Here is a 72,089-nt window from a genome sequence, read left to right on the forward strand (position 1 = left end):
CTACAATGTCAGATCTGTGCATTTGAAGATGATTTTGGCTGTTAAGTGAACCAACCATCATAGATTGATGCTATGCATACGGGATGCTTAAGAAAAATCAAAGTGGGGCAGCTAGGTGGTGCAGTGAATAGAATACTGGCCCTGAAGTCAGGAGGATCTGAGTTCAAATTTGTTCTCAGACACTTAACACAAAACTAGCCATATGACCTTGGACAAGTCACTTAACCCCCAATTGCCCTACCTTCCCCCCTTCAAAAATTAAAATAAATAAAATTATCAAAAAAAAGGGGGTGGCCAGGTGGCACAGTGAGTAAGAGCATTGGCCCTGGCATCAGGAGACGGGAGACCCGGGATAGGTTCTGGCATCAGATACTTGGCACCCACACAAAAAAATAACTGGCCATGTAACCTTGAGCAAATTACTTAACCCCAATTGCTTTAAAAAAAAATCAATGCTAATTGGTTTCTTCAGCCCTGAACACTTCTCCCTCCCAAAGACAATCTTCTTGTTCATTTTCTCCTGTCTTTGTTTAATTAATTGTGCACCATCTCTGGGTAGAAGCAATGGATAAAAGTTTATTCACTCAACAGCCAAGCTGACCTAGATTTGGTGGATGATCTGCAGTGACAGGTGCAGATAATGACCAGAACAGTCACATCGTTTACCAACTGTGTTAGCAGAGATGGCTGCCAGGCCACCTCTTCAGGATCCTGGGGAAGAGCCTCCAGCCTTACCATTTATTCTGTTTTTCTACTATGTCATTAAAAGGTGCTTGAGAAAGGTAACCGAAGAGAAAGAAACTTTTAACAATATTGTCCCATGATCATCTAACTTTATAGCTGAAAGGAAGTGCTCAGATGAGCAACTTGGGGCTGAAGAGAGATGATCTGCAGAGGTCACATTGCTAAATCGGGGGCTGAGGGATAAGAACTAAACCTTTACTTTGTCTGGGGAGGAAAGTCCTATTGTTGAAGGTTGATACCTCCCAGAACACTGAGAAGCTAAATGATTTCCTCAGGGACCTACATACATTAGGGGTCAGAAACAGGACTTGAACTTAGGTCTTCCTGACTCCCTGAACACCTTTCTAGCTATCATGCTCAGCATGTTCCCCTGTAATGAATAGAGTGCATTCCAGTATCTCAGAGACCCTAAAAGATAAGACAGGAATATATGTGTATGTGTATTGATATATATGTATACACATACATACATACATACATACATACATATATATGGTTATACTTATACACAGACAGAAACAGACAGGGGGAGCAAAAGAGAAAATGAGAGAGAGGGAGGGAAGAAGAGAGGGAGAGATAGAGAAAGTAAGCAGATCTCAACTCAGGTCTTCTTGATTCCAGTCAGTTGAGATCCAGCCTCATACATTTACTGGCTGTGTGACTTTCGGTGACACTGTTTGCCTCAGTTTCTACATCTGTAAAATGAGGATAATGGAACCTATCTCCTGGGGCTGTTGTGAGGATAAAATGAGATACCTGTAAAGCATTTAGCAGAGTGCCTGGTACATAGCGAACCCTATATAAAAGTTATTATTATAAATGTGTGTGTATACATGTGCATATATAGACATTCATATGTATATGCCTACACAAGGTATTTTCTAAATATACATATACAAACATATATGTTTGTGTGTACATATACACATTTGTGTATGCACACATGTGCATGTTATACACTATTTGGAACAAAGAAAATTCTGCTTTGGAATAAGGGAGCAAAACCAAAGGAATCCCATTAAAATTAAAAGCAGCATTTTCTCTCATTGGCAAGGCTTTCCAAATGTTCTTATTGGCAAAGACCTTCAATCTCATTTTTGGAGCCTTAGTGAATTCCACAGCAATGGAAAAAAAATATCTAAAATCCATTTTGGACAAGCAATGGAGAAGGCATAAGTATTGTCTCAATTGTGACATGCTAAATGTTGAACCCATGGAGTTAATCCATTAATATGTATTTTGAACAGGTGCAACAGATGGGTAATGAACTGGATCCAGAATTGAGTAAGAGGGAGAGATTGTTTGTCTGTTCCCATGATTGGATTGCATTTGGGAAATTATAGTTTTCAGTGATCCCAAACTGTTTGTTATCAGTATTCTCCTGGTGACACTACATGGCTAGGAATCATAGAATACTATAACCTTGGCAGAATTAACTGCAAATAGCTCAGAGGACAATGGAAAGATGTATTGTGGGTGTTACTGATGACAACTAGCATCCCAAAAATATGATTAAAAACCAAAGAACATATAGGACCAGAGAAGGAGGTAGTCTGGTCACATATAGAGAGAAGACAGAAATGCCCATCATAAACATGTCACTGCCCCCTTGAGGATACCACCAAAAAAAAAAGTAAGGTAACCTTCCCTGGTCTGGGTTCTCTTCTCACTTTCCATAATCAAGTGATTCAGAAACAAGTCACGATTGACATTTCTAGCAACAGTCTTCAAATCTGCTTTCCCTTGTCTTTGGAGGATATAGTGTTTTCTTGTTAAGTATGACCATTAGTTAATTATACTTTGACTAATTTGCAACCTTAACCCCTTAAGTGACAATAGTCAGGAGTCCTCCAAACTTGCTAATTTTACTGTGAGAATTTGCATACTGTAAGAGGATCAATTAAAGGTACTGAGAATGAATTTCGAGAACACTTAAGAGGAATAAAATAGCTGTCTTAAAGTGTTGGAAAACTTCTTTTGAAAGAATTAGATTTATTGAGGAGAACCAAACTAAGTCTGAGATGGAAGTCAGTGGTGGTTTTTTGGTTTGGTTTAGTTTTTTTTGCTGTTTTTATTATTTGTTTTTGGCGGGGGTGGGAGGAGTTTTGGACCCAGTATAAGGAAACACTTTCTAACAATTAAATGTGTCCCAACTGAAATGGACACTTAGGAATTATGTGTAAGGAGGGATAGTGAATTACCTGCTCATCAAGTAGGAACCGGATAACCATTGGTCAGGAATATTATATACATATTTCATGCTTCAGAGAGTAGTTGGACTAGAAGACTTCTGACTTCCCCACCAACTCTTAGGTTCTGTGGTTCTATAAAGAAAAGTCTTCCTTTCATTGAATTGAGTATATCCTCTATAACTCTAGAGAATATGAATGGGAAAATATGGACTAGAGCAGTGGTGTCAAACTAAAGACATTGATCCCAATGGAGGCACATACTGAATGAAAAACCATAATTGAATATTATCTGTTATATTTTATTTTATTGTGTTAAACATTTCTCAAATACATTTTAATCTGGTTGGAGTATTCAGGAGTTTTGTGAGCCTTTGGGCTGTGGATTGTGAGTATGACACCTCTGGACTAGAGTCCTAGGCTAAGAAATAATGGAGGAGAAGGGGTGGGAGGGGTTGATGTTCATTGTGAAGTTTGTCCATTCCTTAATGAAATCAGACTGCTCATAGAATAGTGATTAGCACATAATTAAAACGGTGCTCTAACTCCAGGTGTTCAGCTATGAAAACACATTTCCTTATATTTTTGTAGCCAGTCATATTTGATTTTTAGTTTACAAAACATAAGCACTGAATACAGAATTGAATTCTGTAGTCTCCTTTTCTCAAGGAAATAAAACAATAGCTTCACAGAATTTTGGAGCCAGAAACGACCTTAGAGATTTATTTAATTCAACTGACTGAAAAAATACCCCCAGAAGAGAAGTATTGCTCAAAGTCACTAACAACTGGTTAGGGGCATGACTAAAATCAATGTCCTCAGCCCAAAGTGGCTAGACTGACACAACATGACATGGTAGAAATACTGACTGGTGGTGGAGACAGAAGAGAGAGATCTAATACTTATTAACTCTGTGACATTACAATCACTTGATCCCTTTGTCAAATTTCTCTTCTTTAAAATGGGGATAATATTAATGCTACTAGCTAATGTTTATATGAGCTCAAGGACTACAAAAGTACTTTCATGCATTATCTCATCTCAGCTACAGACCTCATATAGTTGTCATGAGGAATAAGTTAAATAGGTGCAATGTAATAGGCAACCATTATTATTGTTTGATATGGAAGGGGGTAAACTTGGAGGCAATTTGTGCTCTGGGTAGTGAGGAGATAAAGCAGTACAGCTAGACCTTCCATATCTCTCCTTTATAATGCTCTGTCACCCCAAAGTTTGAGAAATGCCTACTCAAAATTAAGGTCAACTTTTACTCAAGAACAAGAGGGAAAACTGAATAGAAAGCCCATGTTGTGTAGGCACTGTCCCCCGTACCAACTATAGTGCCTGGAACCTAGTAGGCACTTCCTTAAATGTGGACTATCCCAGGCATATTTAAACTATTAAAGTTTAAAACTGCACAAAGACTTTTGGGGTACCAAAAATAAAAAAAAGTTGCAAAAACTTAATGATTGCTTGAAGTAAAGAATAAGTAACTAGTGAATGGTAGGGAAGTCTTTCTTAGCCCTCTACTTGTTAGTTTTAAGGATATTCAATACTATCTACTCAGATCAGTAGTCTTACACTTTAAGAGACTTATGAAGGAAGCTTGTTTTCTACTCACAGTTGTATATTGATAAAGGTTTACGCTTAGTTACTAACTACTCCTCTATGGTTCAAACTATCCAGGGACTATGGCTAGCTGGAAACAACTTCAAAGATCATCTAGTCCAGCTCCTTCACATGACTGACCAGGCTAGGAAAGCTAAATGACTTTCCCAAAGTCACATAGGTAGAAGAAGAGGCTAGATATCCACTCAAGTCATGAGTTCCAGAGTCACTGGAGTTCTTCCATTGTATCACACTGGGTGTGGAAGTAGTCTTACTAAACAAAGAAACAACTTATTCTATCTGCTTACTGTTCTGCTGTTTTCTCTCTGCCAGTATCACATTCTGTATAGGGTATTTTGGAATTATATGCTATCTTTTGAGCCAGTGAATGGACAATAAGCATGGGGGAGGCAGCATGGAATTAGCAGCCATTTTCATTGAAGTTGTATCTTTCAACCATAGTAATTTCCTCAGCTAATTCAAAGAGTTTGGTTATCTTTGATTCTACAGGTTTTTTTTTTTTAGGAATTCATAGCCATATCAGTACTAGGTAGTTTAGTTTATCCCCATGAATGATTGAAGATATCCTCCCAATGTTTCCATACAGAAAGGCACCTCAAGGTTACCTGGAGACACATTTAGGGCACAACCAATTGTCTTCTACTTCTGGGGGTGGAAAAGAGCAGGCAGGCAATAAGAGAGGAATCAATGTCATTTTCAGGCACCCAGGTCTGTCCAGCATGGAACTCCAAAGGAGCTGAACCAAGGACATCATTAGGAGACAGGAGAAGATGGACAAGTCATGGTGAATAGAATTAAATTTTATTTGATTGTAAGATATTCACTTTTCCCTGTCCTAAACTGCTGACCAAAATCTATATAATATGTGGATTTGGTTGCAATGTCAAGTCCTTCCTACCTTGTTGATTTGTAGACTTTTCTACCCTTACCAAAATCCTGGGCAGATGGAAATGGGAGCTATACCAAGGACTAACTGGGAAAGAAAATATAAGTTGAAAGAAGGAAAGTCACATTTATAAGTCAGTATCTTGAGGAAGTCAAACAATCTTGTAGCCTTGGTCCTTTATGGTTATAGAATATTGTCCATCAGGATTTTATTCCTATAAAGAAAGTGAGACAAGCTTAGTGACTTGGCCTGGGATCAAAGAGACTATTTCATACTGTCTCCCCAAGGAATGACAAGTGGCAGTCAATAAATAAGAAAAATAATTTTTATGAAAATTACTCCATGAATGATAAACAGGGCAAAATGAGACCCACCCAGACAAGAAAGTAAGGTGGAATAAGATATCCTACTTGTAGTAGGAGAAATATCTCCCCAAGTACCCTGCTATGTGAGATGGGCTAGTTGTCCAGAAGACCCTACTACCCCAATGAGGTTAGTCTAGTTTTTCCTTAAAAGTTGCTAAAACAGTTCTCAAAACTTGATTAGCTCAGAGGACTTCAAGACTTGAGCTATATTGCTTCCTGGTAGAAAAAGCTACTCAGGTTTCTCTGAGGCCCTAGGTTTCTGATCAGTCAATCACTGGCATGATCAGTGCCAGGAAATGGCTCGGCTAAATCAATAAATATATTTTTCTCTGCTCTGAGTGCCTACCCCTCCCCCCAATATCTAGGTTAGCGTTTTTTAAAGAAAATTGCTTAATGGTCTACAAGTATTTCATTTTTTTTCTAGCCTTGAATTTGAAGTATCAACTGGCCTAAGCTAGGCTTAGTCTATTTATATTACTCAATTTTTCTTATTTCAACATAATACAAAAATTCTAAATATCCCTTCTTAGATCAAGATTGTGTAATCAGATTTAACTGAATTATTCAGATCTAATAACTTCTCTCTTTACTTCAAACTTTCGTTTGAATAACATGGATAATCAAGAAAAACTGTATTACCCCCCACTGGTCCCCATGAATGATTGAAGATATCCTCCCAATGTTTCCATACAGAAAGGCACCTCAAGGTTACCTGGAGACACATTTAGGGCACAACCAATTGTCTTCTACTTCTGGGGGTGGAAAAGAGCAGGTAGGCAATAATAAGAGAGGAATCAACATGTCATTTTCAGGCACCCAGGTCTGTCCAGCATGGAACTCCAAAGGAGCTGAACCAAGGACATCATTAGGAAAAGTTTCACCATGTACTACACACCATCTTGGTAAATCTGGGGAAAAAAAAGAGGAGGGAAATGAAGAGAGACTTAGAAAGTATAAAGAATATAATGATAATCCAGATCTTTATATACACATTATCAAGTGATCAATAAGAATTTGTCAGGTATTTTTATTTATATTTATAATTTGTTAATGCACTGTGATCTCCTTTCTTAAAGTCATAGGATAACAATTCAAATTTTAATAGCACTTCTAGATTTACAAATTGCACTCTTCAGGGCAACCTGCAAGTTGTGTGATACAAGTATTACCACTCCCATTTTACAGATAAGAAGACTGAGACCAAGAAAGGTTTTTTTTTTTCAAGGATTTAATATTTTATTTTCCCACCATCACATGCAAAAAGAATTTTTAACACTGGTTTTTGAGTTCTAAATTCTCTCCCCTTCACCCCCTTATTGAGAAGGCAAGCAATTTGATATAGGCTATACATGTGCAGTCATACAAAATGTATTTCCACATTAGTCATGTTGTAAAAGAAAATACAGACTAAAAGACTGGCCAACCAACCAAACAACTACAAAATAAATAAATAACAATAAAAAAGAAACCAAGAAAGATAAATAAAGCAAAGAAAAAAGTATGCTTCAGTCTGCATATAGACTCCATCAGTTTTTTCTCTGGAGATGGATAGTATTTTTCTTCATAAGTCCTTCAGAATTGTTGTGAATCATTATATTGCTGAGAATAGCTAAATCATTCACAGTTGATCATTGTACAATATTGCTGTTACTGTGTACAATGTTCTCCTGGTTCTGCTCATTTAATTATGTATCAGTTCATGTAAGTCTTTCCAGGTTTTTTCTGAGCATCCTACTCATCATACCATCATATGGTATGCCATCATAATTATACACCACGATTTGTTCAGTCATTCCCCAATTGATAGAATCTCCTTAATTTTCAATTCTTTACCACCAGAAAAGAGCTGCTATAAATATTTTTTGTACATATAGGTGCTTTTTGCTTAACTCTTTTGAGAAACAGACCAAATTATGGTATTGCTAGGTCAAATGGTATGCATGGTTTCCTAGTCCTTTGGGCATAATTCCAAATTGATCTACAGAATGGTTGAATCAGTATACAACTTACCCACAGTGTATTAGTGTCCCAATTTTGCCATGTCTACTCCAACATTTTTTATTTTTCTTTTTTGCCTGATTAGACAGATCGATAGGTGTGGAGTGGTAGCTCAGAGTTGTTTAATTTGCGTTTTTCTAATGGATAGTGATTTAGAGCATTTTTTCACGATTGTAAAGAGCTTTGATTACCTTGTCTGAAAACACCTGTTCATATCTTTTGACCATTTTTCAGTTGAAGAATGGCTTATTTTTATAAATTTGACTCAGTTCTCTAAATATTTGAGAAATGAGGTCTTTATCAGAGAAACTTGCTCCAAAATTTTATTTACAGTTATGGTCACTATTTCCCTCCATTCTATTTCCCCTTCTGTTTATCCTAGTTTTTCTCTTCATTCATCCTGTCCATGTTCAAAAGTATTTTGATACTGTCTTTTACCTACCCCTATCTGCCCTCACTTTTATCACTTCTCCCTTGTCTTATTTCCTTTCCCTTCCACATGGTGTAAGATATATTTCTATACCAAACTGAATGTATGTTATTCCCTCTTTGAGCCAATTCCAATGAGAGTAATGTTTTCTACCCCACTCCCCCATCAACAATCTTTCCCTCCATGGTGAAAACTCTTTTGAATGAAATAATTTACTCATTCTACCTCTCCCTTTCCCCTTATCCCAGTGCATTCCTCTTTCTCGCTGCTTAATTTTATTTTTTTAGATAATCATCCAATCATATTCAACTCACATCCATGACTTCTGTCTAAGTATACTCCTTCTAACTTCTCTAATAATGAGTTTTTAGGAGTTAAAAGTATCATTTTCCCATGTAGGAATTTAAATAATTTAACTTTATTGAAATCCTATGATTTATCTTTCCTGTTTATCTTTTTATGCTTTTCTTGAGTTTTGTATATGAAAGTTAAAATTTCTATGCAGTTCTGGTCTTTTCATAGAGAATGCTTGAAAGTCCTGTATTTCACTGAGTATCCATTTTTTTACTTGAAGGATTTTATTCAGTTTTGTTGGGCAGGTGATTCTTGTTTGTAATCCTGGTTCCTTTGCTTTCCAGAATATCACATTCCAAGCCTTCAATACATTTAATGTAGAAAATGCTAAATCTTGTGTTAGTCTGACTGTGGCTCCATGATATTTGATTGCTTTTTTTCAAACTCTGGCTATAATGTTCCTGGCAGTTTTCATTCTGGGATTTCTTTCAGGAGATGATTCTTTCAATTTCTATTTTACCTTCTGTTTCTAGATTATCAAGGCAGTTTTCCTTGGTAATTTCTTGAAAGATAATGTCTAGGCTCTTTTGTCCACCATGGCTTCCATGAAATCCAGTAATTTTTAAATCATCTCTCCTGGATCTTTTGTCCATGTCAGTTCATTTTCCAATGAGAAATTTCACATTTTGTTCTATTTTTCATTTTTTTGATTTTTGTTTTATTGTTTCTTGATGTCTCATAAAGTCATTAGCTTCCATTTGTCATTTCTAATTTTTAAGGAATTATTTTCTTCAGTGAGCTTTTGCATTTGGCCAATTCTACTTTTTAAGGAATTTTTCAGTGAAGTTTTGTCTCTTTTTCCCTTTAGCCAATTCTGTTTTCCAAGACATTTTTCTCCTCATTGGCTTTTTGGGCCTCTTTTATCATTTGGCCTATTCTTTTTTTTAGGTGTTTTTTTCTTCAGTATTTTTTTGTGCCTCCTTTACCAAACTGTTGATTCTTTTTTCATTTTTTTCTTGCATCACTCATTTCTTTTCCAAATTGTTCCTCTGCCTCCCTTACCTGATTTTTAAAGCCCTTTTTGAATTCTTCCATGGCCTGAGCCCAATTCGTATAATTTTTTCCAGAGGCTTTGGATATAGTAACTTTATCTTCTTCTGATTGTGTGTTTTGATCTTCCTTGTCACTATGGTAACTTTCTTTGGTCAGAATTTTTTCTTGTTGTTTGCTCATTTTCCCAGCCTTTTAACTCTATGCTAAAGTGGGGCTCTGCTTCCAAAGTGGAAGGTACATTTTCCCAAGCCTCAAGGGTTTTTGTGCAGTTATTTTCAGAGATAGCTCTAGGGACCTACAAGTTTTCAGTTCTTCAAAGGTGATAGATCTAAGGATAGGTTTTTACTACTCCCCTGGCCTGTGCTCTGGTCTGAGTGACCAAAACCACTGTTTTCTGCCCTGGAACTATAATGAGGGTTCCTCCTCCATGGTGGTCCTCAGCTCTGGTGTGCTAGTGACTACCACCCAGGACTGCAACCCAAATCTGAGTATGGGCAAAGCAACAAAGTCCTGCCTCCCAGGGTCATCCAAAGAAACCTTTGTAATCTCCTTCTTATCAATTGTTTGACCCCCTTACTGTCTGTAGACTGAGAGCTATAGCAGTAGATATGGCTCCGGCTGATTCACTCCCAAGGCCTGCTCTTGGTTTGCTGGGATACAATTTGTACTGGTGTGGCCTGCACTGGACCAAGCTCTATTCTCACCCTGATGCCATGGATGTTTCTTGCTGACCATTCTAGGTTGTCAGGAGCTCAAAAATTGTTTCACTGTGTCCTTTTGTGGGTTCTGCTGTTCCAGAATTTGTTTTGAGGCAATATTTTAAAGGTATTTTGATGGGAATTTGGGAGGGCTCAGGCAAGCCCCTGTCCTTTTTCTACTGGCTTGGCTCCTCCTACCTACCTCTTCTCCTCAACTAGAAGTTTTAAGTGACTTGTCATTCAATTGTTATGTAGCTTCTTGGTTTCAGAGCTCAGATTTTAACTCAGGTCTCCTGACTCTAAGGAAATTTCTCTATTTACTTCTACAAAACACTTTGAAGTTAGTTAATATAGCCCCAATATATAAGGCCTGAAAGTATACAGGCACAGTCCTGAACTGGAGGAAGAGTTAAGTGGAGAGAGAAAAAGGAAGGGAAAGGGAGAGAATCAAACAATCTGCATCATCTGCACTGGTGATAATTATTGTGCTTAAGTGAGGGACAATCCTCTATATCAAACATAGCCTTAATTTATATTTTCCTGATTTCACAAGTGCTTTTTGTTAATGTACAAATTCCTCTATGGGTCATAATGCAATTCCTGGGTGTCCTTGTGGTCACATCCCCTCCCCCCAAAGTTACAAGGCTAAGGAAATTGCAGTCCCTCCTTATACTTGTTCTCCCCAGGGCTAATGAGGCTAATAATCTCAGTTAGGGGTGGTTGGGCTTACCTGACTGCTTGGACCTAGGAGACTCAGAAGATGTGGGCATGGGCCACACGGCCTTGGACTTCACTGTTGCCATGAGTCTGCTCCATGCTGCCATGCTGGCTGTCTGGACAAGAGAGGTCTTTGTTGCTTCTCTTTTCTTTTTCTTATTTGTCTGTTTCTCTGCTGCTTTAGCCACCAGACTTTCACATGGAAAATCTTCAGTTGAAGTTTCTGTTTTGATTTTTATCCCCTGGGCCTTTTCTTCTATGCTGGGAGTGTCCTATAAATTGAGTTCATGGTTATTGTTGGGAAGACAAATACCCAGGGATACTAGAGTTTCAGTCCCACTTCAATACTCCCCCTTCCACTCAACACTTTCCTATATGGAAGAGTCACAAGGGGCAATGGATTTCATGGCCTTTGAGAAGTGCAAAGGACCTTAGAGAAGGGAAGTTGAGGCCCAGCTTGCTCAAGGGCACACTGCTAGTTAATGGCAAAGGTAGGATAATAACCTCAAACTTTTGATGCCCATTCACTTTGTGGTTTGCATTCTAGGTGTGAAACAGGTATAAAAATAAGGAGGTGATGACAGAGTAAAAGAAGCAATCTGTGTCCTCAGAGACAAGACTGTCTTGATCAGCCTTTTTCAGGAGTTAAGGGGAAATATAAGATGGTGACGTCAGGGTAGTAGATTTAGAGCTGGGAGAGACATTAGAGATCATCTAGTTCAATCCTTTTATTTTACAGATGAGGAAACAGGCCCGGAGAGGTGAGGTGATTTCACCCAAATCCCACAGGCAACAAGTAGTAGAGAGGAGACTTGAACATGGGTCCTTGGATGCCAAGGCCAATCTTGGCATCTTTTTTATAGCTTACTCACTTGCTCAGAAGGTGACACATGTTCCAAAAGTCTGTTGTATAAAATGTGCTTCTGAAGGAGGGGAAGAGAAATAAAGCAGATCAGTTGATAAAGGGACAGCAAGAACCAGGGTCCTTCCCTCCCTGCTGCTCCTAGTAAAATAACCTCACAGGAGCTGACCATTAGACTGTGAGTTCCTTGGGCGCAATGTCTCTTTTCTACCTTTAAACAATTTTTATTTACAGAGCATAGCACAGTGCCTGACTCACAGTACGTGCTTAATAAAATACTTGTTACCTGACTTTCAGGACTGACTCACCCGGCCATTTTTACTGATACTGAGTCTCTGGCACCAAGCCTGCAGATTATTTCGGGATAAAGTATGTAGAGGAGGTAGAGGGGTGGGCATAGGAGGAGCTTCATCATTCTGAGAAGATTTCTGAGGTGTTGAAGCAACTGTATTTGGAAAATATGCAACTGAAATTGAGAGAAAAATGAAAAATAGGGTTACTTCAAGACCACCAAGCTGCTTCTCACATCCTTGCTCCGTCCCAGCTCAGAGAAAGAACCCACAAACTATTACTTTGTCTTTAGAGTGAACCATGAAGGAGGGTAGAATCGGAGAAAATGTTGAAGACTTACCAGCTTCCTTGAGACTTCCTGATTCTTGCAGGGTAAATCCTTGGGGTGTTGATTTCATCCTGGCCTGAGCATCTGCCACCAGCTTGGCCCATGCTGCCATCACAGCGGTCCCATTTTCTCTCTGTTGAACATCTATTGCCAGCATGGTCCCATGTACCATTCTGCCTTCCTTTGTTTTGTCTATATTATTGATTGGGATCTCTTCTTCTACTTCCTCAGAAAAGTTCTAAAAAAAGAGGTACTAATCCTGGAGATATTAGTTCATAAGACCCTCTGCTAGAGCATATCACCCTGGCCCCCACCCTCAAGACATATGCAAAATGTTTTGCAAAATTTAAGGGTGCCCTACAAACATCAGCTAACAGGACTATGAATATCCTGGAGAGCATTGATATGGAGGGAAAATAACAATGACATAGAAATGAATGAGAGATTGAAGGTTCTAAGTATAGGGCCACCTTCTAATTTTGGAATGGTTTTACCCCTAGACTGAGCCTCCTAGGGATAACATCTCTCTCAATTAGGATATTTCTAGTCCTTTAAATGATTTATAAAGCACAAAATTTAGAACCAGAGGGCCCTTTAAAAATAATCTGGTCCAAGATCTAATTTTATAGATAATGAAATAGAGGTGTAGAGAGCTTGAATGACTTCTCATATCCTGTCAGTAACATATTCAAAACTAGAGCCCACACCCTCCTGACTTCTAGTTAGTTAAGTGCAATTTCAACTACCTGATGCTTACTCTAAGTGCCAATCTACCCAGGACACATGTTCTTCTCTGGCTTGGCAATCAGTCTTTCTAGGTCTGAAAGAATCTAGGTAAAGTTCCTGGGGTTTAGTTCCTCTAGGAAGAGTGTGACAAAAACAGAAAGATATGACCCCAGGAGTTCTAAGTTTGACCACAGACTCCAACACTTACCTGGATTCCCAGGCTTGCTATTTTACTTCTCTGGTTATTAGTTTCTTCATTTGTAAAATGACACCTTCAACAAGATTTCTTTTCAACTCCACAATCCTCTGAGCCCAGGATCCTGGGCAGTTAGTTTTTGTACTTCTGTTTGCTTTTGCTTATTTGTACCATGAAATAATTTTGAATTACCTGTAGCACAAAGTTGGGATAAGGAGAGCACTTGGCAAAACTCAGTGCTATAAAACACAGATTATCTAAATGAGCTCCAAGAAAAAAGACAATATAAGCACACCACCCTCTTTTCTATTTCCTCCCACACCTCAGTGTCTTTGGCAATTTCTTATAAAGACATTTTCATACCTCCATTCCCAAAGGGAACCTCCTCTCCCTTTAATAAGGAACCTTATTTTTGGCCTCCTCACTAACAAAGTGAAATCCTGACTAGAGTAAAAAGAACCAGTGGGACCCAATTCTTCAGGGGACAGAAGCAAGTGGAGTGGAGAACTCCCTCCTGCAGTGAGAAGGTTCAAGGGCACCTTAGTAAACCGGAAACAGACAGGATGGGTGAATAACTCCATTAGAATATTGAATTTCCTTCCCTCCTCCCAGCTCCCCCCCTCCCCTCAGTTAATCTCAAAACAGATAATTCTAGACTCTGTTTGGGTGGTACCTGGAAAAGATTTCTTTTTTCTTTTTTTCCATTTAAACTAAAGTGGCTTCAATTTGTATCCCAAAGTTTTTCACCAGTAACTTTCCTCCTTCCAAGACGATCTGCCTTCTATTTTCCCAGCACTTTTCTTAAAAGCATTTAACTTCAATCTACCTTTCCAGACCCTCCCCATCCACCCAAATCAATTCAAATGCATATTGACAGAGGTTTGTGAGCTTCTGCTTAAGTGATAACAATTGATTGCTTTGCTCCTCCCTCTCCTCCAGAGAAAAATCTGAGACCAGTTACCAATAGTTAAGTTTCATTTTTAGGTTTTAGGTGGTCATTGTGGGAAGTGGGGAGAAAAGTTGCTGCTGGAGAAACAGCTACAGAGAGTGAATAGCAGAGACTTGGGATCCATAGAATTAACTGTGACTGAAGAGATTTTTTAGGCTCAGAGAGTAATTGAGAGGGGTGAAAATAATGTCTTGACTACAATCTTCCTAATTGGCTGTGGGGGTAGAGTGACTATCCCTTTCATTTGCAGTTAAAAGCCATCCTTTTCTTCTGTGCATACCTCTTCCTCCCCCATTATCCCCCTCCTTTACCTTGAAGCTCTCTCATTCCTTCATTGTTTTGGCTCCTTTGTCATCCTGGGAATGCTTTACATCTGAAGTCCTGAGAAGTTTTCCACAACAATTCCATCTTTTAGAATGTAAGCTCCTTGTTGGTAGGTGTTATTTCATTTTTTATGTTTTTATCCCCAATGTTTATCCAATTTGGCACATAGTAAATATTTGTTGATTATGTGTCTACTATGTGCATGGCACATGGGGCTTGGGGTTATAGTCAATAGCGCTTACATATTATGTGCCACACTGTGTAGTGCTAGAAAGAGTTCTTGTCCTCAAAGAGCTTACAATCTAAGAAGAGAGCAAATGCATAAAGTAAGCTGAATTGCAGGGGTGGGTGGAGGCAAGGAAGGTACTTGGAAAGGGGGCATGATGGAAAAGTTAAAAAAAAAAAAAGAAAATGCATCCAGATCTGGGTGGGAAATAAGATATTTGTCTTGTGTTGTTGTTCAGTCATGAACAACTCTTTGTGAACCTGTGGACCATAACACACCAAAACTGTTTGTGGGGCAAAAATCCTGCAGTGGTTTGTCCTTTCCTTCTCCAGTACCTTAAGGCAAAATGATTTGCCCAGGGTCACATAGCTAGCAAGTGTCTGAAGCTAAATTTGAACTCAGGTCTTCCTGATTCCATATCCAGCATACTATTCACTGAACCTCCTAGCTGCTCCTCTGTCCTATACCGCCTTCTTAAAAGGAGGTAGAATTCATGACTTTGCCCTGCAGAGAGGCTAAGTGTACTGATTACATGTGAATATCAAGACTGATTGGATCTTGCAGGATGATGAGATTACCCAATGATAGTAATGGGGGAGAAGTCACAGAAGTCCAAAATGAGGCTTATAAAATGAAATAAAACACTGTCCCTGCCTTCAATGAGTTTGCACTTTAGGAGAAAGGGAAAAAAAAAAGAATTTTAGGTAGTTTCCATTTAAATAAATTTTTTAAAAATCTGGCATGAAGAATAGAGGGCTAGCTTTGGAAGCCAGGAAGTCCTGAGCTCAAATCCTGCCTCATCCACATAATTGTAACCACAGGGCAAGTCATGTAACCTCTCAATGCCCTCAAACAACCCTTAACATTTGCAATTTTTTTTCAATTAAAAAGCATGTTTTTCTTCTCCTAAAGAAAAACAAAACCTTGTAACAAATATGCATAGCAAAGTAAAAAAGGTCCCATAATAACCACGTCAAAAATTATGTCTCATTCTTCATATTTAGTTCATTATCTTTCTGCCAGGAGGTGGTTAAGATTCCAAATTATAAAATTTCCATACTAGGAATTCCCTACTTTCACGAAATCATACAACAGACTGTATACTAAGATCTGGCAGGGACCTTTGACATCATGAAGTCTACCGCTCTCCCATTTTTACAGATGAGAAAAATCAGGCACAGCAATGTCAAGTGACTAAGGCAGAATCACAGAGCTAGAAAGTATATAAAACAGGATTCAAATCCAGGTCTTCCTGACTGGACATCAAGTGCTTTGTTCTCTCTACTGCCCACACTGACTCATTCTAGATCTAGATTTAAAAACAAAAAAAAACATTTTTATAGCTCTTCAAGAATCCTTTATATAATGTTATTTGAGAATAGCTACAACTCTGTGGTGTAGTAGGTTCCCCCCCCCCTTTTTTCTTTCCCCCACAATATTTTTCCTTTTCTCAGATGAGGAAATCGAAGGACAGAGATTAAGTGACTAGTCGATGGTGCTGAAGTTTCTTAGTGCAAGAGGCAGCAGTTCAACACCAAATCTAAAACTATCCATTGATACCTCACTACCAAGTACTAACCAAGCTTGGTATTTCTTAGCTCCCATAACAAAATAGCAGGTCCATTAGGGTGTTATGATCTTTGTCCACTCATAGTTCACTGCTAGCTGCCATAACATTACGGAATTGTGGGGCACTGGTGAGCTATCTAGTAAGCTTACAACTGTGGGATAGGGCTAAACTTATAATCAGTCTATCAACAAATATTTATTAAGTGCTTACTATGTTCCAAGCACTATGTTAAGTGTTAGTGATAGAAAAAGAGGGAAAAGATAGTCTCTATCCTCAAGGAGCTTCTAATGGAAGGGACAGCATGAAAACAAATATATACAAAGAAAATTATGAAAAGATAAATAGGAAATAATTAAGAGAGGGGAGGTACTTGAATTAAGAGGAGTTGGTGAATGTTTACAGTGAAAGATGTGATTTTAGTTGGGATTTAAGTAAAACTGGATAAGTCAGTACTTGGAGTTGTGGAGAGAGAATGTTCCAGGAATGGGGGACAACCAGAGAAAATGCCCAGACATAAGAGATGGAATGTTTTATTTATGGAACAGCCAGCAGGTCAGTATCACTGGATGGAAGAATATGTGGCAGGGAAGGAGATGTAAAAGGACTGGAAAAGTAAGAGGGGCCTAGATTAATGAAGGGCTTTGAATGCTGGAATATGAAGTGATAGGGAACCACTGGAGTTTGATGAGTTGGGGATAGGGATCGATATGGTCAGACCTGCACTTTAGGAAAATCACTTTGTTGGTCTAATGGACGATGGATTGGAGGGAAGAGAGACTTAAGGAAAGCATACCCACCAGCAGTTTGTTTCAATAGTTCAGACGTGAAGTGATGAGAGCCTTTACCAAAGTTGTGGCAGAGTCAGAGGAAAGAAGGGGGTAATTTTGAGAAGTTTCAAAGGTGAAAATCTGGAGAGACCTGGTTTCAAATATACCCTCTGATTTTGTAGCTGTGTGATGCTGGGTAAATCAATTCTGTTTCCTCATGTATAAAATGGAGATGAGAGGTGGCATAGTAGATAGAGGGCTGATCTTAGAGAGAAGGAGATAAAAATTAAAATACTGCCTCAGACACTAGCTGTGTGACCTTGAACAAGTCACTTAAACTGTGCAAGCCTCAGTTTCCTTATATGTAAAATGGAGAGGATAATAATAACACTTATCTCTGAGGGTTGTTGTTATGATCAAATGAGACAATATTTAAAAAGTGATTTGCAAACCTTAAAGCTCTATAGAAATACTATATATGAAATATTATATAGAAATACTATATAATATATGCAAAGCGCTTTTCTTAAAGTGCTATATAAATTTCAGTCTGTATAAATCTAGTCTTAAAGGTAACTAGATTGGGATGGCTAGGTAGCACAGTGAATAGAGCACTGGCTCTGGAGTCAGGAGGACCTGAGTTCAAATGTGAACTCAGACACTTGACACAAAAACTAGCCATTTGACCTTGGGTAAGTCACTTAACCCCAACTGCCCTCCAGAAAGCAAAAAAAAAAAAAGTAACTAGACCACTTTAGATCTAAAATGTTCCCAGGGTGACTGGGCTAGAACAAAAATGGCCCAAGTAACCCTACTAAGTAGGGATGTTGATACTTTACTACTAACTACATTAAACAAATCCTTTTACTCCCCAGCCCTGGTTCTCAGTTTCCTCATCTGTAAAAAGGAGGGGATCGGGCTCCATGAATTCTAACATCCCTTTTAATTCTAAATCTATGATTCTATGATTCTCCCCTTTAAATTTAGAAGAATCAGGGGCAGCTAGGTGGCTCAGTGAGTAAAATGCTGGCCCTGGAGTCAGGAGAACCTGAGTTTGGATCTGGCCTCAGACACTTAACACAAAAAAACTAGCCATGTAACCTTGGGCAAGTTACTTAACCCCAATTGCCCTCCAAAAGACAAAAAAAAATTTAGAGGGATCAAAGAGGATTGGTGATTTCTCCAGTCTTGACTACCTTTCACAAAGTATACTGGGAAGAAGCCTGAATGATGCTAGGCCTTTTTAAAGTACATTGCTTGATTACTAGCAATAAATTCACTTTTATGTATAGATATAGAGTGATTTGATGTCAGCATGATTTGACTTGGGTTACTGGGAATTCAAACCCCTTAATGCTCTAGGTACTCAAAGACCTGCCTTGAGAGAGGACATTTCCTTACCAGGGAGTTCTCTACACAGAAAAAAATCATAGGTTTGGACAAACAAATCAATGAATGAAAAAATATATAAATGAATTAAAAAATAAATAATAGACTTTGGAAGCAAAATAAGACATTTTTGGATATGGGTAATATAAGAGTGTGCTTTCTGACTGTATATTTATTACAAGGATTGGATTTCCCCCCCTTTCCTTTGTTCTTAATGGGAGCGGGGAAAGTAATGGAAAATAAATGCCTATATATGGGAAAATAAAAAGATTTACAAAGCAAATGCCTTGAAAAGTAGAGGTTATTACATAAGTATTATTGCCCTCATTTTACATGGTTATCACAATGTCATAGCTGGGATTTATTGAATCTCCCAGGGTAACTTTGTGGCATAATGGTTACAGCTCTGGGCCTGGAGTCAGCAAAATTTGAGCTCAAGTCCATCCTGAGATACTTAACTAGTGTGACCTTGGGCGAAGTATTTAACTTGTTTGACTCAGTTTTCTCAATTATAAACAGGGATAATAATAGCACCTACTTTTCAGGGTTGTTGTGAGGATAAAATGATAATATTTGTAAAGCACTGAGCACAGGACCCGACACATAGTAGGTATTCTATAAATGCTTATTCCCTTCCCTTACTCCCTTCTTCCCACTGGTCCATGCTTTTTGCTCTACTGTTTCTGTGGCAGCAAGATGGTGCAGTGGATAGAGAGTTGGATTTGGAGTCCAGAAGCCCAGAATTAAAATCTCTGCTTTAGACACTAACTAGCTATGTGACTATAGGAAGGTTCATTTAACCTTAATCTTTCTCAGTCTCAGTTTCTTCAGTTGTGATATGGGACCTAGGGTTGTTGTGAGGATTAAACAAGATGAGATGTTAGGTAAAGCTTTTTGCAAATCTGAAACACTGTATAAACACTATCTCTTATTCTATTATATTTCTCTGTCTCTTTAATGAAGGGATAACTGTGGAGGTATTATGTATTGGACAGCAATATTTTCATTTCAATGTAACTTTCATTTCAATATCCTCATGACATACTGTTCTCTGGTTTTCTATGACAGAGTGGTCTAGAATTGGAACTCTGAATAAAAAGAGCCAGAAAAAGATGGAATGTGAGTTAAAAAAATTTTTAATTAGCAAAATTTTATTATCTCAGCCTCCTCCATCCTGCAAATAGAAGAAAAATAAAAGCTTTGTAATGAATGTAAATGGTCAAATATAACAAATTTCTGCATTGATCATGTCCAAAAATATATACATTACAATTTGTACTCTTGATTCCTGTACTTCTGACAATATATGGGTAGTGTGTTTCATAATAAGTCCTCTAGAATTGTGGTTTGTTGCCTCATGGATGATGGTTCTGAAGTTTCAAGGACTTAGAGCTATAAAAGAGTTGACTCTAAAACAGGAGGGTGAGATTCAAAGAAATTAGGAGACTTATTTGAGGTCAGATAGATAATATTTGAACTGGAAGACAAACTTAGACCCTTTGACTCTAAATAATCCAATGCTCTTTCAACTCTACCATTTTGTGACATTGCAAACATTCCCTCTCCCATATCAATATTTTTACTTAGCTTAACCCCCAGGCCTAGAATGTTCTCCTTTCTCACTTTCTCCTCCTAGAAACTCTAGCTTCCTTCAAAGCATAGCTCAGGATACTTTTTTCTGATCTCTTCAGTGTTTAGTGCTCTTTCCTTGTCAAAATTATGTTATATTTGCTTCATCTAGGCTTTATATATTCATATCAATATACTATAACTCCTCTTCCCCTCCAGTAGAGTGTAAACTCCTTAAGGACAGGGACTGCTTATTTTTTTGTCTTTTAATCACTAGCACCTTTCATGGTACTTTAAAACATTAAGTACTTTCTTTTTCCCAGGCATCTGCTAAGTGCTGGGGATACAAATAAGAAAAAGAAACACAACCACTGCTCTCAAGGAGCTTATCATCTAATGAGGAAAAGCAACCCACAAAAGGAAGCTGAAAATTGGGGTGGAGGGGGGTGTTTAAGGAAGGTACCTGACACAGGGGCATCATAGAAAAGGCATAGAAGGCCAAAAGTAGTACAGTCAGGTGAAAAATGAGGAGGTGTTATGAGCTGAACTCTGTCCTTAAATGAAGGTGTTGGAGTTCACAGTTCCAGTCAGAAGGATAGAGGGTGGTAATAAGGTGGAATACCAAGGATGATGGGATCTTGCAAGATGATGAAGTTTCCCCCATAATGAGCTACCTGCGATGTGATAGAAAAGTCAGAGTCTGAAAGTAGTACAGCCAGGTACCTTCTTGCTGCAAAGAAAAACTGGAAAAGGAAGCATGTTGCCCTTCTCCTTGAAGAAGCAAAAAAAAGCAGTTAGTTTTATGAAGAGCTCCAAAGCAACAAGAAATACAGTTTTAAGGGATACTTCTCTTAGTGTGCTCATTACAAGTACTTTTTGAAAGATAACCATGAAAATCATTTTCAGCCTAAAGTACCAATTACTGTTTCAGAAGAGGTTGAAAAATGAAATATGGATGGGAGGGAGGACATAAAAACTCTGTAAATCAATTGCCATAATCAGTATAAATCAATTGACATAATGAAATTAAAAAAATCTAAAAAATGCCTGAGCTTGACTTACTTGCCAAGTAGAGAGATATGGCAGCCAAGAACAACACTGGATTAGAATTTAAACTCATTTATAAAATCTTACAGAGAAGGAATAATGATGTAAGATTGTGATGACAAAGAAGCAGTGGGCGAGTTTATTGAAAGCTTGGTGAGAGGTGCACCTAAATAATACTATCCCAAGTACACTTAAGGATGAAAATGGAATGAGAACAACGAAATAGAAATAGAGATCTGTAAATATTTGAATCGTGAACTTTTCATCATCAAAATCATTAGAATCTCTGCAGTTGAACTCTAACATCAGACACCTAAAGGTAGAAATGGCATGAAAGAGAACAAAGATTGAGAAAAGAAACAGATTAGATCAATGTAAAGTAGATAGAATAGATTTGTGCTGGAAGTGACACAGTGCCAAAGACATTTAAGCATCATTTCTCAAGATATCTGAATAAGGGGAAGATAGCAAGTCTTGCAGACATTATTAACACTGAAGATGAATCAGTTTTTAACCTATAAACCTACTTTCCCATTAATTTAAATTTTTATAAGAATAATACTCACAAGCATGGAAAATATCCTTAATGAAGATATTACTAGGGAACAAGAAGACTTTTGCAAGTTGCTCCATGGTACAGCATGCCTTTGCTGTTACACAATTGTCTGAATTATATAGAAAATACAAGCTCTAACTGTGCCTACTGCTCATTGAACATAAAAAAAATAGTATAGTAAAACACAGACTTACTTAAAGACTCAATTCCAGCCAAATGTCTCCTATGCATATATGAAAATTATTCTCCATTCCTTCAGATATAATGACAGAGATAATCTTTTATAATGACCCTCTGATCATTAATATAAAATGAAACCTAAAAAGGAAAAACATTTCTAAAGGTGTTTTCTTGTTTTTTAAAATTTTTTATTGGCTTTTTCTGTGTGTTTTTTTTTTTTTACATCACCATAGTTATCCCAAGTATCTCTCTCCTTCCCAAGCATCCCTCTTCTTCCCATCCCATATGATAAATAATATCAAATAGGAATTAAACAGGGGGGGAAATTAGCACAATGGATTGATAAATTGAAAAAGTCCTAAAGTATATACAATGGGTAATATGTGTGGATGTCCCACTATATTATCCCTTTTTAAAAAACTCTTAATTTTTTTTAACTCTCTTAATTAAGAGTCCTGCTTGATATTTGTAATTTTGTTATACTTTTACTTTTTGGTGTGTAGTTCTTTCCATTTACATTGTTGTAGTTGTTATGTATGTTGTTTTCTTGACTCTGCTTTCTTCACTCTGCATCATCTGACATAAACCTTTCCAAGCTGTATTCACCCCATATAGCATTTCTCTTTTCTTTCTTTTTTTTTTTTTTGAGGCAATCTTGGTTAAGTGACTTGCCCAGGGTCATATAGGTAGTAAGTGGCTGAGGCCAGATTCAAACTCAAGTGCTCCTGACTCCAGGGTGGGTGTGCTTACCACTGTACCACCTTGCTGCCTCTCATATAATTTCTTACAGTGCAGTAAGATTTCATTACATTCACGTAACACAATTTGTTCAATAATTTCCCAATTGATGGGCATCTACTTTGTTTCCAGTTGTTAGCTGCATAGTATTGCTATAAATATTTTGAGTACATACAGACTTTTTCCTTATAGATGGCTTCCTTGGGATCAAAGGATCAGCAATAAAGTTTCTGGTTCAAAGAGAATGGTCATTTTAGTCACTTTATTTGTTTAATTCAAAATTGCTTTCCAGAATGGTTGTACCATTGCACAGCTCCACCAACATTGTATTTGTGTGCTTATTCTTCTAAAACCCCTCCAACATTTATATTGCCATTTTAAGAGTAATTTTGGTCAATTTACATGTGAGGTAAAATCTTAAGGTTGATTTGATTTTTATTAGTGATTTGGATCATTTTCCCCATGTGGTTGTGAAAACTTGAAGGTTTTTTTTAGAAATATTTATTCATATTCTTTGACCACTTATCTATAGTGATACACAAACATATTTTTATATGTATATATTGTGTATCTTTGGTGCCAAACTCTTATCAAGTTTGATACAAAGATTTATTTTTCCATTTGGCTACTTCCCTTCTTATGCTAGATGCATTACTGTTGCTTGTGCAGAAGCTTTTCCGTTTCAACTAATCAAATTTATCAATTTTATCTTTTGTAATCTCTTGTTTGGTTAAGAATACATTTTTTTTCCTTTTTGGAGGACAATTAGAATTAATCACTTGCCCAAGGTCACAAGGCTAGTAAGTTTTAGTGTCTGAGCTGGTTTTGAACTCAGGTCCTCCTGACTCCAGGACCGGTGTTCTATTCACTGTGCCATCTAGCCACCCCAAGAATATATCTTCCGATAGCTTTTAGAGAAGTATGTGATCTTTTTCTCTTCTAATTTTTATAGTATGATCTTTAATGTTAATGTTGTTTGGGGATAGGGGTGGGGAGGGACAGAGACAAAATGACAGAGTAGAGGCAGCAACTCAGCCAAACTCTCCCAATATTTCTTTCCAAACAATTTTAAAATAATACATCAAATAGAATTCTGGTGGCATACCCAAGAAAAGGTCAATGTGAGACATTTTTCCAATCCAAGATAATTTAGGAGTTTAGTCAGAGAAGGTCTGTGACAACAGGGTAGAGGCCATCCTGGAGCCCACATATGGAGCAGCACCAATGATGGGTCTTGTGACAGTGGTAGTAGCAGCAGAACCAGCATCTTTGGGAGCTCTCATTTTAGCGACAGTAAAGAGATTGGAAAACTTAGGAGAGTATATAGGAGAGGGTAAAAAATGAAATATGGATGGAAAAGAGAACATAAATACTCTGTAAATCAATTGTCATAATCAACATAAATAAATTGACATAATAATGAAATTAAAAGAATCTAAAAAGTGCCTGAGCTTGACTTAATTGCCAAGTAGAGAGATATAGCAGCCAAGAACAATGCTGGATTAGAATTTAAACTCATTTATAAAATCTTACAGAGAAGAAACAATGATGGAAGATTATGATTATTATGAAAGCTTGATGAGAGATGCACCTAAATGACACTGGGCACAGAACTAGGAGTTTCAATTTCATTGCCCACATGCAGAACTGGATCACAGTTCCAGGGCAGTGAGGAATGCTTGTGGTCCATGACAAGGGAGCAGGAATCTTAATTCCAGTTCTAGGGCCCTGATGAATACAAGATAAAAGACTTCCTAGGTAAAGACTAGAGCTCAGATCAGGAGAACAGTGACCCCATTTGTCCCTAAATCACAGCACTTTGGAAGCACTAAAACTTGTAGAACCTCAGAACTGACTGTGAAAATAGCAATATAAAAACCCTGAATCTTAGAATAGTACCTCTGTGCCTCTAGGTGTGCAGAGCCCAAATTTAACATAAAGTTCAAAGCCAAGAAATAAGCTGGAAAAATGAGCCAACAACAAATAAAGAATCTGACCATTAAAACTACTATGGTGTCAGGGAAAATCAAGAAACAAATTCAGAAGAAGCAAACATTGTCAAGCAAAGCCTCAAAGAAAAATGCTAACTGGACACCAGTCAAACAATGATTCTTGCAATAGTTAAAGAAAGAGATCAGAGTGATGGAGAAAAAACTAGGAAATGAAATGAAGAGGGTGCAGTGGATAATACACTTATCCTGAAGTCAGGAGGACCTGAGTTCAAATCTGGCCTCAGACACTTCTAGTTATGCGACCCTGGGCAAATCACTTAACCTTGATTGCCTCAAAACAAAACAAAACCCACAACCAAAAACCAAAACAAAGAAAATAAATGAGAGTAACGCAAGAAAATTATGAAAAAAATTAACAACTTTAACTGTTAAAAGAGGTACACAAAAAAATTACCAAAGAAAATAGCACCTTAAATACCAGAATTGGCCAAATGGGAAAAGTGTTACAAAAGCTCACTGAAGAAAATAATTCCTTTAAAATTAAAATTGGGCAAGTGGAAGCTAATAACTCTATGAGACATTTAAGAAAAAAAAATTTAAGAATGAAAAAAAAAAGAAAAACTCCTAAAGGAAAGACCTTAGCTGAACAGAAAATTTCATTGAAAATAGAAAATTTAAGAGAAATCATAAGGGACTCAGTAAAGTTAAGCTGTTTACATTCTTATATGGGAAGATCATATATGTAACTCCCAAGAACTTTACAATTGGTAGGGTAATTAGAAGAAGTCTACGTAGACAGAGTAGTGGGTGGGCATCAATTTTGTAAGAATGATTCCCTCCAAAATGAGGAGAAATCCACTGTGAGAAGGGGTAAGGGAGAGGAAGAAGACAGAAAATTATCTCACATAAAAGGGGCATGCAAGAAGAGCTTTTATAATGGAGGAGGAGATGGGGTGGTCATGGCAGTTTATGCTTGAACCTTACTTTCATCATTTGAAATAAATTGTTTCACATACATATTTGTGTGTGTGTATATATATATATATATATATATATGCATACTGACATAGTTTTGATGGTTGCTACTTTATGATACAGTTGGAAGTCTAGAAATACTATAAAGGTATTTTCTACTATGATGAAGCAGGAAAGAGAGCAAATTAAAATGGAATTCCTTATAGATGGTGAGGTCTTTCAGATATTCTAGTTTGTTTTTGTTGTTTGTCCTTTGTTTTCAAAAAGGACAAATGACATCATGAGGGGGATTTGACTTGCTTGTGAATTGGATTTGAGTAGGTGAGAGTAGAACAAAATCATCAGCCTCACTCTCTCTACCAGAATCATCCAAAGTTCAGTGGCAAGACAAAAATCAAGACAGCTAGTAGTTGCCGGGGATTCAGGTTGCCAAGGATGACCTTGGTGCCTTTAATGTCTAACCAGCTCTAAGAACTCCACAGTACCTGCTTCCACTGCCTTTGTGGCTGTTGGAATTGTTCTCATTTGGCCATTCTGCTGGGGGAAATCTTCACATGCTTGAGGTAGACACCCACTAACTCACTGATAGGTTTGACGCCTGTCAGTTCCCTTCAACCTGGTGTAGCCCATCTGCCAATGGTATTGGTACTCCTTTGGTCTCTTCCAGAACTGTCTTGCATTCACATCCCTGGAGGGGTTAACTTTTGGAAGACTTAAGACTTAGGGCAGCACTGAACTACAGAAAGGAGAAAGACACAACTCTTAGATGCCAGTGTTTGAGTAAAAACCCTGGCTGTCCTGCCCTCGTTATAGCCCTGGAAGGGTCTAAAACTGAGCGATTATTTTCCTACGTTATCATTTTCAGAGGTGGACTATTGAAAACTGTACTAACCTGGAAAAACACGTTACAAAAGGCACTTTTGCTTCTCCTCCCTTTTTCAGCTCTGTTTTGCTCCAAATAAAGCAGATAGTTATTTTTGCACATTTGTTACAGAAAATAGAACAATGTGATTGTATTGATTGCTTCTTTTTAACTAGGGGAGGAAAAAAAATTAGAAACTTAGGTAGAATCCTGACTTCAATATGAAATACATAACTCTAAATAGGATATAATCTTTGTTTAAGCTTTTCCATCTTTAAAGTATGGATAACAATATGATTTTATGGGTTTTTTTTTTTGAGGCATAGCTAACAACAATGGCGGTAAGTGCAAAATGCTTTACAAATGTTTGGTAATAAAAATCGTCACTCAAAATAAAATAAAAATATGCTAGGAAGCAGATGTTTACTGTGTTTTTATCACTTTAATGTGTCAATACCTAGCCCCAGAACTACTCACAATCTGGTATATACAAGGATGAATATAACCCACTTGATTTTGAACATAAATGTATTGTCTGAAATTTATATACCGACTTCCAGCACATGTCACACTCTAACATTTTTACCTACATGATACAGATAACATAATTTTCTCCAGCTCTTCCTATCCTTTCCCCCTCTCTCTAGATCTGTTATTTCAATGGCATTGGTAAGTCTTAGTGAAGAAAGTCTGGTAAAGCAGGTAGGCATGTGAATGAGAGAATGAATGAAGTATTTATTAAGTACTTACTATGTGCAAAGGACTCTTCTAGGTGGTAAGCATGCAAATTTAAAAAACAAAAACAAAAAACAAGACAGTTCATGCTTTCAAAGGGCTCATTTTTTTTGGAGGGGAGAAGGCAAGGCAGTTGGGGTTAAATGACTTGCGCAAGGTCACACGACTAGTAAGTGCATCAAGTGTCTGAGACTGGATTTGAACTCAGGTCCTCCTGACTCCAGGGCTGGTGAAAGGGCTCATATTTTAATGAGGGATACAACATATATGGGAGGTTTCAGTTTCAAGTAAAGTGGAAAAGTCTCATGGTCCTTAGGTCACCTTGGTAAAGCAGATGTATCAATTTAGTTCCTAAGAGACACTTGCCTTTGTGACCCAGATTCATACATCCAGTAGGTGTCAGCCACAGAACTTGAAGCCTGGGAGCTTCTTGAGAGCAGAGACAAATTTTTTTCAGCCTTTTTTTGTATTGTTAGAACTTAGCACAGTGTCTGGCACAGTGCTGACATGACTTGTTGACTGGACTCAAAGTCAGATTTTCCTGAATCTGAGGCAAGCTCTCTCTCCTCTTTCTCTTATATTTCCTAAGAGATAGTTCTATATCACCACAGGCCAGCAGTGTTTTGTAACCTCCTAAATTCCCCATCAGGACCAGGTACTGTTGCTGGCAGTGATGGGGGACGGGATCTCAATAGGTTCAGTAGGAATTCTGATCCTATCTAAGACCAGAAAACCTGCAATAGCATCTGGAAAGAATTCAAGGTCTCAGGCTTATTTGGAGTGAGAGTTATAGAAGTTTGTTGCTACGCTTCTATGAGAAGAGGGCAAGAGTCCTTTAGGGGACCTGCAAGTGAGAGGGGTACATGCTTTTTTACCTTTAAAGGGTAGGCCTGCCATTGTCAGGGCTGACCAGATGGGAGGGGCCTCAGTGCATAGACAAAGGTCAGAGCTGACCAAGAGGAGCATGTGAATAGAGAATTTAGATAAGATTTGGGCCTGGCAGAAGGAGACCAAAAGCAAGGATAAAGGAGGGTGTGGGCCAGGCCCAGAAGAAATGAAGAGATTAAGTAAGAACAAAGGGGTCACAGGGTGACCTAGGCAGAGTGTGGGATAGGGAGAAGGGGCAGAGCTCAAGGATGGGAAAGGACAAATTGCAGTTACAACTTTACAAAACAAAGTGGAGTTACAAAGTCACAGACTGGTTTTACAAGTTGGTTTCACAAATTGACATAGACCCCAGGTACCCCATCAGCAGCAGATATCCAAATTTTAGGGCCATTACTAAAGGCTTAGTGCCCTTTCATAAGACTATGAGCTTTTTTTTTATGAGCAATCGGGGTTAAGTAACTTGCTCAAGGTTACACGGCCAGGTGTTTCTGGGTGGGTGCTAAGTGTAGGAGCCCGGATTCGATCCCCAGGTCATCCTGACACTGGAGCCGGTGCTTTTACTGTGCTATGATTATAAGCTTTTGAAAAGGAATACAACTTTGGAGCATCATAGCTGATGCTAATTGTGTGACCTCAGACAAGGCATTTCCTGTCTGTGAGCTGTAGTTTCCTTATTTATAAAATGAGGGAGTTCAATTAGAGAACTTTTAAGGTCCTTTCACATTTAGGTCTACAATCTGTGTTTGTTTCTTTTGGTATAGATAGTCTCGCCATCTCTGTAGATCAGGAAATATCTAGTTTCCTGGGGTACTCAGACATACCATGACTTGACTGAATCCTTTATCCACTAGACCACGTGTCTCTCTGGTAATTCTCCCTTTAGTATAGATATAGAAAACATCATGACTATATAAAGCAGTCACATACTCAGGCCCTGACCAATGGTGGTATTGTTGTTTAGTCATGTCCAACCCTTTATGACCTCATTTGGGGTTCTTGGTAAAGATACTGATGTGGTTTGCCATTTACTTCTCCAGCTCATTTTATAGATGAGGAAACTGAGGCAAATGAGGTTAAGTGACTTGTCCAGGGTCACACAGCTAGCCTCTGAGGCCAGATTTGAGCTCACAAAGATGAGTCTTTCTCACTCCATTCCCAGCACTCTATCCACTCCATCACCTGGCAAGGTCAGGAGTACAGGTAGTTTCATCAAAAGGTCACATTTTAAATTTCAATGATAATATATACTTGCTTACAACTCAGTTTCTTTTAGACTCAAGTTATCCTCCCATCCTCTCCCCCACCTTCCTTGGCTTGCAGGCCTTGCTAATTATAGCACCTTTCTTTTATTCATTGCTGCAAATTTATCAGTTGCTATATCATTTTCATAGTTTTTATTGGAATTTTTTTCTTAAGCAACATACAAATTGAAGCTCTTAAAAATACACTTTAAATTACATTTTCCCCATTCTTTCCTTCTAACATTACAAGTCTATAGACCATTTTTCTTTTCAACCAGATTGTATTATGGGACAGAAATAATAATTATAAACATAAATATTGTTCACGTTTTTCTTTTAACATCTCAGCATTTCTTCCCAATTCTGTTTTACATAATCCATTTCCCCAAAACACAACCCTGATAATTGCATCGTTTCTTTTTCCATTTCACTCCTGTAGCCTCTCATGTATTTCCTTTCTTGCCCCAGTCACTCTGTGTTCATTTATATTTATCAATACTGGGCAATAGCAACACCATTGATCATAGATTTGAAAGCAGGACTCCACCTCCTCCTCTATTATCAATCATATTATATCTTCTACACAAGGAGCATTTATTAACCACTTACTATGTGCCAGACTTTGTGCTGAGTTCTAGAGCTACAAATGCAAGCAAAAAGAAAGACAATTCCCTGACACACAAAAGGGAAAGAGGATCCCTGTGTTGGGACATGGTGTCAAAATCTGGAAAGTCAGAAGCATCACTGCAAGGGCAGTGAAGTCGGATGGTCTGGAGCTCTCTCCAAAATGAAGGCCTCTAAAGAACTTGCCACTGGGAGAAGGGCACTAGAATGTTGGATAGATATTTGAGGGGGAGGATGGCGTGGGTCCTGAGGGAGTTTCCTGAGTGAGACTGTAGCTGAGGCATAGTGTTGAAATTCAGAAAGTTAGAGGCACAACTAAGAGGTGACTGAAGGTTAGTTGTCTTGGGCCCCTTTTCAAAATGAATTTCCCAAAGTGAGGGAGCCCCAGCCCTTGAGGCAGGAGTAGAGAAGATCTTACCACTTGTCATATGGTTGTTGTTGAAGGTCTTCATTCTTGAAGAGGACCTTGATATCAGGGAGGTGATGCTGTGACATTCAAGTGAATTGTATTTTGGTGAGGCAGGCTGAACAAAGTCACCAGCCTCACTTTCTCCTCCACAGCCATCTGGGTCTAGTGGCTAGATATAGATCAGGACATCGGGAAATGGCCTATGATGCAGTGGGAGACCTTGGCCTTTTCAAGCTCAGGTCTCAGTTTGACTGTGACAACTGGCATTCAGTGATTAAGGCTAAACAAGAAATAAGAGAACTGCTTCTTTACCTAGTTAGAAAAACAATTCTGGAGGGGAAGACCCTCAAGGTTTAATTATGATTATTGTTACATGGCATGAGGCTGCAGTATTTCTGAAAGGGCACTGGATTTGGAATGGAGAGATCTGGGTTTGATCAATTACTAGTTGTAGGAATAGGGACACTAGTAATTTAAATCTCAGTTACATTAGCTATAAACTGAAGTTAATAGTTCTTTTTACTACCTTATGGACAAATGATGTAAATAGCTGATTTCTGCTAAAATTTATAAATTTTCTTAAATAGATAAATATGTATTGCTGTATCTTGCTTTTAGGTTACTCATTTCTGAAATATTCTCTTAGATGTAATATATTCCACCTTATCTTTATGCTATGAACATGATGCTGAATGCAATATTCTGTTCCCCTTATCATCTTTACAATGTTCCACTCAAATCTAGAGCAGGTAGATGGTTCAGTGGATAAAGTGTTGGATTTGGAGTTAAGATTATCTAAATTAAAATCTAGCCTTAGACCCTGATTAATTGTGTGACCCTGGGAAAGTCATTTAACTTCTATCTGCCTAAATTTCTTCATCTGTGAAATGAGGGAGAAGGTAATAATACCACCTACAATCCAAGATTGATGCCTCACATCAGATATGCTAATATTTGTACAGAATTTTTTATACCTTAAAGCACTCTATAAATGCCAGCTATTATAAAGCCCTTCTCTTTCTACCCATTTCTCTCACATACCTCTGACTTTTTCCCCTTAACTTTTTCTGATGGCCAAGACATCCTGGTATGGTTTTGTTTTTCTAGGTAAAGACTGTGGAGTGGTTTGCCATTTCCTTCTCCAGCTCATTTTACAGATGAGGAAACTGAGGCAAATAGGATTAAGTTAATTACTTAATTACTTTTAGATTAATTACTTGCCCAGGGTCACACCATTAGTAAGTGTTTGAGGCTAGATTTGAAGTCAGGTAGAGGAATCTTCCTGAACCCAGGCCCAGCACTCTAACCACTGCATCACCTACCTGCCTAAGACATTAGATCTCAGCAATTCTGATAGAGCATCCAAAGATTATAGATTTAAAGTTGGAAAATTGTTACAATTTAAAAATTGTTTCTATGGCTTTCCAATAGGAGTTCTTCTGTAATGACCTCAGAGTCAGCTCCTGTGATTACATTCTTGGATTGTCTTTTCCTTTCTGTAACCTAAATAACTTTCCTTTAGCTTCTTGAGTAAAGGTGAGATTCAGGCTTTGACTATCTGTATATACATATGAAAAGCCAGGAATGTGACTATACCTGAGGGAGAGATAATGAAAGCTTGCCCTCTGGGCTTACCTTCTTCTTGTTTCCTCTCCCCTCCCCCCTTCTGCTAGGGAGACCGGGGAATGAGTGTGGAGTTTAAAACAAGCAAACTGGGGAAACCCATAACTCTGAACTGCTGTAGTTGGGGGATGGGGGTGGGCATAGTATAGTCTAGTCTTCAGATATTAAAATTGAGAGGTATATAGAACGTTTATCATAAATGAAGGTGAAGTCAATTGTAGATCCCCAGGACCTGGGACCAAGAATTTTTATCTGAATTAGAGATTAAGTCTAAGGGTATTAGCATTTGGAGGGGAAGTTATTCTGTGTCTTAGTGAGCAAAAATAGAGAAGGGTAAATCCCTAGTGAAGCTACTGGCCCTGTGGTTGAAGTAAAGGTGGATGCTTTTCTAAAAGGGCTATTAAGAAACCTCAGACTTTTGAAGGAAGAGCATAACAGAGTCCACTCATGAGGAAGGTATCCAATTAGAGCCAAGACTTCTGCTGAAGCCAAGTGACTAGTGCCTGTGCTAGCACAATAGCCAAAGAGTTTACCTGAAGGTAGGTGGCGAAGTGCCTGGCCTGGAGTCAGGAAGACCCTAGTTCAAATTGACCTTAGACACAAGTTGTGAGACCCTGGGCAAATCAGTTAACCCTGTTTGCCTCAGTTTCCTTATCTGTAAAATGAGTTGGAGAAGGCAATGGCAAACCATTCCAGCATCTTTGCCAAGAAAACCCAAATGGACTCCAAGAGTCAGACAGGACTGAAAACAACTGAACAACAGGAAATTAACAGTGACTATGCCTGGTATTGGTAAAGGCAATACAAACTTTTAATAAATTTTACTTTTCTTTGGCTGAGAAGACCCAAGTCGAATTCATTCAGCAGGACCCGCGTATTGGTATTTTGGGGTCTCCAGAGCAACTCTAACCCTCTTAGTGCGTGCCCTCTTCAATAGTTTATGGGGCAGAGATAATTCTTGTGGCAGCACATCATTGGACTAAGCAGGGTCTGTCTGGTACTAGCAGAGAGCAGACTGGAAGTAGTGTGATGGCATGGTGAGAAGACATGGGTAACCATGTAGCTTAAGAGGTGCTCTTCATATGTGTGCCCTGTTTCCTTAGTGTTTGCCTCTCCACATGTGCTCCCTGACCACATGTTTGCTCCTTCACATGTGCCCTGGTTACATGCATATTACTGCTCCATAATGTCCCCTATATGTATCTACTCTTCCCATTAATGGTATGTGTATTTATGTGAGAGTATGTCCAGATTAATGGGCTAAAACATGTCACTATGCAATTTGATCAAATACCTTTGCTTTTGTCCTCTGATTGACTGTTGAAGGTAAAAAATAGATGGTTGTGAGCTATGATTTTAGTGGATGTTAAGGCAAAGAGTACTTTGAAGTAGCCTTATAACTGGGAGACCTCCTCCTAAGAGTTGGTGAGTACCCTCAGGCATTATACTTGGGAGATTATAGATCTTTATATGATTTGATGCTTTGATGCTTCATTCTTTTGTACTTATCTACTCTTTGGGGTCTTCCAGTTCCTTTGTTAGTGTCTCTTTTCTCCCAGGACCTCAAAGGAAACAGAAATATTGGTCATCATCTTTTGATTTTCCCTCTTTTCCAGGGCTTGCAATTTCTTTCCCTTTCTTTTCTTCCATTCCTGCAGAAGCAGCTACTTGGCTAACTTCCATTTCCACTGTTCCTTTCATAAAGCAGCTGGTAGACCTTCCTGCTGTTACTGCTGCCATCTCCTGTGGAGAAATCAAGCCATACAATTTAGCCTAGCAACATAGAGGAGTATCAAAGGACAGCAATAAATGAAGAAAAATAAAAATGAAGGCTTTTTTTTGATCATCAGAGGGACGATTGGGTTGGGAAAAGGGGTGATGAGGAATAGGGTGGTAAAATATTGCCTTATTTATTAAAAAAAATAAATAAATCCAGCATAATGCTCATCTAAGACAAAAGCTGTGTGAAAAGGGGAAGAACCGCAGCCTAACGCTTGCTTGAACCAAGGAAGTGGGTGAAAAATCAATCATAGTCTTCTCTGGCAACAATAATTTACAGAGCTATGGTGAGGGAAAAGAGGTTATAGGGTCCAGCTTCAGCATATTTAGTGTAGTAATGTGCTAGAACTTTATAGAATCAGTCACTTGTGTTTCAAGTCCCTTTAGTGTCCTCCAGCTGTTTCTAAACCACTACCCATTGTAAACTTTAGTCCCTCTTTCCCAGAACATTTACCGATTTTGAAAGACATAATCAGCCAAAATCAGTGAGTCAACAAGCATTTATAAAAATAAGTCCTTATTCTGTTCTGGGCGATTGGAGAATTAAGAAACAAAGTCTCTGCCCTAAAGAAACCTACATTCTAATAGATGAGACAAGATGCAGACAACTATGAAAGCAGAGTAAGCTGGAATCAGTCTCAGAAGGAAGGCACTGGAATGGGGTGGGGGTGGGTGGGGGACTGGGAGAGATTTCTTACAGAAGATGGGATTTTAACTCAGACTTGAAAGAATACAGGGAAACCAGGGGATGGAGGTGAGGAGGGAAAGCATTCCAGGAAAGTGGGAGAGCCAATGAAAATGCAGGCAGCAGATGAATCTTCCCCAGGGTTCTCCAGTATGGTTGAAGAGATTGGGGGGGGGGGGGGAGGTCCTAGGCTCTGTGTCTCTAACTCCCATTGATGTTGTTCCCTCAATTGTAGGGGCTGAGGTGGTTCCCTTATATACTTGTTCTATATATCTGAGAATTGTCATATTAGCTTTTACAAAGGAATAAATATTTCAAAGGTATATTAACAAATACACCAACATTCCTTCAACCATGGGGATTAATCTCGCCCTCTAATACCAATACCACCTCAGTCTCTGGGGAGAAAAAGGGGATTCAGTTCACAGCCTAGCACATGAGTATAGTCCCAAGTTCCAAGCCCCAAATCCTTCTTGGGCTTGAATCCCAGGCACTCTGGCTTCTCAGAGCTTCCCTGCCAGATTGACTGATAGCAACATCCAATCTGGAATCCTGGGTCCAAGGCTGCCATGTCTTGAACTCTCCCAGATCCTGTGGGGGTTGCTGCCTGAACTTCAAACTAAGAACAGAGGAAACAAAAACAGAAACAAATATCCCCAGGCCTATTTCTTGGGGTCTTTGGCAAAAAGAGATGGTGGGGAGATATCATTCCTTCTGGCTCAGTTCATGTGCTGTGGGTGAACTCTGTGTCATATTCTTCCTCTTGATGCAACAGAAAAAAAAGAGACAAGGTCCCCAGTCTATTTTAAAGACACAGCTTGTTCCAGTTGGCACATAGGCAATTGAAGGAGGCCACTCCCACCCACATGGTAGGGAAATGCAGAGATGTCTCCATGATAGTAGATTTGTGCATATGCAAAACAAGCCCCGATGCATATTTGGAGGACTGCAAGGAGACCAATGTCTCTGGATCATAGAGCAAGAGATGGGGAGTAAAGTGTAAGAAAACTGAAAAGGATTTTATTTTTAAAGCAAACAGGATTTTATATTTGGTCCTTGAGATAATAAGAAACCACTAGAATTTATTGAGTTGAGGGCTGGCATAGTCAGATGTACTTTAGGGAGATCATTTTGATAGCTGAGTTGAGGATGGATTGGAGTAGATTTGGGAAATAGGTCCCTCTCCTATGGATTTGGCTCTTTTTACAAGGATTGATGCATTAGTTTTTAAACTATGGAATTCATTTCTACCAGATACACGTTTATAAGTCTTGCATGAACTTCAAACAATGCCAATACTTCTATTTTGATGACATGTTGATTCCTGAAAAGCACAATATTCTAGAATTTTCATTATTGACTTTTCCCCTTCCTTCTCCTGCTGTTTTCCTGTAGGCCATTCTTCTGACTTTCACATCCCTTTAACTTTTTTAGAATCCAAGAAATAGATATCTGGTATCTCTAAGATTGTAATTCTTGTTTCTCCCCCTTTTTTTCCTTCCTTTCAACTAGACTCTATATGCTTTTTATAACTATAGCCTGCTCAATCTTTCCCCCTTCTTGGTTTTCATTGGTTGAGTCCAAATGTCTCTCACCCTGGTGAACTCAGCTATTAAATATTACTATGTTTCCTCCTGCCTCTATGCATCTTTTGGATGTGTTCTATATATCTCTTGCCCTGGAATCTTATATTGATTTTCTCAAGTCCATCAATTTCTGTTTGGTAAGTTTAGGCCTCTTTTGATATTTTTTTAAATGCCCAACAAGATCAAACGAAGAGGGCTAATAATAATATTATTTTTAAAAGGAAAGAAAGGGAAGATAAGATATATAAAAAAAACAGAGATGCCAAATGTTACAAAACAAATAAACACAAGATTTTTAGAGGAACCCTTTCAAAGACTGACCAAACAGGAGAGCAGAGTTCATTTTACAGAGATAAAAGAATAACAAGAATGTATGCTCCTTGAGAGCAGAGACTCTATTTGTCTCCCCAGTGCTTGGCACATATCCAGAATAAATTGGAATTAGTCTCAGAAGGAAGGTACTAGCACAAAGAGGAACTGAGAAAGACCTCTTGCAGAAGATGAGACTTTAGCTCAGACTCCAGAGAATCCAGGGAAGCCAGGAGATGGTGGTGAGGAGCGAAAGCATTGCAGTCATAGGGGGCAGCCAATGAAAATACAGAGTGCTTAGTAAGTACTTGTTGAATGACTGATAAAAGCAGTAAAGCAGAGGGATCAGGCACTTGTTCCCTGGGGTGTCACAAGTGCCAGTAGAGATCTCAGTGAAGGCTACTGGTGATCATTCTTCAATAATGATTGGAAGGAGGCTGAGAGTAAGAAGTCTCAAGGAATGGGAGGTGAGAAGAATCTGCTTTGAAGAGACTAACAAAGTAGGAAGGTTAGAAAACCCCCATCACAGTTAAGAAAGCTGAACTTAGAGAGAGACAGACCTTAAGAAAGCAGAGCAAAATAATCAAATGAGGACTGACCAGGAAGGGGTTGGGAATGGAGAATGAAGTGACAATGTCCCCTGCGCCTTCCCACCCTAGTTTTTAAAGACCTTCTTGAAGCCTGTCATACAGACCTATATATGGTCCTCATCAACAACTTGATCATGCTAATTGCTTTTTGAGCTATGATATTTCAGTCAGTCAACAAGCATTTATTAAATGCCTGTTTATGTGCTAAGTAACGTAAGAAACATTGGGGATTCAAAAAAAAGGTAAAATAAAATTCCTGTTCTCAAGGAAATCATAGTCTGATGTAGGAAACAACTGGAAAACAACTACGTGTAAACAAAATATACAATGGAGAAATTGAGGATAGTGTCAGAGGGAAGGCACTAAGATTTAGGAAGACTTAAGAAAGGTTTTGTGTAGAAGATGAGATTTTAGCTGAGACTTGAAAGAAGCCAGGGAAGTTAGGAGTTGGGGATGAAGAGAATTCCAGGCATGGAGGCAGCCAGTGAAAAGTCTCAGTCAGTGGATATTTTGTTGAGGAGCTTCAAGGAGGCCAAACTCAGTAGATTTTGGTATATGTGAAGGGTAGCAAGGTGTAAGAATACTGGAAAGGCAAGAAGTGATCAATTTCTGAAGGGCTTGGAAAGTCAGAGGACTTTATTTCTGATTCTGGAGGTAATAGGGAGCCACAGTTTAATAATGGTGGTGGTGGTGGTTGTGGTGGGTTGTGTGTGTGTGTGTGTGTGTGTGTGAGAAAGAGAGAGAGAGAGAGAGAGAGAGAGAGAGAGAGAGAGAGAGAGAGAATAGCTAACCTTTATATAGGGCTTTAAGATTTGCAAAGCACTTTATGAATATTATCTCATTTAACCCTCATAACACCCTGTGAAGTAGGTGCTTTTATTATCCCTTTGTCACAGATGAGGAAGCCCAGGATCACATAGCTAGCAGGTATCTGAAGTTATATTGGAACACAAATCTTCCTGGGTTCTAGATCTCTATGCATTTTACCACCTAGCTTCCTGGTCAGACATGGTCAGACTTTTATTTTATGAAGATCAGTGTGAGGGCTGACTGGAGGATGTGCTGAACGGGGCAGAGATTTGAGGCTGGGAAGCCAGCTAAAACATTCTGCAACATTCCAGGAGTAAGATGAAGCACCAGGGTGGTATCAGTGTCAGTCAGAAAAGAAAGAAGTATATAACAAAGATAGAAATGACTGAATTTGACATCTGATTAGATAGATATGGAGGCTAAAGAGAGAATGAAGAGTTGAGGCTGATACCTAGCTTGGGAGCCTGGATGACTGGGAAGATGGTGACACAATAACAATTGACAATAATGACATTAGGAAGAGGGTGCAGTTTGAGTAGGTTCTGTCTTTGAGCCCTGACTTCTCCCTTCCCCTACTATTTGCTTCTTCTTTTTTGTATTTTGGAGGGGGGAAGGCAGGGCAGTTGGAGTTAAGGGACTTGCCCAAGGTCACATGACTAGTAAATGTTAAGTGTCTGAGACCGTATTTGAACTCAGGTCCTTCTGATTCCAGGACCAGTGCTATATTCATTTCACCACCTAGCTGCCCCTACTATTTGCTTCTTGAATCAATTCCACAAAGAATTCCTCCCCTACTCAAAGTGTTTCTAAATATCTCTTTCCATTTCAACCAAGTCCCCATTCGAATACAAGCCTTGGAGGTTTTAACTTTTTCTTTCTCAGAACTCACACTCCAAGTCTGTTGACTCAGACCTGGGCTCCAGCCATCTTTCATTTTACTCCCCTAATATCTTACTGAAACATCAGCTCATTCTTTCCCCAATGCAAGGCCTGGAGGCCTAACATTTTTCATGCAGGAGCACTTCTTCTGTTCCACCTCCCCTTCCTCCCATGATTCTCTTAGTCTCCTACCCTCCTGACACCCCTTTATGCAGTTCTGAATCCAAAATCAAACAGACTGTCATTACTTCTGGAAATGTGTGTCAATTTATTCTCCTAGATCTCCACTCAGCATCCAGTAAGTTTTCAATCCAAAATGTCCTGCTCTGGCTACCATTCCTTTCTACTTTTTGGGCTTCCCCCATTAGAATGCAGGGTCTTGAAGGTCTGAACTGTCTTCCAATTTATTTTTATCTCTAGTGCTTAGCTTAGTGTTTGGCACATAGCATTTGATGAAGAATTCATTCATTCTGCACACAAACATCTCTTTTTGTTTTTTGGCTTTAATTATTCCTGCTCTAATATCCTTTTCATACTATACATACCAAAAAAATGCCTTTGTGAGATATGATATCTATTTTCTTCCTTAAAAGCCTTCTTCTCTTTAGAGGTTAATATATGAGATTTTTATCACTCCTATCACTTTTTTGACATCTTGAAAGGAGATAAGCCCTCGTTCCCCTTGATCATTCATTTTATAAAATCATATTTTCAATTTTTTTCATAATAGAAATTTACTTGCCATTAAATTAATTTAAGCTCTTATAACATAACTAAAAAGGTAGTTTCTTATACTTCAATTTTCATCATCTTTATTCTTCCTTACAATGGAGTATGTTGTGGCATAGTAGGTAGGGGTCTAGCCTTAGGGTTAAAAAGATTTGCATTGGGGCACAGTGAATAGAACACCAGTCCTGGGGTCAGGAGGACCTGAGTCCAAATTTGGCCTCAGACACTTAACACTTATTAGCTGTGTGACCTTAGGCAAGTCACTTAACCCCAATTGCCCTGCCTTTCCCCTTGCAAAAAGTAAAAAAAAAAAAAAAAAAAAAAGAAAGAAAAAAAAAGATTTGTATTGAAGTCTCCAACCTAGGCTAGCTGGATAAGCAGGGGCAAGTCATTTATGGTCTCTGAGACTCAGGCAACATCTATGAATTACACAGAACAGTTCCTGATATTCAACTTTGGAAGATGTTCCTGAAACCAATGAAATTATATGTCTAGACCAAAAATCTTTTTTTGTTTGGCAAGAGCCCTTCTAGCATGAGAAATTATGCTCCCCTCCGGGAGATACTTCTTTTTCTTACTTAGAGTCCCCTACCAGGAAAATCTCTCTCTGGTGTGACTACTAGGAAAATCTCCATACTAGACAGATAAACCTCACCTCCAAGAATGCTGGCAGCCCTCGATTATTACACCAACAACACAAGGAGGGAAACAAAAAAAATTACAAAAAAAAGTTTCCTACTGCCATCATTGTTAATGGTCTCTCTTCTCCCCAAACCTGCTAGAGATTCTGATCCCAGTCTTGGTAAAGGCCTCTTTCTGAATTCTCCAGCACCACTAAAATTCTCTTCTGCCTTCCTGGTTTCTCAAGCCCTGATGTTTATGCATTGGAGTTCTGTGTTCTCTTAATTAACAAATGCATCACCCCACGCTCCTTTAAAAAAATATTTATTTTTAACATTTTTAAAAATTGAGTTCTGAGTTCTGAAAAAAATATGCCTCCATCTGCATTTAGACTCCCTCTCTTCTTTCTCTATAAGTGGATGGTATTTTTTTTTTTATCATAACTCTTGAATTGTCTTGGATCATTTATCAATCAGAATAACTGTTATTCACAATTGATCATAATACAATATTGCTGTTACTTGTACAATGTTCTCCTGGTTCTGCTCACTAAATTTTGAATCAGCTGATATAAGATCATATAAGAACTTCCCAGGTTTTTTTTTAACCATCCCCCTTATCATTTCTTATAGCAGAATAGTATTGCATCACAACTGTATACTACAAGTCATTCAGACATTCCCCACTTGATGGGCATCTCCTTATAAAGCCAAGCACAAGCAACTTTCCAGAGGACTGCTGCTGTGAACAGCTTCAAGGTTCTGATTACATAGTATACTGAACTCTCTATTTATTCAGTAATAAATTGAAGCAAAACATTCCAGAAATCGAAGTACAGAATTCACAATGTTATGACATAACAACTTAATCACGAAAATGGCCATATAGTTTTTACCAAAGTAGTCCCATGGTTTTATAGAAAGTACAATCATTTAGTAACTCAATCATTTAGTACCTTAATCATTTAGTAAATCCTTAATTCAATCATCCTTAAGGAGGCCTCCTTAAGGGACACAAAGTACAGAGGTCAAAGTTCTCCACCACCCCTAGGTCATAGTAAATCATGATCTTCTCAATCAATACGCAGTATCCAAGTAAAGTCTTCTTTCATTTTGACTCAAGGCTGACTCTCAGCTTCCATGGTTACTCTTCCACGGTCCCAACTCCTGCCTAAATCTGCCCAACTGCCAGCTGGATTTAAGGGCAGGCAGCTCTCAGTTCCTTGTCTAGTTCTTTGTCCAGCTCCTTGTCCAGTTCCCATTACATATTGAAGCTCAGTGTCCAGTCCACCTCAAGACCTTCACAGTTCCTTTTTTTGGAAGACAAAGCTTAACAGAGCCACAATAATATTTATGCCCATTGCCGGCACCACCATCAATTCACTATCTGCCTGTGAAATCAACTCGGACCCACCAACAAGGTCTGAGAACTTAACACAAATCATCAGTATAGAAATCAACAAGACCCACAAACAGGATCCAAGAGGTCAACACAAATCATCAGTAAAGTCCCAGGACCTCCAAAACCCTCCTCCAGGACTTCTGTAAACAGACAAGCAGAAAATCCTCTTCCAGGGCTTCCAGTAAGGTCCCAGGGCTTCTCTAGAAAGTATCATAAACAAACATCAACACAGACAGAAAAAAAACAAACACAGAGTGCCAGGATACCACAAGTTTTTTCCTTCACCATAAGAACTCCCTTCTCAGTTCCGCTTTCTCCAGCCTGGGCCTCTCCTCATACATATATATATATATATATATATATATATATATATATATATATATAGTTATTAGCTCCTCCCCAGGACTTCACAATTTCTAGGGTTCACAAGTCGTGGGATTCACAAGTTCTGGATCTTAATACTTGATAGAATCATGAACTGAAACAAGGTGTTGACTAACTAGCTGAAACAAGGTAGGAACTACTTCTTTACTTGCCATTACATCCTCAGCTTTCAATTCTTTGCCACCACAAAAAGAGTTGCTGCAAATATTTTTGTATATATAAATCCTTTTATTTTTTATTTGATCTCATTGGGATGCAGATCTAGTAGTGGTATTGCCAGGTTAAAGGACATGCACAGTTTTATAGCCCTTTGGGCATAGTTCCAAATTGTTCTCCAGAGCAATTGGATCAATTCACAGCTCCACCAATGGTACATTAGTTTCCCTATTTTTCTATATCCCCTCTAACATTTGTCATTTTTCCTTTCACATATTTGCCAACCTGATAGATATGAGGTGATACCTCAGAGTTATTTTAATTTATATTTGTCTAATCAATAATGATTTAGAACATTTTTTCATTTTTCTTTTGAAAACTGCCTGTTCATAGTCTTTGACTATTTACCAATTAGGGAATGGCTTAAGAATAACTTATAAATTTCTCTCAGTTCTCTCTATATTTGAGAAATGAGATCTTTACCAGAGAAACTTGCTATGAATTTTATTCCCTAGTTTCCTGCTTTCCTTCTAATCTTGGCTGCATTGGTTTTGTTTGTGTAAAGTCTTTTTAATTTAATGTAATCAAAATTATGCATTTTACATCTAGTAATCCTCTCTATCTTTCCTTTGGTCATAAATTCTTCCATTATTCATAGACATGACAAGGAAAGCATTCCATGTTGTCCTAATTATGTTCTAATAAATCATGTACCCATTTTTGAATTCATCTTGCTATATGTTATGAGATATTGGTCTGCATTTAGTTTCTGTCAAGCTATTTTCCACTTTTCCCAGAAATTTTTGTCAGATAGTGAATTCTTATCCTAAAAGCTTGGATTTTGGGGTTTATTTACTGCTGTATATTATATACCTAACGTATTCCACTAATCCACCACTATTTCTTAGCTAGTAACAGATTATTTTGATGATTACTGCCTTACTACAGTTTGAGATCTGGTACTTCTAGGCCACCTTCCTTCACATTTTTAAAAATTGATTACTTTGATATTCTTGACCTTTTGTTCTTTCAGATGAATTTTGTTATTATTTTTTCTAGCTTTATAAAATAATTTTTGTTAATTTGATTGGTATGGCTCTGATTAAATTAAGTTAGATAGAATTGTCATTTTTATTATATTGGGAACCTTTGTCTTATGATTCAAATCACATGTCTTGGCTGTGGTTAAGGGGGTTTCAGAAGGAGATTTCCAAATAATGTAATCTAAATTCTGACTTTTTGACAGTCAATCAGAAGAAGACACACCTGTGTTGCTTGAGATTTTGCTTTTTGACTTCTTGCTAATTGCTAAAAAAGGCCCTATCAGTCTTTACTCAGTGTTTTTAGTCATTGAGAGAGGCCACTGATCCAGTTTATTGGTTACTAACCTAACTAATAAATTGATTATTCTTGGAAGCTTGTCTCTCATCTCACCTAGTTTCAGACATAACAGGTCATCTAGTTCAATGTCTTCCTTTTACAGATTAGGAAATTGAGGATCACAGAGGCTGAATGAATGAATAAATAAATAAAATGTGCTTACTTTGAGTTAAGTACTGTGATAAACACTGAAAATACAAAAACCAATCAGTTTATACACTAACAGGGAGACAACACACAGGAAAGTGGTAGCCAGAGATGGGTATTTTGGATGGAAAGTTACAGGCATGGTCATAGGGAATAGAATGATACACCCTTTTGGTAGCAATGGTGATAGTGACTCATTTCAATATGTTACTAAGGTTCTAAGGACAGTTAGTGGTAGTAAGTGACAGAGCCCAAACTTTAATCCATATTCTCTGACTCCATATCTAGTAATATTTCCACTGCATCTCCATATGCATACTGGATTATCTCCCCTTGGATTTCCTCAGGCTGATTGCCCCCATAATAGATGCCTTTCCCCCTAACCCCAGCTTCAAATTCCTTATTTGCTTGCTTCTTTTCTTGGAAAAAAACAATTTAAATGTGAATGATTACTAAATAGCTGCAGCTAAGAACTTGTCCAGGTCTTTCCATCCTTAAAAACAAAACAAAGCATATTTGACCCTACCATCCCCTCAAGCCATTTTCTACCTTTCCTGTCTTTCATAGCCCAAATCCTAGGGGAAAAAAAAACACCACCACAAAACTATTTGTTCTCATTCCTCCATTTTTCTTACTTTTGATACCCCTTTAATCTGATTTCTAGCTCAATTAAAACTGCTCTTTCCAAGTTACCATCATTGCCAAATCCAATAGCCTTTACTGTACCCTTATCATTTTTGACCTCTTTGCACTGCTGACCAGCCTGTCTTCCTGTGTCATTGTTGTCTCTGGGCTCTACTCCTATCTTTTTATTCTTTTTCCCATTGCTGGATCATCACCTATATTCTGTCTTCTAATTGTGGGTGTACCCAAAGGCTGTTTATTTGTCCTGAACCTTTTTCTTTTCTCTCTATACACTTCTTCAAGTTTGAATCATTTCTATACATATGATTTTCACATCTATATATCCAACCCCAATCTTTCTCCTGAGCTCAAGTTCCAAGTCATCATCTGCCTATTGTACATTCTGAACAAGAAATCCTAATCTCAAAGTCAATGTGTCCAAAATAGAATTTGTTATCTTCTCCCCATATAATAGGAGCAAGATCTTGACTCATCCCTCCATTCAGGTTAAGCTAGTTTTTCCTTAAAAGATATTGAATCATTCTTTTAGCCTTGGTTGTCTCAGAGAACCAAAGGCTCAGGCTATTCAGGTCACTTCCTAATCACTTGGGTACAAGGGAGCCATAAAGCACAATGGGCACATGCTAAACTTTGGCTGGTGGATCTCAATATAGGCAACTCAGGCAATGGACCTTTGCTTATCTGAATCTACTGAAAATATCCTCAGTGCCCGTCCTTATACAGTATCCTTCTCATTCTACAACAAAGCACATTTCTTCTTGTTAACTGTTGAATGACTTAAAAAAGTTATGTATTTTGTGTCTATATCAAACCTAAACTACTAGTGGGCTGTCCCAACCTAGAACACCTCCAAACCTAATTCTCTTTTCAGCTTTCCTGTTCCTGCTGAGGGTGTCACCATCTCTCCAGTACTCTGAGCACTCCTAGACTCCTCACTCTTTCTCATCTTACAAAGCTTATCAGTTGTAAAATCTTTCTTTTCCATAAAATGCAGTAATAATGCCTATATCACCCACTTCACAAGGTTATTTTGATGTTCATATAAGTGATTTATTGGAAGCTTGCTGAGCATTCCAAAGCGCTATAGATATGTTTTTATTATTACTCCAGATGTCTTAATGTCTCTTTTGCTCAGTTTCTTCATTTGTAAAATGAGAAGGCTAGACCTGATTACCTCTTCAAAGTCTCTTTTAGCTCTAAAACTTGATGAGTTATACTTAGATTCAACATTACATGGAATTTAATAACATAGAATGAGGAGAGACTGCTGACAAATTGACTCAGAAGAGAATGTTGGTGAAAATACTCATTTAAATCTGGAGCATGGACATATACACAATTTTGTTCAGAGACCTTGGCATAATTTCTCTTTCCTGTGACTTTAAATTGCAGACTTTGAAATAGGGGTGGCTTTTATGCTACTGAATTGCTTTCCTCCAGGGCTGGTAGCATAGGGGTCCTCAGCACCTTAAATAGGAATGATTACTAAATAGTTGCAGCTTCAAAGAGAAGATAGGGAAGGAGAGTTTGCATTCTTACCAGTGTGCCTTTCATCTCAGCATCTCAAAGCACAGTGAAATGTGGTAGCTGATGACCTTATCCTGCTTGGAAATCACAATTGCCTTATTGTTTGGTGTTTGTATCCTTATTCAAAATACAGAGTTAGAGCATCCTTTCTCTCCTCTTCATGTACTCTTAGTCATCATCCAACACAAATTTAGAAACATCTCTACTCCAAATGTTCATACAGCCTATTTGTGCCCTTAATGAGGTACAGTCTGCCAAATCCATATTGGTTTGATCAGCCACAGTTGGACACACTGTACCTTGACCCTGACATGGTGATGTCATTTTGTTCCTCTCAAGCATAAAGGACAACAACCAACCAGTCATCATGACACTGGAAGGTTATCTAGTTGATGGCATTAAGATCATCTGCCCACCACTATGGTGTCATGTCATCTACTCTCATTAATAATAATAGTTAATACTGATATATAACTTTAAGGTTTGCAAAGCACTTTAAAAATCTTAACTCATTTGATCCTCCCAACAACGCTGGGAAATAGGTGCTATTATGATCTACATTTTATAGGTGAGGAACATGAAGCAAGACTATGGTTTTATCCTTCATTTTGGAAGAGGACCAATGACATCATGGGGTGATGATTTGCACATGAATTCGATTTAAGTGAGGCAGAGTGGCACAAAGTTGTCGGCCTCACTCTCCCTTCCCGAGTCATTGAAGTCCAGTGGCAGGACAAAAGTCCAGTGACTGTGATGGCTTGGGATGAAATGCATGACCTTGGCATCTTTGATACCTGGCCAAATTCTAAGCATTCCAGAGCTCATGCTTCGTCTGTCTTCATGGCTGTTGGAACAAATTGTTCTCATTCATCAATTCTGTTGGGAGAAGTCTTCACATGCTTGGGGTAGACATTCCTCTAATAGAACTGAGGCCCATGGGTTACCCTCAACCTGGTTTAGCCCATCTACCAAGACAATTTACCTGGATGTGTCCATGCATGCTACAGCTTCTTGGAGCCACGAATGAGAATTGGGTGAATCAGGTAGATACCAAAAGTGGCTGAACAGCCCTGAAAAGGGTTCAGCAAAAGAGGTGTGAGTCCTCCTGAACACCTCACACACCCCACCTGAGGCAGGTAGAGATTAAGCAATTTCTCCAGGGTCACAAAGTTACCTAGTGTCTGAGGCTGAGTTTGAACTCAAGTCTTCTAGACTCCAGGCCTGGTGTTCTAGCCACAGCGTCACCTAGCTGCCATTAGGGAAAAAGCTGACAGAGGACAGAGCAATCCTGTCTTTCTGAGGACTTCTAATGCTGTGGAGAGGGATTAGGGAAACAGAGCCATGAACAAAGGTAATACAAAGAACAGCTGATATTTATGAACCAATCAATCAACAAGCATTTATGAACTGTCTACTGTATGCTAAGCACTTGGCATACAAAGGCAAAAATGAAATTCTCTGCCTTCAACAAGCCTACACTGTTGGGGAAAAAAGCATTTACTCATATAAGTAAATAGAAAATGACATACAAAGAAAATAGAAAGTATTGGAAGGTGGTAATTTATAAAGTACTTGATGTAAATATTTCATTTGTTCTTCATAACTCCCTTGTGAGATGTGTGTTTCTATTATCCCCATGCCACAGATGAGGAGATTCAGGCTCAGAGAAATGATCAAATGATTTTCTTAGGTTAAAATAGCTAGTCAGAATCTGAGGTAGGATTTGAACTCAAGTCTTCCTGACTACCAGGCTCATATTCTCTCTGAGGAGCCATGCTGTTAGAAACCTTGGACGAAAAGGAAAGAGGCATTGCCTGAGGTGATAGGTATCTATGTATGTACCACTGAAAAACAAGATTTGTGGTATTCAAAGGTGGTGATGGAAATTATTTCTTTTGAGACAAAGAGCAGGGAATTGCATTACTGTTCAGTTATTTGGATACAGATGGTAGACCAGAGGGTCCCGTAACTAACTACACACACTCCAATCTCCCTGAGAAATCTCCATTGGAAAGTCGAGTGATTCTATAAATTTGGTGACTATTGAGACAGGATAGTTGTCTTCCAATACCTGAAGGGCTACCACATTAAAAAAAAAAAAAAGGTTATTTGTGTTTTACCCCTCTCACCCCTGAGATTGGAGTCAGGAGTAAATGGATGAGTTTCAGTCAGATTTTGGCTTAATATAAGGAATATCATCCTAATAAGAAAGTTCCTTAAAAGTGAGATAGGCTTTTTTGAGAGGGGATGATATCCTGTCATGGGTGCTCTTCAGTCTCAAATAGAGTAGCCACTTGCTGGAGATGTTGTACAGTGGATCCTGTCTGAGTATAGCCATTTTTTGGCTTTGGAGATTGTAATGTTATGCCAAGGAAAGGCAACTTCCCAAGGTTCAAAATACCAGCATAGGTGCTCTCCATTTTATTCAGTGGCAAATTAAGAACAGAGAAGGTCAAAATATGACATCATTCAAAATACAGCATTTACTAAGCTTGATTAAATAATCTCCAAGTACTACCCCACCCCACGACCTTCCACTCATTCAATCAATTACAAAGTCCCTGTTCTAAACACTACTCCACCCCTAGGCTGTACCTTCATTTAGTCCACCACAAAGCCCCTCTTCTCAAATGGAGATTAGTTTCCAAACATAAGTAAAGTACATTCATTTGCTCAACCATAGAACACAAAAAGGTCAAAAGTTCCCCACCCCTGGATCACAATTGAATCTACCCCAGAGTTACATCAAGTTTAAGCACAGCACTTAATACCCAAATGGAGGTCTTTTCTTCATCTTGACAGGAGGCAAGTTCTCAGCAATCTTAGTTCCTGGGGAGACAAGGCTTAGCAAGGCCACAAGATACATTGCCAGTCTCTTCATTAATTCATCCTCTGTCTGCAGAACAGTCCTAGAACCCCTGAAAACATTAGCAAAACCCTCTCCCAGGATTTCTGTAAACATACAACAAGAAAATCCTTCTTCAGGGCTTCTGAACCAACAGAAAGGTTCCCAGACCCCTGCAACAACAGCACTGTCCTTCACCAGTGGACAGTATTCACTCTCTGTCTGCAGGACAGTCTCAGGGCTTCTTAGCCAACAGTCAGGTTCCAGGACTTCTTCAACAAAAGGACTGTCTTTCACCAGTGGACAAATCTGGCAAAACAACATCAAAACAGACAGACAAAGTACCAGCAAAACAGCCATGTCTCCTCAGTCCTTGGTAGCTCAGGGGGCAGGTCTCAAAAGTCCAGGGCAATTCAAAGTGGCCACCAGCAATTCTCTCAGTCTCTCTCTGCCTCCAGGAGGTACTGCTTCCAAAAAGTTCTTCTGCCTCTCTCTTGTCTCTCCAAATCTACCTCACCAGCTCCTCCCAGTTCAGGACTTTCTTTTCACATCAACAAGTCCATCCCACAGGTGGGATTAACAAGCTCTGGGTTTTAACACAATCAATTTGAAAAACCAAGCCAATACAGGGGAATCTTTAATTGCCATTACTATCACAGAGATCCCTTCCTATTCTGAGATTCTATATAATCCTCTTTAGCCAAAGGACTCATTATGAGTTGATGTGAGTGGTAAATTTATAGCTCTAAGCAATATGCCAAACCAGAGCCATTACTAGGGTGGAATAACTGTGACTTTGTACCGGGGGATAAACATTTGGATTGGGGCTATTCTTCCCCAAAGCAGAATGACTGCACCCCTTTAGAATGTGAGCTCCTATTATTATTTTGCCCAACTTTATGCCAATGAAATTGACAGCCAAAGTGAAATTGGTGAATACCTAAAGAAAAAAATAAATTGCTCTGATTAACAGAAAAGTAAATAGAATATTTAAATAACTCTTTCTTAGAAAAAAAAAACTGAACAAGACATGAGATCCTGAAGAAAAAAATAGGACCAATTCTTGTTGTTTTAGTTGTTTTCAGTCATTACATATTTGTGACACTTTTTGGGGTTTTCTTGGCAAAGATACTAGAGTGGTTTGCCATTTCCTTCTTCAGCTCATTTTACAGATGAGGAAACTGAGGCAGTATTAAGTGACGCCCATGGTCACCCAGATAGTAAGTGTCTGAGGCCAGCTTTGAACATATGAAGATAAGTCTTCCTGGCTCCAGGCTCGGCACTATGGCACCACCAGGAAATAAAATAAACCCACATAAATCATCAATATTTCTATATATTACCAATGCAATTCAGTAGGAAGAGCTGGAAAGACAGCTTCCATTTTAAAATAACTGCAGACAGTATAAAATATTTGGGGTCTATCTTCCAAGATATATGCAGGTTCTATGTAAATCCAATTGCCTAACACTTCATATAAATAGACAGATTGAAACAATTTGAGAAAAATTAATTACACATGAGCAGATTGAGCCAATATAATAAAAATGACAATAATATATAAATTTATTTACTTAGTGTTATATCAAACTACTAAAAAATAACTTTATAGGACTAGAAAAAATAATAACAAAATTAATCTAGAGGAACAAAGAATATCAAGGAAAACAATGAAAACAAAAAATATGAGGGAAGTGGGGCTAGAAGTAGCAGATATGAAAGTATATTACAAAGTGGAAGTCATTAAAATAATTTGGTACTGAATAAGAAAGAGAGTCATTGATCAGTGAATAGATTAGGAACGCAATGCACAGAAACAAATGAGCACAGTACATAGTAACAGAATATTCGATAAATCCAAAGATACTAGGTGTTGGAGCAAGAACTCATCATTTGACACAAACAACACTGGGAAAACTGGCAAGTTGTATGGCAGAAACTAGGTATAGACCAATATCTCATGCCATATGCCAAAAGAAGGTCAAAATAGGTACGTGATTTAGACATAAAGAGTGATATCATAAGCAGATTAGGAGAGCATGGAAAAAAAAATTACCTGTCAGACCTATGTATGAGAAAAGTTCATGACCAAACAAAGGATAGAGAGGATCATGGGAGGTAAAAAAAGAAAATTTTGGTTACATTAAATTAAAAAGTATTTGTATAAACAATACAGCCAAAATTAGAAGGAAATCAGGAAACTGGGGGAAAAATATAGCAAGTTTCTCTGATAAAGGTCTCATTTCTAAATATATAGGGAACTGAGCCAAATTTATAGAAATAAATGCCATTCCCTAATTGACAAATGATCGAAGGATATATACAGGCAGTTTTAGAAGAAGAAGAAATTAAAGCCATCTATACTCCTATGAAAAAATGCTCTAAATCACTAATAATTAGAGAAATGAAAATTAAAACAACTCTGAAGTATGACCTCACACCTTTCAGATTGGTTAAGATGATAGAAAATAAAAATGACAAGTTCTGGAGGGCATGTGGGAAATAGATGTGCTAATGCATTGTTGGTAGAGCTGTGAACTAATCCAGCTATTCTAGAGAATAATTTGGAACTATATCTGAAGGGCTATATAAATATGTATAGCTTATTTTACACAGAAATATACACTTTTAGGTCTATATTGCAAAGAAATTGAGGAATAAAAGAAAACTACCTATATACACAAGAATATTTATAGCAGCTCTTTCTGTGGTGGCAAAAAATTGGAAACTGAGGGGATGTCCATCAGATGCAGAATGGCTGAACAAGCTGTGGTATATGGTTGGAATGGAATACTATTGTGCTGTAAGAAATGATGAAAATTATGGTTTCAAATTAACCTGACAAGACTTATATTAACTAATGCAAAGTGACGCGAGCAGAACCAAGACAATAGTCTACACATCCACAGCAATTTTGTGAAACACTTAGCAATTCTGATATATACAATGATCCATGATGATCACAAAGGACTCACAATGAAAAATATTATCTACCTCCAATAGAGAATTGATGCATTCTGAGTTCAGATTGAAGTGAGTTTTTTTTTCCACTTTCTTTAATTTTCTTGTTTCTCTTTTTTTGTCCCATGACTGATGCGGAAATACGTTTTGCATGACTTCATACGCATAATGGGTACTGTATTTCTTGAATTCTCCATGTGTTAAAGGAGGGATAGGAGGGAGGACAAAAGCTTGGAACTACAAATAAAGAATGTAAGTTCCTTGAGGGTAGAGAAGTTTGTTTTTCTTTGTATTCCCAACCCTTAGGAAAGAGCCTGGTGCACAATAAGTACATAATAAATATTTGTTGACTGACTGACGGCTGTCATGGTTCTTTGTGATTTCCATACCTGGTGGGATAATGTTCCTTACTCCCTTGCTTGCTGTTGCCACACTTTAGGGGCAGTAATCTCTACCATCCTTGGCGTCCTAAAACAATGAGCATAACTGTCTCCTGTCTTCTGATTCAGCATTCTGCCACCTCCTGTGGCTTGCTTAGATGGGGTTCAGTTGTTGTTGGTGATTTAGAGATAGGCAGAATTCTCTAGGACCCAAGTCATATCCTTGTATTGCAGGGGCATCTGACTGGGTTGGACCTTCTTGGGGATCTCATGCTATGAGTATTCATTGAGGTGTCCATGGCATCCCTCTTGTGCAAACATAAGAAGCCTTTGTTCTTTGTCCTCAAGGGTCCCTCCCTGTTTGTAACTTCCCCAGCCTCCAAGAAATCAGCATCCCAGAATATCTTCCTCCAAGCCTGGGTTTTTTCTCTTCTCCCCATCCTGTCATTTCCATAAACATAACTACATTTTTCCTGGGCTCTGGAATTCCTCTTACTGCTGCCCTTGGGGTAGACACAAAACCACTAAGTTATATACACATCTGTTGTTGCAGCCTATAGTATATCAGTGCTTCAAATCCTGACTCCAGGAACCAGGAATCTTAAAATATTAGGCACAGATTCATTCTATTTAATTCTGAAATTATAGAATATCAGTTAGCTAGGGAATAGTAAATGCTTTAATTTACATCAGTTTTAAAATAAATCAGTTTAAATGACCAAGGTTTTATTTTCAACTTCTTAACATTGTCAGGATACATCTCAACCAAGGAGATGAAGGAGAATGTGGGAGAGCAGAGGATATTTAAATGATAATGTCACATGTTATAGAGAAACCAAGGAACTGTATGATGGAAATATTACTTACAATGACCAGAATTTGCAGAGCCTTTGAGATCTGATCCTGTGTCATATGTCCAAAGGAAAGGGACAGAGAGAGCAGAGATATCCCAGCAAGAACAAGTTTATTGATGATCTCCACAATGATGGCATAAGGCATTTTTTCTAGTGAGTGATTCCCTATACAGAGGCAGTTGCATCAGGACAAGGTGACCTTCAGAGTTTCTTCTGTTCCATTCTATTCTCTATCTGTCTATCTATCTATCTATCTATCTATCTATCTATCTATCTATCTATCTATCTATCTATCTATCTATCTATCTATCTATCTATCTATCTATCTATCTATTTATCTATCCTATTCTACCCAACATAGCCACCTTATAAGGTAACTCTGTTTTTAGCTTTCCTGGTCCCTCTATATTTTTAGGCTGATTTTTAGACCAAAGCTGCTCAGGGGACTCAGATATAATATCATTTCTCCAGAAACAGGATTTTGATGCTTCTTCCTTCTGTTACAAGGAAATGAAGTAGCATAGTAAGATCTCTCCTGAATGTTTATGGTGTGGATGGGAGTATTTGTTGATCCATTCATCTCCATTCCTTATTAATGATAATTTAGGCTTGGTGCTTGATTAGGTCATAGTATAACAGATCTGAGTAATCTCCTGGAACTTGGGTCTATAAAAGGAAAAAAGACAGATATGTAAGATAAGAGCATCAAGAGAGAGCAGAAGCTTTATATATCTCAAAGATCAGAAAAGAGTTGGGTCCTTAGGAAGTAGCCCTCCTGCTCCCACCTCCCAATCTAAACTCAGGTCTATATCCTAAAGAAATTACTTTATTAGATGGAAATGGAATCAATGGAAAGGCAGTTTTATAACCTTTCAGCAGTTCTTAGAGTGGGTGGGGGAAAATCATATGGACTCAGAATCACATGACCCCAGGAGAAGATGGAACCATGGAAGCTGAAGGAAGCCCTTCTTCTGCAGAAATGGCAAAAGCTCTTAGATATAGTTTTCTGGAAAGAAAAACAAATCTATAACAGCAATGGAGGAATAGTGAAGGAGAAGAGCCTTTATATGGAGTTGTGATATAGAGGAGCAAACTTAGAACTTTTTGCTCTATATATTGCCAGTTGTGTACACACCTTGTACTAGGGGCCTTAACCTCCTGTAAGCTCTAGAATTGTGCCCTGGATGTGATGCTGTCCTAAATGGTGAGCATATCACATGGTCTCACTATCTACCCAAGTTCTTCCAGAAAGAGAGAAGGAATAGAGAAAGAATATGGTTTGTGAAGAGAAAGAATATGGTTTGCAAAGCTATACTAGGATTCCTTCTGAGATAAGAAGCAAAGTGCGAGGTGGCCCAGGGAGAAAGAACACTGACCTTAAGAGTCCAAATCCTGCCTCAGTCTTACTGGCTGTGTTGCCCTGGAAAAATCATAACCTATTGAAGTCTCAGTTTTTTCTTTAATAAAATAGGGATAATAACAGCATATATCCCCCATGAGTGTTGTAAGGATCAAATGATACAACATGTAAAGTGCTTTGCAAACTTTGAAGTAGCATGTACATGATAGTTATTATTATTTGTTGATCTCTTTGCTAAAAATCTTTCAATTAGGATTATTTTTGGAAGATGAGTTGCCAAAGCAAGCACCAACTAGAGGCACTCTTGAAGAAATGTGGTAAATGTGTCAGCCCTGTTGAAAATGACATTTAATTGTTTCAAAAACATTATTTAATAATTTAATTTATATTAAATATAAAATAATAAAATAAAATATAAAATGTATACAAAATAGTTTAATTATTTAAAAATAATTAAGCAAAAACAGCCGACAGAAACCTTGTGCATTTGGGTATATTATGACAGGAATTTCTGCATGAACTCATTGAATTGGGAGGAAAAATGCTGTTTGGGACTACAATTCCCAGAATTTATAGTCAGGTTTCAGTCTGAATACTTAGTTATACTTGTCTGACAAATATACACAATAGGCTTAGTAATTCCCCACATCTGCTGTGATGGAGAAAGTATGTTTAGCTATCTTTTCCCCCCAAGTTGTTCGATTTTCTTTTCTTTACTCAATGTTTAACTTACTTTTAACTGATCTTTTCATGTTTAAAGGTCATTCAAAAGCCATTGTTTCTGTTTCTTAATTCTATGGCAATTTGTGGTTGTTTTATTCTCTCCATGCCTCAATTTAACCTTCTGAAAAGCAGTCAAAATAGTAATAAGTACTAAATGACCTACAAGGAATGTTTGATTTACAAATAAAATGGTCTGTGTTTTTCCGGGAGAGTCGGTGCGTAACATAAAGGATTAGTTTCGGTTACTCTTTCATTTATTCACACTTCCTGTAAGTTGGGACAGGTTGGGGGCAAGGGGGACTTAGGGAGGCTCTTCAGAACCAAATAATACCTCTCCATTCATTAAATCCAATACAGCATGAACTGTTCGGAGTTTTCATAAATTAGCTATGAGCAGACTCTGCAGATAGTAAGCATCTCTCCTGCAGCTCTCCACAGTGTCTAGCTTATTAAAAATAAGCTATAATCCCAGTTGATTTTAGTCAGCTTCACAATTGTCACACAGTAATTCCCTCTGGCAGATGTTTTTCAGGATAGTAACTGGGATGTCTTGAGGAGGATGGATGGAGATCCAGTAGAGCATTGCTGGGGAAGTACAGATGAATCAGAGCTCCTTGTGGACACCAAAGTAAAAGTTAAGGAGAAATGGCAAGTTCCTTGGGAAAAACACACAATCGTTTTATTTCTATAATGAGGCAGAGAGCATCACAGATGGAGAATTAAATGGAGAGATCAACACACAGATGGGGAAATGAAAGCATTGTGTTTTGCCAACTGGATAACATCTGGCACCACATTATAGTAAACTTAAATAACTAACAAGCTAAACAAAAGTTCCAAGTAGCAGATGATCTTTTAATATTTTTGCAAGGAATAGGAACATGACAGCCAAAAATAAGTCATGGTATATATGTCAACTAGAAATACATATCTTTCTCTTAAAAAAAATCCAAGCAGATGTTGAATTTGCAGCTGGAAATGAAGCAATCGGGAAAGGGAGAAGAATTCAGCAAACAGGAAACTAAACTGCTCTGTTGGCTCAGACAACTGCATTGTCTCATTAAATACAGCCTATTCCTGGGCTGCTTGGAATTGTTATGGATTATTGAAGGAGATTTAGAACTTGCAAAACCAAAATATAAAATTCAGTGATGTGTCCCTTTCTAGGACACACAGAAGAAATAGTGTTAGCTTTGATGTAGTTTGGTGGATATTGCCACCTCAGGTCTCCACTGGGAAGAGGGGCAGGGACTTAGAAATAGCAAGAATGACTGATAGATTCATAAGTGCAATCCTACTCACAAAAGGAATTACCAATCCTATGTGCATTCTTATCTGTCTTGCTCATTGTTGGTGTATTCAGAAGGGATCTGAGGTCTGTTAGTTGTGCATTTGAAAGAAGTCTTGGCTACCCTTGCCCTCCTGAGCATAAAATAGCATCATTCATAATCTCTTGGGATACCATGTGCACAACTTTGTCTCTCAGGGAGCAGAATAGATATTTGAGAATTTGATGACTGACTAGCCTTGCAATTTTGAACATATATCTCTTGTGTAATGTTAACTTGGTAAAGACAATTGTAGGCATCTCCAAGGAAATCAGGCTGCTAGAGATGGATGCCAACTGATTTCAGGAAAAAAATTTCTCAGTGTTCTCTTCACTGATATTGACACTCCATTCTTATCCCCACCATGTTCCCCACTGTAGCATTTTGTCTTTACTTTGGAACTGGCAGAGGGCCTGACTTTGACTGATAAGATCATCCCTTCCAATTCTTTGGACTTGGTGGGTAAAGGAGAGGGTGAGCAGAAGGCAGCTGTTCCAGAAGTGACAGAGAGACTATGGGCATGAAGTCTCCAGAACCTTACTCTGGAAGTTGAGGTAGCAAGGACAAATCATTTATAAGTATGTTTGAGGCAGATCTTGCATAGCTGAAACCTATTGAGACTGTAGATTAAAGGCAGTACTTTTTTTTCCTCTTCTGATTTTCCCTTTCCCTCCTGAGAGAATAAGTCCTATGTGTGGTTTTCTGTGGGTAAGGGAGGCTTATCCTTGTTTTTTTTTGTTTGTTTACCTTTCTGTGTTTTATATTTAATTTAGCTCTTATGATGGGGACTGTGATAAAGCTGCTAACTAAACAAGTTGATAGACCACAGTACTATTGTTGAATGCAACTTTGAATAGCAGTCATTGAGAATACCTAGGAGGGAAGAAAGATTTAAAACTATTGTATTTTGCTAGAATGTAATTCTTGACTTGGGGCTCAGAGCTATAACAGAGGTATTGATTTATTTTTCTAGCTTCCTAGGGCAGAGAAAACTTTAAAATTTTCTTTCCTGTGTGTCTCAGACTTCTGAGATATGTGTATCAATAACAGTGGCAAGGCAGCTAACTAGCTTGACTGGTAGAAAAGCAGGCTTTCATTTTTCCCTGTCCAGACTTGAAAGAAAAGCCATTTCTTTGGAGAAGAAGGGTCTGAGGGGTGGATGGAGAGAAACTCACACTTTCAAAGGAAAGAAGAGGGCAACCCTGAAGAAGGTAGAGGGGGAGCAAGAGCAAATTTATCACCTGCTTGCCTGTTCACCAACTCAGTATAGTAACATCACCACTACATTGTGTGGTTTCATGTGAATACCATCTGTGATTTGTATACTAATCAATAAATTCTCAAGCATTCGCATTTAGGAGTGTGAAAGTTTAGACTTCTTCTGCATGGTCCCAAAGGGCAAAACTAGGCAATGATTGGAAGCTTCAGGGAGGCAATTTTGATTGGATATCTGGAAAAAACATTTTAGAAGCTCAACAATGGAATGGAGTCCCTTTTTAGTCAATGAAATTTCCATTACTGGAGGGCATCAAACCAAAACTGGATAACCACTTTTTCTATATGTTGTAGAGGTGATTCTTATGCAAGTTCTGGTTGCACTAGATGGTCTTAAATTCTGTGATTGTCAATGAAATTGGTGTGACTCAGAATATGAAAGATATACGTTGTTTTTTTTTTCCCTCCTGGAACCAAGCTGCAAGAAGGTGATAGAAATTAAATAGTAAAATTGCCAGTTTTAAGTTAATATTCTTTAAGGATATAGTATATTAGTAATCAAATAAGGGAAAATTCATCAAATGAACACACCCCCAACTAATTTGGTACACTTTGGGTTTAAAACATTTTGATAAGATCCATTCATGTAGAGATCACAAGACATGGGATATCAGAACAAAGGGGAATCCGGTAAATAGGGGAACAAAATGGAGGAAATTAAGCTCATTTTTCTTATTGATAAAAAGATTCACTAAAGGAATATTTTTTTTAAGCAATCGGGGTTAAGTAACTTGCTCAAGGCTACATGGCCAGTTATTTCTGTGTGTGGTGCTGAGTATCTGAGGCCAGATTTGATCCCCAGGTCATCCCGACACTGGAGCTGGTGCTCCTACTCACTGAGCCACCTGGCCACCCCTAAGCAATTGGGGTTAAGTAACTTACTCAAGGTTACACAGCCAGGTGTTTCTGGGTGGGTGCTAAGTGTCTGAGTCTGGGATTTGATCTCCAGGTCATCCCAACACTGGAGCCGGTGCTCTTACTTGCTGAGCCACCTGGCCTCCCCAGGAATATTTTTTATTCAAAGCATAATTTCATTTGAAAAAAAATATTCTTTTTAGAATGAATACTCTAGCTACCATCCAACATTTCTCAGAGAACCTCTGGTCACATTTCATGGAACACTAGTGAAATGCTAATTTTTATTACATTCTATACTTGTCCTTCACTTCTCTAATGAAAGGATGGAGGTGTATTTCATTCTCTGTCTTCTGGAACAAGTACTGGTCATTCCCTTTGGCCTGAGTTCCATTATTGTTCACTGTTGTTTTCACTTACATTATTATAGTAATGTTATCTATTGTTTGCCTGGTTCTGTTTGTTTCACTATATATCATTAGGTACAAATCATTCTATAGGTGTAATAAATTACAGTCAGAAGACCATGATTTATCTTTATCACTTACTCCTTGTATGATATTGGTTAAGTCACTGGATTTCTTTGGGCCTTGCTTTCCTCATCACTAAAATGAGATGGTTAGACCAGATGATTTCTAAGGTTTCTTTCAGCTCTTAATCCTATGATCTTATGAGATGTTCAATTTTTCCATGAAATTATATTTCTTGTTGCCATGGGTTAGCCAACTCTACCAAGTCCTCTATTTCTTTATGAGGAAAATACATGAAAAGGCAACAAATTATAAACTATCTTACACTGTTTTAAAGTTGTATTTAATTGCAACTTCTTGATACTTTCTGATTTAATTTATAAAGAGAATATCAATTTGGATATAGTTCATTCTATCTAGTAGAATGTCAAATCACTGGAAGGATTACACATTAAGAGTACCAATATTTAAAATTAATGTTTGTTGACAGTTTAATTTGAACTATCGTTCATGGTATCTCTGCTTCTGTTTTCCCAACTCTGCCCTTATTACCACAGAATAAGAAGGAGGTCACAATGATCTTTTTGCATTTTTGTCTTTTTTGACTTGTAGTGACCAAAAATATTTATCACTGAGAGAACGGGTTGCTAGTGATGAGTCTCTATGTATTTAGTTGTATTGGTCTTTGCTCAGTAGAGACCAATTTTGTTACCAAAACTTTTCTAAATGGCTTTCTCACTTGGGCACAACTTGTGTTTTACTGAAATAGCCTTTAAAAACTTGGGATCGGGGAGGCTAGGTGGCACAGTGAATAGAGCACTGGCCCTGGAGTCAGGAGGACCTATGTTCAAATCCGGCCTTAGACACTTAAAACACACACACAAAACTAGCCATGTGACCCTGGGCAAGTCACTTAACCCCAATTGCCCCCCAAAAAGCAAAAAAAGAAAGAAAGAAAGTTTGAAGAATAACTGAGGTCTACTTGTAAATTTTGCTACTAGTTATCCCAAACATAATTTAAGTGGTGATAAATCACTAAAGAAACTTTTGCAGATATATGTTTGTAGCCCAGTGTTCTATGTATATTTCCCCTCTAAAAAAAATATCTAATATAAAGAATTCTATCTAGATATTTTTAATCTCAGCTGTTTGGTGTCCACATTCTTTATAGACATTAGTCTTTAGTTAATAGTGTTTGTTAAATGTAGAGATGAAACATGGGAGAAAGAATGAAGTTTCATTCCATTTCCTGGAGTTTCTTTTCTAGGAATGAAATCTATCTTCCAAAACTAGGTACTTTATAGGAATGTACATAGGGGCAATTTGTTTCTATGCATGATTAAGTCAGAATGAAAAAGAAGAGGAGAGCTTTGTGTAAGTTTGCTCAAAAGTAGATGAATATCTCCACATGTGCATAGCTTAAACATGGAATGGGTAAAGATAAGAGCAAAGATAATACACCTTCTGCTCCTACCTAAGTACATTCACATTTGTCCTAAATATAAATTATATGAAATCTTAAAAGAGCAACATTCAATTATAATATCTCCTAAAGGACTAAGTGGAGGAAATGTTATCAGCAGGAATATTTTAGATATGGGAGAGATCATGTGTCCTTAAAAATATGAAAAAAAGTTTAAGGAAAAAAACACCTATGAAAAAAATTATAAGATGTTTAAATGATTAGAAATTTTCACAAAGACACATAAATGTATTAAAGACTAAATGTGAAGTCCAGGCTTCCTATCAAATGTCTGTAGATGAAATTATGATTTTTCACATCAAATTTCTGTGATCATATCACCATACCACTAAAGGATCCTGAAAGACTCCCTCTTGCCCTCCAAATAACATCCAAAATTTTAGCCTGTCCTCTATTTTATCTTTTAAATAGTATTTTATTTTTTCCGATTATATGTAAAGACAATTTTTAACATTCATTTTGACAAGATTTTGAATTCCAAAATTTTTTCCTCTCTCCCCCCTCCCTTCTTCCTAAAATGGTAAGCAATTTGAAATAGGTTACATATGTGCAATCATGTAAAACAAATTTACATATTAGTCATGGTTGTGAAAGAAGAAACAGACCAAGAGGAAAACACACACACACACACACACACAGAGTAAGTGAAAGAACTATGCTTTGATCTGCATCCAGAAATCATTTCTTTAAATGGATGTGGATAGTACTTTCCATCATGAGTCCTTTGTAATTATCTTGGATCATTATGTTGCTCAGAAGATCTAAGTCATTCATAGTTGATCATAACACAATGTTGCTGTTAACTGTGTACAATTTTCCTGATTCTGATCATTTCACTTTGCATCCATTTGTACAATTCTTTTTAGGTTTTTTTGAAATCTGCCTGTTCATAATTTCTTATTGCACAATAGATTCCATTGCATTCATAGCTTGTTCAGCCATTCCTTAATTGATGGGCATCCCCTCAATTTTCAATATTTTGCCACCATGAGAAGAGCTGCTATGAATATTTTTGTACATGTATGTCCTTTTCCCTTTTTAATGATCTCTTTGGGATACAAAGTTAGTAATAGTATTGCTATATTAAAGCTTGGTTGCCCTTTGTTAGTCCTTGACTATAGGCTCCCAACCTACCTTTCCAGTTTTACGACATTTACTTCACAACATTATTCCTAACTTAAATGAAATAAAATATGTGAAAGTCCTCTGAAAAGTATGAAATACTAAATGGCCATATGCACTTTTATTATTAAGCAATATGTAGATATTTACATGTGTATATAAATATGTATATATGTATGCATGTGTATATGTTGTCCAAGTGCATATGAAAAATCTACATAACTATAAAGCTCATCCATCTGTGTGTCTTGGATAGGATTACAAGCAGACAACAAGCTGGGCCCAGAATTGAATAGGAGACTGGGCTGGATTACATTTTGGAAACTATAAAGTTCTTTTAATTACCCTATTTTCTCCTTAAAACAAAGACCCATCTTTTTAAATGCTGCTGCTCTTCTAGTGATGTTTTATACCTGAGAATCTCAGTACACTTCTTAACAAAGAACTGAAGTTGAACATCACAAGAAGGACAGTGGCGGGGTACATAATGGATAGGAAAAGGTCAGAGTTCATTATAAATGAGGAGTTATGGAGGAGAAACAGTATAAAAGATGATAGAATATGAACGATTGAAAAAAGACAATGACTCAGTCATATAGAGAGCACGAGGGGTAGCTGATGGATAGCCCTCCATGTTCCATTGATAGTCTTTGAGTGTCAAGGAAATGTGAGGAAGGACCCTAGTACGTTGGGTAGAATTCCTGTGCTGAATTAATGAGAGGTAAAGGACCAAGGACCACAGTCACACAAGATGGATAGATATGGATTAATTACCATCTGTGTTACTGTGGGAGATACTCATAAAACTCAGTTAGCCAACATTTGTTGATTAAGTGCTTATGATGTACAAGTGTGGGAGATATGAAGAAAAGCAAAGAAAATGACAAAAAATAGTCTCTGCCTTCACGGAGCCCACGTTCTAAGGGAGAAGACAATGTGTAAATTGTCACGGGTGCGAAATATACGCTGGAAATGAAAGAAAACTTCAGAGTGAAGGAGGTAATGGGTCAGGGGAGTGGGAAAGGGTTGGGAAGAAACAGGAAACACCTTGTGCAGAAAGTGGGAAAAGATCTGAGTTTTGAAAGAAGCCAAAGAAGCCAGGAGTTCGGTGGGAGGAGAGAGAGCCTCACAGGCAGGACAGATGGTGAAAAGACATGGAGTTAGTGCATAGAGTGTCATTCTCAAGAAATAGAGAAAAGACCTGTGTTGCTGGATTATAGAAATGAATGGTGCACTGGAAAGAGTGTTAGACCTAGACTCAGGAAGACCGGAGTTTAAATTCAAACTCAGACACTTACGAGCTGTTCGACCTTGGGCAAATCATTTAAGCCTGTTTGCCTCAATTTCCTTCTTTGTAAAATGAGTTGGAGAAGGAAATGGCAAACCACTCTGGTATCTTTGCTAAGAAAACCCCAAATGGGATCATGAAGTGTCAGACATGACTGAAACAGCTGAAAAATAAAAGAAATCAATAGAGGAGAGTAAATATATAAGACTCTTGGAAAGGTAGAAAAAGGCCCAGTTGTGATGGACTTGAAAAGCCAAATGGGATTTTATAGTTGATCCTAAAGGTAATAGGGAGTCACTGGAATTCACTGAATGGGAGAGGGGGAGTGACATGGTCAAGCCTGTAGTTTTGAAAAATCACTTCCATAGGTAAGTAGAAGAGAATGAATTGGAGTAGGGTAAGATGTGTGGCAAGGAAACTAATAGAAGAAGACTATAGAGAGAGAGCACAGATTTTCTGGAGGTGGAAAGAGAGAGAGAGAGAGAGAGAGAGAGAGAGAGACAGAGAGAGAGAGAGAGAGGGAGAGAGAGAGAGAGAGAGAGAGAGAGAGAGAGAGAGAGAGAATCAGACCTAGGCACTGTATAAAATATGCTTTATATCCTTCTTAGTTACTTCATACAATGTCCAATTATATATTGTCATGCTTTAGAATATTTGAACATTTGAAACATTTTCTTCCACATATTATCTGAGGTTTACATCATGTAGGCTAATTTAGGATCAAATAAGATAACATATGTAAAGTACTTTGCAAACCTTAAAGTGTTATATAAATGCTGCTGCTGTCCATATGTCCCATGTGAGTAGACTACAAATTAGTTGCTTTAGTCATTGTCATTCTTTCTCTCACCCTTTGCCAACTGTATTTCCCCTAATTAGAATGCTCTCTACCTTTCCTTTTTCAATGCTATGGTGGAAAGGGAATTGGATTTGTAGCCAAGACACCTGTGTTTGAATTCAGTTTTGTGCTACTTAGTAGCTCTATGACCTTGGAAAGTCATTTAAGTTCCCTGGGCATCAGTATACCCATATGCAAAATGAGGGAGTTGGACAAAATGATCTCTAAGATTCCTTCCAACACTTAAACCCTTTAACTCACATCATGCATGAATGCATCCATCCATTCATTAAGAACTGACTGTGTATCAGATCTTGTATGAGGTTCTGGGGATACAAATAAAAAGAATAGAATAAAACTCACTCTCAGAGGTCTTAAATTCAAGGCTCGGATCAAGGCCTCTTCCATGTAACCTTCCATGATTACTTCAGTCACACATACTAATGTCTTTTTCTCTGATGTGCTTAGATTCTGTCCACTTTATGGCAATCAATCACATTCTATTACATGCTTTTTGAATTGTTTTCTATGCTTGAATCTTATACCTCCAATAGCTTTATAAGTAGTTTGAAGTCAGGGAATGGGTCATCATTCTTATTCACATGCCACAGATTCTAGCATGTTGTAGGCATATACTAGATATTTAAAAAAAAAAGATGCCTGTCATTGAATTGATTCAATGATTTGCATGTACTATTTCATGATTGGTCTGGTTTTGGTTATTGGGAATAGTCATGAAAATGGTGAACAGATTCTGTAATCCTGCCATACTCAGGTAGGAACATGTGAACCTGACCATGGAATATGCCTGATTTCAAGCTCTGTCTTGGAGGTTAGTTCTAAGCTTTGGTCTTAACTCTACCACAAACCAACTGTGTAATCTTGGACAAATCATTCAATCTCTCTGGGTTTTGGTTTCCAAATATGCAACATGAGGATTTGGACTAAATGATATCCACCATCTCCTAGAGTGAAAATTCTATGATTCTATGTTCCTACTATACTTAATTGATATCATTATGAGAACTGTTTTTAATGAATATGTGAGAATTATTTGAAATTAGCAATATTAGCAATAATATATATGCATTCAAACAGAAAGGCTGTGTGTAATATTAACAATGATATCTAGCATTTATGTATTTCCTTGAAGTTTGTAAAATAGTTTACATAGGATATCTCATTTGATTACGATAATAACTAGCTCTGTGAGGTAGGAGTTATTATTATACTATTATTTTTTTGGAGGGCAATTGGGGTTAAGTAACTTGCCCAAGGTTACACAGCTAGTTTTTCTGTGTGGGTGTTAAGTGCCTGAGGCCGGAACCAAACTTGGGTCCTCCTGACTCTGGGGCCGGCGCTTTACTCACTGCGCCACCTAGCCACCCAAGTGGTAGTTATTATTACACTCATTATTTAAAAAAAAATAAGGAAACTGAGGCTGAGAGAAAGTAACTTCTATAGTAACATATCTAGTAGATGATTGAGACAAAATTTGAACTTAGGCCTTCCTGACTCCAAGTCTAGTGTTCTTATTCACCATGTCAAGTTAATATTCAAAGATGGATAATTAAATGAATAAAACAATTTATTAAGCACTTACCATATACTTATCACTGTGTTAAGTTCTGTGGATATAAATGGAAAGATAAGATAGCCCCTACTCTTAAACAGCCGATATTTCATTTGAGGTAAGCAGTGTAGATAGGAAACTTTGGCTACTGGGCAGATGAAAAAGTATGGAACTACTAAGAATGATGCAATAGGCCAAATGACAAAATCCAGTGGTTTCTAGAGCATATCTGTAGTGCTGCACAAGGTTTGTACAGTTTATCATCAAGGGAGATGGTAAAGCCCTGAGGGCCAGAGAGTTAGTGATGAGGCAGATAGTAAGTCATGGTGGTGTTCCATCTTGCCATAAATATTATAGTTAATGACTCCATGTTCATCCAAGAAGTGCAAGTTCACATGATCACTCTGTATAATGGTGATGCTGGAAGGTGACTTATTACCTTTGGGAATGTGAGGTGGGCCTGAGGGTCCAAGTGGAACAGGGATTCTGTATTCTCTCTCACAAAGGTGGGACAGAGGGGTGGGAGATGGTAGTGGTAATAGTATCAAGCCAGGATCTGGGAAGAGATAAGTGGAACTAGCAGGAAATTTATGGAAGGTAGGTTACCAGCCCTCTTGGGTCCTTAGGTGGATAGAAGAAATTCTAGGGCATAAACTTACACCACTGAGACATAAACTCAAGAAAGATACAATTTTGCTTAATCAATAAAAGCATTGTATGGTTAACTGGCTAGAAGGAGTTATTCCTGATGTAATTTCTTCCTTTGGAGAAGCTAGGTTAATAGACCTCTATGGGTCAAATCCCAGTCTTAAGAGACATAATTACTTAATAGTAGCTGAAATCTATAGTTATCAATAGTGTCTTTCATGTGGAAGATTTTTGTCTCAATGGATTTTGTTATAGCAATGGAATGTAGGCTGTGGTAGAAAATGTACTGTGTTCATGTACAGAAAACCGTATTTTAATTCTAGTTGTGGAACCTTAGACATTTCTCTTAAGCCCTTTGACCTTCAGCTTATTTATCTGCAAAATTCGAGGAAGTTAGACTACAAGATTTTAAAGGTCCATTCCAGCTTTACATCCTATGAAATAAATTGCAAGAATGCTGTGAAGAATAGAGTTGAAGATAAATCAGATCTATATCCATGTGACTAGAGTCATATTTAATTGGCATTTTTGTGTGCCTTTGCCAAGTCGGGGGAAAAAAACCACAACTTTATCAATACTGTTTTATGGAGTTTTGGTACTGCATGTGGTAAACAATTTTCCTAATCGTGTCTTATTCAAGCATTAGTTAGTGGTAGAAGGAACTGCTTATACAAGTCTTCATTCATTTATTCCAACAACTATAGAATGTCAGGTCTTAGAGGCATAGTCATTTTTCTACCCCCAACATTTTACAGGAGGAGAAACTGAAGTCCAGAGAAGGAAAGTAATTTACAGGATCACAAAATTAGTAACTTTCGAAACCAGGATTTGGCCCTAGAGTTTCTGACTCCCAAATATTAATATTCTCTAGTATTAATTTTTGAGGTTTTTATTTTTGGATAGAGGAAGTTCTCTGTCTTCTCATAGAATAAACTTGAATACATGGAACATAATAATAATAATTTTTTAGTTTTAGGAATTGAATAGGTTTGCAGAAAGAAATTAGACTTCCATCTTGCTGGTACAAACAGGACTGTTAAAATAAAGCTGAGTCTAATGGAAACTAGACATTATGCCTATGAAATACTTGATAAATTGACTTTTCCCCATTTATCTTCTTGGTTATTTTTCATGGACATCTATGATTTGAGGGTATGTTAACTGACCAGGAGGCAGATTTGTGTTAACTTCATGAGCTATGGTGCTAGGAATATGTGGATATATGATTCCACTTCATTAATTCATACATTAGTAAATTCCTGTTTGCATTTATTGAAAGGGGCCCCATTGAAGTTTATTGAGACCTTTCTTCTCATATAGCACACATTAATAATATAAGCAAGATATCAGAGGGATATTTAAAATATCCCAGGGAACTGTTTTCAGTTACCCTCAATTATCCTCAATAATTCAAGTACCCCAGGGGCAGCTAGGTGGTGCAGTGAATAAAGCACAGGCCCTGGAGTCAGGAGGATCTGAGTTCAGATCCGGCCTCAGACACTTAACACAAAAAATAGCCGTGTGACCTTGGGCAAGTCACTTAACCCCAATTGCCCTCCAAAAAACAAAATAAAAATAATTCAAGTACCCCAATATCAGATGCTTCAGTGGTTTTGAGCTAATGTGGGACACTGAAAAATACTAATGATTCTTCTTGGGATGATACTAACAGCAAAAGTGCAAGAATTCTAGGCCACAGAGCCTTCCTTACAAGTAGAATTAGTAGGCAGCCGTCTATAGGTTATTATTTGAGGGGTGCTGGTAAGTTTCTTCTCCACTTTCCAAGGATCTCTCTTATTCCCTGTTTGAGTGTTTGGAATCCCACTCTTAGAAATTATTCCCCTTGGGCCATAAAGGTGAGGGCTACTGTAAGCCATTATTAGCTAACTCTTAATTATGGATAGTTCACTAGATCCCAAGAACAGTAAAGAATGAGACACGTTACAAACAATTAGTGGGTGGTCAAAGGATCATAGATGCAGAATCATAAGGGATATCAGAGCCCCTCATTCTAAAACTGAGCAAATAGGTCCAGGGAAGTTAAATAATTTGTCCAAGGTTACCCAGTTAGCAAGTGGTATAGGTGACAGTTGAATTATGGTCCCCTGATTCCAGATGAATGTAAAAGCATCTACGATTTATTATGTACAAAATACTATTTGAATATAAAAACAAAGAGAGTTCATTTCTTCAAAGAGCTTACATTCTAATAGGGGGGAGACAACTCATAAAGGTGAGTGGTCAAGAAGAGGAATTTTGGTCCAGAAGGTATAAAGATGATCAATAGGGCTATAGTTGAGTAGACTGAACCCTTCCAGTAGCAATGACAGTTGATTCAATCCTTTTCCAAAATATGAGAGAGGATAAAAGGAATATAGGGTTGATCTTAGGAATTGAAGTGAACCATGGATCTGCTTGAAGTTGTGGGCCAGATGAGGCACTCCAGAGATCTACTGTACTTTTTACTGTCTATCTACACAGTCTCTCTCCTGCCCTTAATCCCAGAATACCGTAGTGTTGGAAGAGCTCCCAGTCTAAGGGAAAGTGTTCTTGAACAAAGTGGAGGAATTCATGAAAAATGTTGAGTTTCTGGTCTATATAGGAGGTAGAGCAGAGAATAGAGCTATGATGTGGAAGAGTGGACTTTAGTCTTTCTCTTCTCTGGTACTATGAATTGTGTGAATGGTATGTGTCTAAGAACAATGGATTAATTTTGTTTTGACTCTGAATTCTTTTCCTTTTTAGGGCTTCCTCCTCTAAATTAGAGTAGTATTGAAGGTCTGAAATACTGAATCTGACCACTGAAAATAAAAGTTGTTTGACTTTAGAAAGCCTGAATATTTTCCCTATTTGATGATGCATCTTAACCAGACTAAGTACTGGAAGACTAGGTATAATTATAAATGTGCTTGGGATAGTAGGACTCTGTAGAGGCAGAGAATTACATTTTCTAATGTCTTCAATTGCTTGTGTCTGATGAGGCTGACCTTGGCCCAGGATAGTCTCTGAGGGACATATAGCCCACTTGAGAGGCAAAAAAGAATTATTTTTCACCATTTATAGAATTAGAATTAAGTCCAATGTGCTTTATACTTTTTTATGGAGTGAAATAAAGCCTTTTCTATACTTTCAATGTAATATTAATCTAAGTACCTGCATGAGATTGAAGAACCTTTTATCCTTTTATGCTGGAGACATAGACTCAAGTTAAAAGTTGATGTTCCTAGTGAAAATTCTTGAGCAGGGTCATAAAAGAAAAAGAGTATGATTGTTAAGAAGCCTCTTCATGATTAGACCCAATCCATGTAAACCCCGGAGCTTTAGTCATTATGGTCAAAGGATTACATTTTTTTTTTTCAAGTCACAAAATTAACTTTATTTCACCATTTACAGCCATTTAAGTCTTGATTATTGCAAAACATATACAAAGACATTTTTAAAAAAAATCAGAGTTTTGTTTTCTCGAGTAAGAGTAGAAAAATCAGAGCACTGTCAGCACAGCTTATACAAATATTGATAAAAAGTATTTTAAAGTCTGGAAGGTTCTTAAGGAAGTAACACATTCTGGGACAAAATGAATTAGGCATTGTCATAAGTGATAGAATCATATTATCAATAACTTTTTAGCTATTCCCAGGAATAAAATAAAAACTTAAAAACAAAGAATTCTAATATTTAGACCTCTCTGGGTACATTCATCACCTCCTTATGAATAAAACATTTGATTTTGTGTCAACTTTAGACTAAAGATTGAAAATAGTGCCTACTACTTACTTACAGAAGCGGAACCCTACTATGCGTCAGCACCCACCACTGAGTATCTTCTCCCATCTACCTAGCAATGTGGCACAGTGTTTCTGTACTAATCTATTTTAGCCAAAATCACAATAAAATTAGGGGAAAGCACTAAAATCCTCTAATCCATGATGTCAGTCCTGTGATAGGTCAATTATATACAGACAGTAGAATAATTATGTCCAGTACAACAGAGTATTAGTTTTCCAATTTAAAGTTTAACCAATGAAATAAAATGTCAACTCTATTTAAAGTATTTCAGGAAAATCCAATTTGAGAATCACATCTGCATTATTTGCCTCCCGTTGCCCCTCATTCATTGACAGGAATTTTGTAGGCCACCATGCTATTTACTTTGTGTATAGTTGTAGTAAAGGAACGGAGATGGACCTCTTCAGAATTGGCAATAAACTGTGGCCCAGACTCTTCCCATTTTTCAGGGACTACCAGTTCTTTTTGTGTGTAAATGAGGAGATCAGAGATCAAATGCACAAGCTACTTCTAACAATGGCAGAAATGTCACAGTGGCTGTAATTTGTCGGATCAATGAACAAATTTCATCTAGGATGGATTTCACTGATTTCTCTCTTGGTGCACTGTCTTCCTTTGCAGTCTTGTCACACTCAATATCAAACTGCCATCGTTCAAGGACTTCGCCACTTTCAATATTCGAAATCACCACCACCAACTTCTGAACTGAACAACTGTACAGCCAGTCTTTGAGTTGGTCCACCACATTATTCAAGTATTTTATGAGATCAAGATCCGTTGTCACAAGCAAAGTCAGTCCGTATTTCTGCACCCGAGTAAAGGTTTCAAATGGGTATATTCTTCCTCTTCCTCTTCCTCCTCCAGCCGCTGTTGCTCAGGCTCTGCTCCTCTCCAGCCAGCGAGTCCCCCCAAGACTGTAGCACCGATTTCTCCTGGAGCAGACTGGGGACTCTGACTAGGAGGGTCCCATGAAGCACACACGTTTCACATCCATGGAATGTGTGTATGTGTGCAGAGGGAATCTGTGGTCCCTGCCTTGGAAAGAACTGCCCCACCACCTCTACCTCCAGTCAGTCCCCCCAAAAGATTACATTTTGATGCTAAAATGTCTATGGCACCAGGAGATGGGAACAACTGAAACTAGGGGTTGGAAGATATCAATAAAAATTTTGAGGATATGCCAGTTTACTGAGGGCCAAATTTATACATAGACAAATCTGTCAATAAGTAGCTGTGTGACCTTTGGAATTTTCATGTATTTTGTTTGGGCTTCCCAATAGCAGCAGCAATAGTAGTAGCTTATGATTTTATTAAATTTTATAGTTTATGAAATAGTTTTCTCACCATCCTGTGAGGTCAATAATTTAAATTCTTACCTTCTTCATAGATAATCATAGATTCAGTAAATGAGGTCCAAAGAACTTGGTAGTGGTAAAAGCTATAACTGCAACCCAGATTGCATGATTCAATCCAGTGTTCTTCCCACTATGGCTCTATAATAATACGAGCTGATTGGACTAGGATATTCCTAACATCATTCTAAGCTCTAAAGGTTTTTGATGTGTGTCCTGTTAGAGTAAGTAAATTTTGAGCCTTACTCAGAACATAATTATGTCTCGTCCATTACTATAGGGTGCTATGGCTCACTGTTCTGCTAACATAGAGGTAATACACGTAAACTTACAGACATGGATCAAAACAATAATTAGTTGTTAGTGATAGCATATGCTGAATTATTATTTTCTGGACATCTTTCAAATAGAATGACAAGAAGTGATGCTACTTTTGACCATGAGATTTGGGCAATAGGTGTCATTGGTCCTTTTTATCCACTGAAATCAGCTATAGCACAACATATGGTTAGGGATACCAGTCACTAGGGGGAGTACTTGCCCCATGGCCTTGACAATCACATCCTAATATGGGATGGGAATGAATAAGGGTAGCTGGGTAAGAAAGAAAGGGGGAGAAACGTGGTTGGGGTCTGGTCTTGGGAAATGAGTTGTCATATCATTTGTATTTGTTCATGAGCATTAAGTCATGCCTGAAATTAATAGATAGAAAACAAATTAATAACAAGATCTCTATCTTTTAATTATAATTACTATTTATGTGACACTTTACCAAGTATTTTCTTTACAACAACACTGTGAAGTAGGTAGAGAAGATATTAACTACCCCTAGTTTACAGATGAGGAAACTGAGGCTTCTGAAAGTTAAATGGCTTGCCCCATGTCTTCCAGCTAGTAAGTAGCAAAGCTAAAATTTGAATCTAGATCCTCTCACCCAAGGATTAGTATTCTTTCCACTAGAAATTCTGCCTTTAGAGTTCAAGAATCTTCCATAATTAGACTTGGAGAGTAGGCCACAGCTTCTACTAATCTATATATAATTGTTGGGTGATAATAACAAGGGTACCAGAAAATTTCTGTTTTTGCCTATCATAGGTGCTTAAACATGTCACTCTTTGAGATATTGTCTCCATTCTCTTACCTTAATTTAGTGTAATTCTATTACCTACAGTAAATAAGATTATCTGCCTTTAGTTCAATTCAATAAACATTTATAAAATGCTCTCTTTATGCCAGACATTGACCTTAGGGAATTTATATTGTACATTCTCCTGGTGAGATACAACATGT

General features: G+C 37.9%; 1 protein-coding gene and 1 pseudogene across 1 annotated transcript; both read right to left on the minus strand.

The window, feature by feature from the left end:
- Positions 1 to 5,085: 5,085 nt before the first annotated feature.
- On the minus strand, positions 5,086 to 18,139 carry DPPA4 (developmental pluripotency associated 4). The gene is made up of 8 exons (XM_069070017.1): positions 18,119 to 18,139; positions 13,407 to 13,448; positions 12,497 to 12,710; positions 12,174 to 12,331; positions 11,876 to 11,926; positions 11,017 to 11,275; positions 6,526 to 6,721; positions 5,086 to 5,662 (listed from the first exon to the last, which is right to left on the minus strand). Exons 1-8 carry the CDS (start codon positions 18,137 to 18,139, stop codon positions 5,632 to 5,634), a joined length of 972 nt encoding a protein of 323 aa, XP_068926118.1. The 3' UTR covers positions 5,086 to 5,631.
- Positions 18,140 to 69,007: 50,868 nt separating this feature from the next.
- On the minus strand, positions 69,008 to 70,842 carry LOC138147436 (mitotic spindle assembly checkpoint protein MAD2A pseudogene; annotated as a pseudogene).
- Positions 70,843 to 72,089: the final 1,247 nt, after the last annotated feature.

The sequence above is a fragment of the Petaurus breviceps genome, unplaced genomic scaffold, assembly GCF_028583685.1.
Source record: "Petaurus breviceps papuanus isolate PSGF00001 unplaced genomic scaffold, PetGlider_PUasm1.0 90792, whole genome shotgun sequence".
NCBI lineage: Eukaryota > Metazoa > Chordata > Mammalia > Diprotodontia > Petauridae > Petaurus > Petaurus breviceps.

Bases quoted from the DNA above. Each gene is read 5' to 3' on its own strand.
- DPPA4 (XM_069070017.1), bottom strand. From the start codon at position 18,139: ATGAGGAAACTGAGAACCAGG. The intron at 12,711-13,406 runs GTCTGTGGTCAA...AACTTTTCTGAG, and splicing joins GAATCCAGGTAAGTGTTGGA to GAAGTAGAAGAAGAGATCCC. The intron at 11,927-12,173 runs GTGAGTCAGTCC...CCCCTCCTTCAG, and splicing joins GTATCAGTAAAAATGGCCGG to AAGCACATTTTATACAACAG.